Source organism: Gossypium hirsutum, chromosome D12, assembly GCF_007990345.1.
Source record: "Gossypium hirsutum isolate 1008001.06 chromosome D12, Gossypium_hirsutum_v2.1, whole genome shotgun sequence".
Lineage (NCBI taxonomy): Eukaryota > Viridiplantae > Streptophyta > Magnoliopsida > Malvales > Malvaceae > Gossypium > Gossypium hirsutum.
The window spans coordinates 38,741,347-38,807,353 of NC_053448.1; the positions used below are offsets into that span (position 1 = coordinate 38,741,347).

Consider the following 66,007-nt stretch of genomic DNA (forward strand, 5'->3'; position numbering starts at 1 on the left):
CTTAGACCCCTAATTGTACGAATTGACTGTTTGATTTATATATGTGTTGAGCATGATGATAGTATGCTTGTATACTAAACTGGTTATATGTACTGATGTCCTAAGATAGCATGTCATGACTTCTATGTTGCATTGTATGGGGTTGGGTTGATTATATTTGGAGGAAGTGTACTGAAAGGCTCTTAAGCCTAACATACTAGTAGCTCAGTTGCAAATTACTGTTTTGTGCCGCATTTAGTATTATCTAGAGTGTAGGGATAGACGGGTTGATTTGGTCCCCACATGGAGTGTAGGGTTGGACGGAGATAGTGTGTAGAGGCTGGTTGGGCAGGACTTTGTTACTGAATACTGCATGATTGCTACTAACACTATGATGGGTAAGGCCCTACTACGTATTTGATATTGTACTGAGATGGGCTAAGGCCCAAACTGTTACTGATACTGAAAAAGGGCTTAGGTCCAGGACTGCTTTAACTGTGCACTGTTATTTGCTATTGTTTATTTTCTGTGGGATTACACACTAAGTTTTCATAAACTCACCCCTTTAATTTAAATGTGCACAGGTAATCCCCAGATCTAGACAGATCGGTGCGGCGGAGGACTCAGCGGTGATCACAGTTTTGGACTTTTATGGTTTTTAACCCATATTTACGACAATTGGTTTTATTTCTATTCTATTTTTACTAGCTAAGTTTTTGGGTTGTAATTGGACTTTCAGACTTTGGTTTTGAGTTTTAATTATCTTTACCTTGTGGATTACAACTGCTAGTAGTAGGAAACCTCAGTTTTCAAAAGAAACAAATGTTTTCCAAAACGCACGATTGTTTAACCTGTTTTAAAAGCTTCCGCAAACAAATAATGTTTTGAAACTATCGATTAAATGAGCAACACAATTTTGGAACTAATAAGATATTGAGAGAAGGAATTCAATGGAAATGGTTTAATGTGACGACACGATTTTCAAACACCCTATCATGTGACATCCCTAGATTTGGCCATAATATCTGGGCCGGGTTTGGGGTGTTACACATTTGAAGTGGCCAACCTCATCCTCATCACATCACCAAAGGAGTTTGTGAAGAGTATGGAACTTAGATTTTTGGTTATATAATGGCATGTACATAGGGTTAGAATCATATAAATTTTTGTTGTAAATTAGTCATGTGGTTCTAAAACTATGTTATGCATGTTTAATCTTATTTTTTACTTTGGAATGATCTCCCTTAGATGGATATGCTTATGAGTTAAATGATGTTTCTGAATGTTAAACTGACATAATTTGAGTTCTCAAAGTGTTTAGATATGATATAGAATGTTTGAAGGTTGTTTAGATTTAGTTTTAGGTGTTTTAGGTAATATGTCTCCGATGTCACGAGATTCAGTCTTTAGTGTTCTGACATTCGAAGCCAATGTCACGACATTTGAGTTTAGTGTTACGATATTGAGCATACTACTTTTAGTGTTGCGACACCCATTTTGCAGTGTCGTGACATTGACCTTATTTATCTTGTTTTGATTCGAATAAGCCCCGAACGACACCTATTTGTAACCAAACTTTAAAGTAAGCTTAGAAATGACTTAAATAAGTCCAAATGAGTATAGTTATGTAAAATTTAATTCTTGAAATTGATGCTCGAATTAAGTTACCTTTTGTGTCCAAATGTGATATCTCCTACTCGGGACGTATCAGTTCATTCCGGGTAAGAGGTGTTATAACAGAAGGGTTTTGTTAGCCAAAAATATGTTCATGAATAACTAGCTAACTAATCGAAACTACAGATGAGCCCCTGTAAGAGCGAAAAATACCACTTTTAGGCAATGTTGGAGAAATTCATGGAGAAGGCTTTGCTTTTAACTTCATCTGAGGCCCCAAGTATGTTCTTATGGTTGTTGTAGTGGGCAAGATGGTCCTTCGGGTCTCCTATTCCACTGTAAGATAACTTAGAGAATTTAAAAGTGGCTAAAGGTTATGAACCAAGACCGACGAGGCCAAAGGTTCATTGGCATAAATCCATGAAGCTTTATAAGACTTAGAACCCTTGACCTTATGTAACAACTCCAACATAAGAGCTACTATTTTTTCTTCAATAGAGGCTACTTTGTTGCGGACTTGACCGCGCCCCGGCGTGCATGCATCAAGGCTGAAAATCAACACAAAATATTCAATAATAGGGTGGTCTACTGCAAGTGTGACAGGTCAAGTTGTAATATTTTTAATGTTAGAATGGAACACTTAAGCATTAAAAGGATCAAACCCAAGAAAGTTTGAGGACAAAGTGATTCCTAAGCAACAAGCATGCAAATCGGAAGTCTAGCTAACTATTAGCTAAGTATCATATTACGGCAATTCATAGTCAAGGGTAATTTATACTAATCGGCTACCCAACACTATGTAGAACCAAATTATAAAACAAGAAAAATCACACAATTAACAATTCAAGAAACACAAGTGGTTGATTGACTTCGATGTTGTTGATTAGTCTTTGGATTAAGGATCTAAAAGGCTTAAACTTCTAATTGGTTCAATTTTACCTCCCAGTCACCATTTTACTAAATTAGACAATTTAGTCTATTTTATCTCTCGATCTCACCAAACTAACTCGGGCTAAACTTGTAACACCCCAAAATCAGCCTAAACATTATGGCCGAATCTGGCGATTTCAAATTGTAACACCCCTTACCCGTATTCGATGCCGGAATAGGGTACGAGGCATTACCAAAACACATACACTTATAAACATATTAAATCGAGTTATAAAATTTCATACAGATTCAAACTTTCAAATTATTGTCTTCGAATCACTAATTAGGGCTTACGAGGCCCAATATATACTCATTTGATCCAAGCCTTATAGCTACCACCATTGTAATATATTAAATGTTCAATATCTCGTAACGAATCGCTAATATATCCCATATACTTTCACACAGATTAATTCACAATTCACAAGTCTTATCATTTCAAAGCTTATAAGACACATGTACATATCAATACTAACTCGTATGAGTCTCATACTCATTCATATGCTCAATAAATCCGTTAAATCATTTCAACATCGAAGAATCCACATTATGTCAGAAACAATACTAATAACAATCATAAATCTTTTCATATTAACTCCATGTATCATTTACAGAACTTCAATTATCATTTCATAAATAGGTAATTCACTAATACATCTTGCCATATACAATATCTCATTGGTGAAATCACTTAATTGAATTCAACTTCAACAATCATAATAAATCTATCACTTGAATATGAGTCCATGTACCACTTACCAACTTTGTCAAATTAGTGAACTTCTTACGGAATTGAGTACTTATTTTCTCGATGCCATAGTCCAACTATGGTCTTACATGTAATCACATAACATATACCGATGCTATAGCCCAGTTATGGTCTTACACGGAATTACATATCACTTATTGCCATGGTCCATCCATGGTATTTTCGGTCAATTCGTCTTTATCACTGAACGAAAGTACTCAACCCTGCGTTCTACTCGATTTGAACTTTCATTCCAATTTATCTATCTTTCTCAACAATCATAATTCAACCATGAATATATATATAGAATAATACATTATGTCATGCATAATACTAACAAATAATTGTTTGGTTTCAGCCATATGAATTTACAATTCAATTCATAATAACTAATTGAAATGAAACATTATATCATTTCTAATTCAACATTTATCGAATATAATAAAAAATATGACCAATTTATATATAAATCATTCATATATTTTATTTTTCCTCCTCCTCCTCTCCATTCCACATCCTTAATGAACATAACACTCTTACAAATAACATGTTCACTCATACGTATACTCAAAGCTGTCTATCCGAGTTAGAGTCACTAAATTATTTTTATTCAGAGCTACAGAGCTCCAAATTAAGATCCGTTAATTTTCCCTGAAACTAGATTCACATATATTCTTAACATAAAATTTTCAAAATTTTTAGATTATCCAATAAGTACATTTTATTCTTTAAATTTTTCACTATTTGACTGCTTGACAGTTCTGACCTCTCTTCACTAAAAATTAATTATCTCACTGTACAAAATTAGGATGGTACTTAAGTTTATTTCAATTGAAAATAGACTTATTTAGGGTTCTAAACATATAAATTTTAGCTCATAATTATTTTTGTACAATTTTTAAAAATTTTCCAAATTCAAAATAGGGGATTCCAAACTCATTCTGACCCTGTCTCACTAAACTTAAAATATCTCAAAATATATAACTCTATTGCTTGGTCTATTTCTTTTATGTAAAAATGGACTCATTAATCTTTCATTTCATATCTTATTCACTCTCTAATTAGATTTTCACTATTTTTGGTGATTTTTCAAAGTCACACAACTATTTCTGTCCAAAACTATTTTGTTGCTAATTCTACTATTTCATAATTTCACTTTTTCACTTTCGATTACTATTCAATTCAATTCCATACATATATTCATCATTCAATTACACTTAGTCGTTACATGATCTCATGTATTTTCACTTAGTCAATTTCCCGTTGATCACTCGGAATATACATGGATACATAGAGAATTACCACATAAGTGCCACATTGATATGTAGCCGAAGCTACCCCTGATACGTAGTCGTAGCTACCACTGAAATGTAGTCGAAGCTACCACTGATAGGTAGCCGTAGCTACCACTGAAATGTAGTCGAAGCTACCACTGATCAATAACACTGGAAATGTCCACGGGCCTGCTCACATAAGTTGTTAGGTGTCTACAACACATGTTAGATCACCCAGCACCTGGGACTCACTGTAACACTGTAACACTGGTCTCTAGTGACATGTCACTTGTATCCACTTCTATTCCTAAGTTCAACCGGGAATTTACACTTAACACTTTATTTTAAACACTTTATCACTTGAATAATTCATGAAAAACTTTCCTTCCAGATTCAATATTAATTCACATATCAAATATAATTCACAATTTATAAAAATATATTGCTATTATTTACACATAACTTACTTTGGTGCAACAATATAAAAATTTAGCAATTTAGTCTTTAATCTTTTTTTTTCTCCTATCAAGGTTGATTCCACTTCTTTCTTGATCTATAATAACACATTTGACTTATTTAATACTCACATTTATCAAAACAATCCTTGACTCAAAAATTGGAAAAATTACAATTTTGCCCCTAAACTTTTGCATATTTACACTTTTGCCCCAAAGCTCGTAAATTAAACTTCATCCCTTATTCTTATGTATTATAGCATGATGAACATTTTTCCCTTCTATGGCAACATCAAATTCCCACTCTAACACTTACTTATGAACATTATGTATTTTTACCGATTATATCGTTTTACTCATTTTCACTTAAAATCACTTAGCAAAAGTTGTTTAACATAATTTCAAGCTTCATATTCTACCATAAAACATCAAAATAAACACATTTCACCTATGGTTATTTTTCCAAATCTAAACCCTAGGTTAAATTATTGCCAGAATAAGCTAAATCAAGTTACCAAGACTCTAAAAAACGTAAAGAACATTAAAAACGGGGCTTGGAATCACTTACTATAGAGCTCGAAAGCTTGAAAACCCTAAATATGACTTTACCCCTTGTGAAATTCGGCCAAATCTTGAAGATGGACAAATTTTTTGCTATTCTGGCCCTTTTAATTCTTTTAATTACTAAATGACCAAAATGCCCCCAACTTAAAAATATCCTATTTCACTTATCTCATGTCCATTTTTGTCCAACAAGTTAACCAATGGTCTAATTTCCATTTAAGGACCTCCAATTTAAAATTTCATAACAATTGGACACTTTTAACATGTAGAAATCAACTTTTACACTTTTTACAATTTAGTCCTTTTTACTAAATTGAGTGGCCAAACGTCGAAATTTTCGAACGAAATTTTCAAAAAATCATTCCATGAAATCGTAGACCATAAAAATATAATAAAAATAATTTTTTTCTTATCAAATTTGTGGTCCCAAAACCACTGTTCCGACTAGGTCCAAAATTGGGCTGTTACAAAAATTATCGATGTTCAAAAAGATCTCTCAATCTCACCTATCTATATGTTCCCTTAAAGGCATCAATTATAAGTTCTGAATTGTATTTAATTTATTCCAATTTTTACAATTTAATCCTTGTACCAAAAACTAACCAAACAACATTTCCATCAACCAGCCACCATAAATTTAGCTACTCACCATCATTTCAATATAAAAAAAAAACCCAATAAACATTCAAACCATACATTAGATCAAGCACAAAAGTAAGGTTTAAAAAATCTTAATGATTTCTTGATGGTTGTTTGGAGAAGATGAAGATGGCAACAATGGTGGTGAAAAATAACAGTAAAGTTCAGACTTTCATCTAAGAAAATGAAATGGAGCTAAGCTGAGCTATATTAATGGCTAAGGATTAAATTGAAAATACAAGTAGAGTTGGAGTGTTAAAGTGCAAATAAAACCAAACCAGAGTAAAAGCTAACTAACTAACATCAAAACCCAAAAAAAATGCTTAAACTAAACCTTAGAAGACAACTAGAAAGCTAAAAAGATGAAAGGAAAAGTAAAAAGTGAACAACCACTTTAGTTCTCAACTAAAAGGGGCTTTTAACATCTAATTACAACCCAAAATTTTAGACCAAAATGCCCCTAGACATAGTATTTTGATTGGTGTTGGACAAAAACTACCCTTGCAGTCAATTTTCTCCTCGTCAGGCAGCGATATCACAATACCTAAAATAGTATTGAAATTGGGAGTCTTAGCGGTCTCAGTGTCATGATACCTATCATTGGTATTGCGATATGATTGAAGTTGGCCTCAATTTTCTTCACTTCAACACTGTCAGGGTTATCACAACTTCTATGGCCTCAATGTCATGATACGCCCATCTAAATGATGATTTCTTCGAGTTCGGGCCATTATCGACTTCCTACACTAACTCAATCATATTGTTAGGTCCTTATGGTGCCATTTGGCCAATTTGGATCTCAAAAGGACATAAAACTAACAAAAACCATTTATTAACAACAAAAGCTAAAAATTGAAAAAAAAGTAAAGAAAATACATTTAAATTGCATGAGAATAAGCTCCTTGAGTGTAATGAAGAGCCTAATTTGATGTATCAAATTACGACATATCAGTACTCCTTGGTCTGAATGGATAACTGGTCGAACATTTTCCATAATCTCATTAGTATTACCATCATTTTGCTTTCTACAGACAATTGATTGAGTAAAATCTTCTGGTGGATAGGATCAAACAAGATGGTCTCATTGGCAGTGTTTTTAGCTGCACACAACTCTGCGATCAATTAATCGTTGTAGGCATTCTAGAGGCCCAACAAGCATTGACGCTCTTGCTATTCCTAAAATAGGTGTTGTTGGGCCAAGATTTGGTTTTTCATAAGACACCTCTTCTCTTGCATCTTATTGACTTACTGTTGAGGGGCATATATTTGTTGTTGCTGGGATGTCTGATTTGGGGGCACAGTAGACACAGTGTCGTGAGATTGGAAAGTATCTAGACTGGAAAAATATTGGCGCAAGACCTGGTCTCTAGGATCTCGAAAAGAAGTTTCAGGCAAGATTTGAGTGCTTGGGGCAATCAATGGTACAACTACGGCAGTATCAGGATCAATCAAATGAGTGGAAAGAGGGATGTTGAGGGAAGCCATGAGCTAAGTAAAAGCCTTAAGAAGAGTAAAAACTGGGTGGTTCATCGTTTGAGTGCTAGGAGGAAAAGTTTGGTTTGAAGGGAACTTAGTGTTGGCAAGGTCTTTGTCGTTCCCTTAAAAGGAATTGGTAGGGTTAGCAGAGTTGGTAGGGTTAGAGGAGTTGAGAGTAACATCTTTTTGGGTCTAAGACATTGTTCAGTTCACACTCACTGACCACGCCCCGGCGTGTGTGCATCGAGTCTGAGAATCAACACAAAAAAATTATAATATGGCGGTATACTGCAAGTGTGATAGGTCGAGTTGTAATAATTTTTTAGTGTTACAATTGACACTCGAGTTTTCCAATGATCAAACCCAAAGGAGTTCAAAGACAAAGTGATTCCTAAGCGACAAGCATGTAAATAAGAATCCTAGCTAACTATTTGCTAAGTGCCACATTACGGTAATTTGTAACCAATGGTAAATTACACTAATCAACTACCTAACACTAAGAATGACCAAATTGTAAAACAAGAAAAACCACACAATTAACAATTCAAGAAACACAAGTGGCCGGTTGACTTCCATGTTATTGATTAGTCTTTGGATTAGGGATCTAAAAGACTTATATTTCTAATTGGCTCAATTTTACCTCTCGGCCACCATTTTATAAAAGTAGACAATTTAGTCCAATTGATCTCTCGACCTCACCAAACTAACTCGGGATAAAGAAATTGACACTCAATAGAATCTCATTTAGGTCTCACCTATCTATATGTTCCCTTAAAGGCATCAATTCTAAGTTTTGAAATTTATTCAATTTAGTCCATGTACCAAAAATAAACCAAGCAACATTTCAATCAACAAACCACCATAAACTTAGTTACTAACATCATTTCCATACAAAAAACAACCCAATAAACATTCAAATCATACATTAAAATAAGCATAAAGAAATCTTAAAATTTTCTTAATTGTTGCTTGAAGAAGATGAATGTGGTAACAATGGTGGTTAAAAACAACACTAAAGTTCAATTTTTTATCAAAGAAAAGAAAATAGAGTTGAGCTACATTAATGACTAAGGATTAAACTGAAAATACAAAGAGAGTTGAAGTACTAAAATGCAAATAAAACCAAGCTATAGTGAAAACTAACAAACTAACATTATAACCAGAAAAAACTTAAAACTAAACCTTAGAAATGAAGAATAAGCTAAACAGAAAGCAAAAAAGATGATAATAAAGTAAAAGTGAACAGCCTCCTAGTTCCTCATCCAAAAGTGGCTTTTAACATCTTATTACAATATAAAATTTTTGACCAAAATACCCCTAGACGTCGTATTTTGATTGGTGTTGGTGTTGGAAAAAAACTACCCCTGTAGTAAATTTTCTCCCCATCGGGCAGTGGTATTGTGACACCCAGGCTTCAGTGTCGCGATACCCAAGACAATATCGAACTAGGCGGTCTTTGGGGCTCGATGTCACAATACCCATCCTTAATGTCGCGATATCACTAGAGTTGGTCTCAATTTTCTTCGCTTCAGCACTTTCAAGGGTATCACGACTTTCATGGCCTCAATATCGTGATACCCACTTTGAATGAAGATTTCGAGCTCCGGCCATTATCGAATTCTTACACCAACTCAATCACATCATTAGGTCCCCCATGGCACCATTTGGCTAATTTGGGTCTCAAAAGGGCATAAAACTAACAAAAATCATTTATTAGTAACAAAAGCTAAAAATTAACAAAATTAAAGAAAAGACACCTAAATTGCTTGAGAATAAGCTCATCTAGTGTAATAGAAAACCTAATTTGATGTATCAAATTACAGTAGATCATTCACCGCATCAATTATTGATATTAAATACAACAAGGGAGGAGGTAACGAGAAGTTATTGATGGTTCTGTGGAAGTCAATTCACCTAATGAGGCCAAGAGTCGAAAAGGAACAATAAGATAGGCTAACTGAGAGAGAAAAGGTTTGCTCAGAGCATATTTAGGGTTGAAAAGTTGATCCCTTCTTCATCATTGAAGTGGTACTTATAGGAGAGGTCCTCTTGTCCTCTAGCATGACATGGCAAGTTATTATAAGGAAAGTTGTCATAATGCATAGCGTGAAAGACGTGCACTATGAGACTCATTTTGTTATGCACTTAATTAGTACGAGGTTGTTATGTCTAAATGAGCCCATTGTTGAATTGAGAACATGTTCACACTTGAGGAGTGTTCATACCTAAAAGCGGGTGCCTCAAAAGCGAGTGCTCATCTCATTATCTAGGAGCAGTTGGGCTTGTCGAGAATGCTTATCTAGTGAATGGCCTTGAAAACAAAAAGGTGTCGCTCCTCTAGTCAAAATGGATAGTCAACCAAGACATCTCTTCGAGTGAAATCAAAGGGGAAGCCAACACCTTCTGTCCCACTGACACATGTCCAAGTGGAAAAAGCAATTAATAAATAAAGTGAATAAATTTTAATGATAAATGGACATTTTTCAAACTTTAGGAATACTTTTTCTTTTCTTTTTTGCAAAATGAGATATAAGTCGATTGAATGGGTTGAAATTGAAACCTTGGTGGATTCAATAAATATATTAAAATTGAGTAGTAAAAAATTAGATTGGATAGATAAAAATAATTTCATATATGTTTCCAAAATTTTATTTAAATTAATAGTTGATTTTAATTCTAGCCCCCTATTATTAACTTAAATTAACTATATAATAGGAAAACAAAATAAATATAAAAACAGCGTAGAAATGTTTTAAAATAAGAAATTAAAAATTAAGTAGTCTAAAATTAGCATGTTGCAGCGGGGATGGTGTTCTGGAAGCCGAAAATTGGATGATGAACTGAAAGGGAAGAAAGCCACTAACAAATGGATAAATTAAGACAAAAGTTGAGTTTCAGGGATAGCAACAACTTAAAATAACAAGGAGAAGAACATAGTTGGAAGTTGCTAATTTCCAGACAAAATAAATAGACACCAATGTTGGTGTATGCATTAGATTAATTGAAGCAAAAAGGTCATAGGTTGTTGGGGGTGAAGGGATAGAGAGAAGAAGCAACCAAATGAGCCATAGCCAAGAATTCTATACCAAAGGAAAGTATAAGATAATCTATGGCATGAGAAATGAATTTACGATATGTTATAATGAAACCAAGCCTATTGTGAACAATTACTGGCAATCCGTGAACCCCATGATGAAAACGCTTCCCATCTTTTTGCTGCAATTAAGTGTGGTCATAGCCATTGGTCGTGTTTTTATGATCGTCCTCAGGCCTCTTCGCCAACCTCGCTTTCTTTCTCAGCTTCTTGTATGTATATGTATATATTTTGGATATTTTGTTTTGTGATTAAATTAAGAAATAGCTAATTACTTGGTTCATGCATGCATGTAGGCGGGGGTTCTGCTAGGCCCAGGTGCGCTGGGAATATCGGGCAGGGTAGCTAATGATCTTACTCCTTTTGAAGGGAGCATGTTTCTGGAGACAATGGCCAACCTTGGGGTAACATTCTATATGTTCCTCGTGGGGCTGGAGATGGACTTGACCCCAATTCAAAAAATGGGAAAAACGGCCTTGAGCGTTGCCATTTCTGGTATGCTTTTGCCCCTGGCTGCAGGAGTGGGATTACATTCCATGGCGCTGCAACGACAAACCGTACGCGCACCAGAGATGGGGCATACTTCTGGTCCATTGCCCTTACCCTAACAAGCTTTCCCGACTTAGCTCGAATGCTTTCAGACCTGAAGCTCATGTATACGGATCTTGGTAAAACTGCCTTGACAGCAGCCGTTGTCAATGATCTCTCATGTTGGTGTCTTCTGGTGGTAGCTGTAAGTTTAATCAATGGGGAAAAGGAGTTGTATGTGGCGATCCCAGTGTTGGTGGGCATGACAATCTTCTGGTTTTCGTTGCGTCCGTTAATCCGTAAGATACTGAGATATATATCAGCAACCAGCAAAGAAGCAACAACTTCGGATAAGCACATATATTTCATTCTATCATTGGTGTTCCTGTCTGGATTTGTGACAGAATTATGTGGGGCGCATTCCATTTTTGGAGCTTTTATGTTTGGACTGATGATACCCGGAGGAGAGCTAGGGACGACCATCATGGACAAAGTTGAAGAGTTCGTAGTGGGGATTCTGCTGCCCCCTATATTCTTGATTACCGGCACCAGAACCAATATCCAGTACATTTTTGCTGACTATTCTGTTGGACTGGTCATCGCAGTTGTACTTCTGGCTTCCTCTGCCAAGATTATAAGTGCTCTTCTTGTTTGCCTCTACTTGAAGTGCCCTGTGCGGGATGGCTTGGCCCTTGGTGTCCTCATGAACACCAAAGGTGTTCTTGCCCTCATTATTCTTAATGAAGGACGAAACATGAAGGTGGTTATAATTTTTCCTCTTTTTCTTTTATCATCTAAGACAGTCATTAGTTTACTTATAGGATCCATCTCTCTCTCTCTCTCTATATATATATATAAAATATTATTTCAGGGTTTTGACCAACAAACATTCTCTTGGATCGTGGTTGCCATAGCGTTTATGACCGCCATTGTTGGCCCGATTGTGAGTTACACTCACAAGTCTGAAAGGCATTTAAAGTACATGGATAGGCACTTAGAGAAATGTAAAACAGAAGCACCAATTCGAATCCTTGCATGCGTTCATTCCACCAGAAATTTGTCGGCCATGATTACCCTCTTGGAGATTTCAAATGCTACAAGAAAATCCCCGGTTATAGTGTTTGCTGTTCATTTGGTTGAGCTGGCAGGGCGGGCTTCTGCAATGCTGATTTTCCATGATAAGGATAAGACGGCTGATACGGGACAAACTTGCAGCCGAGAAAAAGCTGAGGCGGAGCAAATAGTGAGTGCCTTCGAATCCTTTGAGGACAACAACCATGGGGCCACTGTTAAGCCACTAACAGCAGTGTCCCCTTACGCCACCATGCACGAGGATGTCAACCATTTTGCACTAGACAAGATCGCCAATATCATTCTGATCCCATTTCACAGGCGATCCGATCCAGTTGGTGGATGGACGGAAGAAAATGTTCAGCACAAGCTAGTGAACCAAAATTTGTTGGCCACTTCACCCTGTTCCATCGGTTTGCTTGTGGATCGTGGTCTATCGAGTTTCGCGGAATCACAAAAAGGCACGCAGCATGAATGTCGAATTGCCATGTTGTTCGTTGAGGGAACTGATGATCGTGAAGCATTAGCTTATGCGTGGAGAATGGCAGGCACTCCAAGCGTAACGCTTTCCGTAATCCGATTCGTACCAGGAAAAGATGGTTCGGAGTTTATGGAGAACTCAGGAGACAATGAGGAGGAGCCAGATATTTTCACAGCTATGTTTGAGAGAGAGACGCAGAAGCAGCTTGATGATGATTACATAAACCAGTTCAGGTTCAAGACAATGCATGATCAATCTATAGCTTACGTTGAAATACAGGTTAATAGTGGAGACCAGATTGTATCGGCCATAAGTAGTGAGTTCTACGATTTCGATTTATACGTAGTAGGAAGAGGACATGGTAGCACATCCCAATTGACAGCAGGGCTATCAACCTGGAGTGAATTCCCTGAATTGGGAGTTATGGGCGAGACATTAATTTCAATGAATTTGGAAACTCCAGCCTCAGTTTTGGTAGTGCAGCAATCTCATCCTGTATCATCTGGATCAAAGAAGTTCACCTCCAACTCCACCAAGGATGTTTTTGGAAATAAGGGGGTACCAGCTTTCGTGAATCACAGAAAGTCGGTTGATGGTTTTTGATCAAAAATCATATGATGGAATGACACTCCACTCACTACCCATTATCTTCTTCCTTTTGCTGCTGATTATATGAAAATGAGAATTCATGCTTCACAAAGTTTCAATGGTGGATACTTCATACATTATTTCTTTTGCATTTAATAGTTCATACCAAAGATGAAACTAAACATTTCTGATTTCTTTCTTTTGTTTCTTGCTCTTGTACTCCCTAGCTGTTTGAATAGGAAACCCTGATATATCCCTTTCTTTAATTTCCCACCCCCTCATATGTGTGTATATATATATGTAGGTCCTGGTAAAACTTGGGTTATAAATAAATACTTGGTTTTCTTTTATTAGAAAAAATTGTTGTTAAATGTGTAAGATGTGGCAGTGGCATGCATCATTAATTCATTACCGACAGCTTAAGAGTGAAGACAAAAGAACCCAAGACCAAACAAAAACACTGTGTTGAAAACATGATTGATATTTTAATGGTAGGCACTTTGGTTTGTAGTTTGGTCAGTGCTGTTTGCGTATGGATAATTATCTCTTCCGGGTAGGTTGCTCTGCGGCCGATAGTATCATCTTTTTACTACAACTAAAGAGGTGTCTCTTTAGCAGCCAATTCCATGTTAAATTTCTCATGAACGAGCGGTGAAAGTGTAGTTGCAGTATTCGTAGCTTTTCTTTTATTTTTTGTATATTGTTGGCATTTTATAAGAAGACGAAGCTTTGAAGCAACAAACTTTCTCTTCTTCTCTAAAGATTGTGCTGGAATCTCCTGAATTCGCCCAAATACTTTCAACCAAAGAACACTGCAAACCTCAATGACACTTTGTATTTAAGAATTGAAGGTAAAAATATCCCCCACTTCCATTTTTTATTATAAACCAATCTTGTGTTTTTGCTGATTCATCAATTTTCTTCCATAGTTTATGGCTCTATTCATTTCTTGCATGAATTTAGCTCGTACTTGAAAAAGAAAAATAGACTGCTAGACAGTTTTGGATTATTGCTATTATTATGGTTTTTCATTGATGAAATAATTTGTTGCAAATCCTTGATTGAAACGATCAATCAATTTAGTAAACAGGCTCTAGCTAGAAAGTTTCTTTATCTGCTTTTTCTTCTTTATTTGTAATTAAACTGTAGGTAAAGTGAAGCTTTTGCTAAGATGTTTCCTTTTGCTGATAATCAGAGAGCAAATTTTCTAAGCATGGAAGTAGTCTCGCTGCATTCCCCTCCATGCTGTCATTTAAACAGGAGATTATTAGTAAAGAAAAGATCAAGTAGACAGCAAGTAAAAATCCCTTTGTGTAGAAAACGAAGAATTTTGTGTAGCAAGGTTCATTACAGAACTGAGTCACGGGCATTATCTAATAAAGATCACTCTTTGCTGAATGGGAAAGTTACAAGGCCATCCAAGCCTGTTGAAGGGTTCAGTGGGGATTCTAATGGTTACGTGATTGGTAGTGAAGATGAAGTTGGAAGCATGTCAGGAACTGGGGATTCAGTAACCATGGTTTTGATTCCAGGGCTGCCTGATGAGTCCAATGGTGAATGTGGTGCTCCAATCAGTAGTTGCTTCTGGGAGTGGAAACCTAAATTTAATGTGCATTATGAGATATCCGGTTCTCAAAATGTGAATTCTCCGCCGTTACTCTTTCTTCCTGGTTTTGGTGTTGGTTCTTTTCATTATGAAAAGCAGCTCAAGGATTTGGGTCGTGATTATCGGGTATGGGCAATTGATTTTCTTGGGCAAGGCATGTCATTGCCTACTGAGAATCCCACATCCTCCTCCAAGGAGGAGGATCTTGTGTGGGGATTTGGGGATAAAACTGAACCATGGGCTACTGATCTGGTTTACTCTATGGACTTATGGCGGGATCAAGTTCTCTATTTCGTAGAAGAGGTACTATAGACTTGCATTGTAACTTTAACCCGCTCTTCTTTTGTAACGCATAGCTTGTCAAGCATACAGATCATATATCTTTGTTGCATGCATCTTTATTTAGATCATAGTACTGGTGCATTTGAGACTTCATGCTACATTTGCTTATTGCCATGCCTTTTTGTTTGTGCATTTTCTCAAGGTTACACCAGTTTAAGGGGAAGTCGTCCTTCAATTCATGTTTACAAAAATCTCGTTTTATCGTAAGGCTGTTTTAGTTTGTGAGTGTGCTAATTATTGCATTGCATGACCTTTCAAGTCTTTTTCTACTTTCTCACTTTCAAGAGAACTGATTGATGGTTGTGAAAAATACTATTAATCCAGGAGCACGTTAGTTGCAGGAAGAGATCCACATCCTCGTATTTATATCTGAGATTGTGAGCAATCTGCAATGGCACTTGAACATCTCACCTTAAACAAAAAGACTAGTCTAGGGATAAATTCTCGCATTCTAGCTAAAGTGGCTTTAGGATTTTGATTTAGTAATCAAGTAACTTTCTGGTTCAAATAAACGAATGCATTGATATAAAATAAAAGCTGCAATATTGACCTTAGCTTCTCTCTCACAGGTCATAGGTGAACCAGTTTACCTCGTAGGGAACTCACTAGGAGGATTTGTTGCTCTATACTTTGCAGCACGTAATCCTCAATTAGTGAAGGGTGTTACACTACTTAATGCAACTCCTTTTTGGGGATTTCTACCTAATCCAATAAAATCTCCTAGACTAGCAAGGATATTTTCATGGTCTGGAACATTTCCTCTACCAGAAAGTATCAGAAAGCTGACGGAATTTGTGTAAGTTCCTTATTCTTTGGTATTAGATTATATGGAGCTCTCATCATGTAACCACCATATTCCATCAGAGTTTAAACCTAGCAAGTTCATTTTAAACCCCATAAATGGAGCTCCCCACCCCCACCCCCTCCCCCAAACCCAAACCATGTTCCTAAGATTTTATAATACTTGTATAGAGTTCGATTGTATATAAGTTTAGATAAGCACAGAAGTATAACTTCCCTAAAGTGGAAGATCCTGGTTTGGTTATGTTATTGACGTTTTCACTTGGAAAAGAGGTGAAGTTATTTTGCAGTTGTTTCCTTCATTTTGAGAGAAAATTTATGGGAGTCTCAGAAAGGTTGTATTTGATATCTTTTAGTACTCCAGTCTAGAAGCAAGTTGCTGCACTCTACTTACTTCAAATCTCTTATTGCTCTTACTGGGCTTCTTCTCCCACTTTTTGATTTCAGCTGGCAAAGGATAAGTGACCCTGAATGTATAGCAGATGTACTTAGACAGGTATATGCGGATCATTCTTTAAATGTTGACAACGTGTTTCATTGTATTCTTGAGACAACACAGCATCCTGCTGCTGCTGCATCATTTGCTTCAATCATGTTTGCTCCTCAAGCACAGCTTTCCTTCAGGGAGGCTTTATCAAGGTATGTGATATGAGTAGCTTTGAACTCTTGTATGGAGAAATCATGTGCATTCTATGTCGAAAAGATAGCTATCAGCTTCACATGATGAGCTTTGAGTATCTTGTTACTTTTAGGTGTGATATGAACGGCGTGCCTATATGTCTCATGTATGGAAAAGAAGACCCCTGGGTGAAGCCTGTGTGGGGTCTTGAGGTGAAAAAGCATGTTCCTGAAGCTCCGTACTATGAGATCAGCCCAGCAGGGCATTGCCCTCATGACGAAGTTCCTGAGGTATGTTGTCACTGGTTCACCGCCTGCTTTTCACATCTAATCCCTGATAATAGAATCTTGTAGCATTCTTTTCTTTCAGCGGTAGTCCATAGGTAATAAGGTGGTGATTGATACTTGGTTGTTGGAAAGAGCAAATGGAATCTCAGCGCTTGTTATGTTTTGCCATTTTGGTTAATACAGGTGGTAAATTATTTGCTACGTGGATGGATCAAAAGCCTGGAGTCTCAGGGTGCAGCTGCATTACCCTTGCTAGATGACATGCAATCTGAAAATATTCAGAGTAGCATTGCCAAGGACTTGGAATTCGTGAGGCAAGGATCAAACAAATCTGTGATTGTGCGATTTATGGGATCCAGCTTCTCACTTTGGAACAGGATGGAATCCTACTTTACATCTCGCTTTGCCAAGTTGGAAACCAAATAGCAATAACAGACTAGTGCATTCTTTTTCTCTCTCTTTTACTTTTATCCATGAGATCATGTAAATTTCATATACATTCTAACGTGTTTGTATGTGTGATTTCATATATGACGGGTTCCAAATGAACCCTGAATACGGATTTTGGGTTCGCTGTGTGTGTGTGCACGGGCTTGAAAATATAACAAATCACGGTTTACTTCAAGTTTCATGGCAATTGGAAAAGAATTGCAGCAAAGGCTTTCGGAAGATGACGTACTTGAGAAGAAAAACACGTGCGTTGCTAATGTTATCCCTTCATTAAGATCCAAATGAAGCAGCCACCAATGGGTTCTCCGGCCAAAGGCTTTGATCGTTTGGTTCCTAGGCAAAAAATTAAATCGCCAATAATAGTATAAAGTATAAAGTTTTAGCTTGAACTTTCCCATTATTTCCTCCCCTTTTTTATCCCTTTTCAACACTCTTTCTCTACAAATGGGGGCAAATAGTCCGGGAGAAACCAACTACCAAAAGTAAAGAACCTACCAGGTTAAAAAGAGGTAATAATAATAATAATAATAATAATAATAATAATACCTTAAGAATAGTGTGTATTTGTCTTAAAGCAGAAAAGCAAAATTATTACTTATACCAGTGCATGTTTATTTAGTTTGAATACTATTTGTGGGTGATAAATGGATTTAATATCCAATGTAAGGGTATTCAAACTTCAATTAAAACTGAATTAACTGACCAAATCAATCTAATTTGATTAATCGGTCAATTAATCGATCTAGTTCGATCGGAGGTCAGTTAAAAGTTTGTTAAAATATCAATTAACAGTTAATTCAGTTCAAAAATCAGATAATTAACCAAACTTAATAAATAATATTATATATTATTTGTTTTAGACTATTATTAGTTCGATTAATTCGATCAAATGAACATTATAATTTTTTTTACATGCTTTATACTTGTTTTAACAAAGAAAACACAAAATATATAAATTTCAATTAATTCGGTTAACCGACCGAATTAACCAAATTATTTCAATTCAGTTAAATTTTTTTAAAAAAATTTTGATTCAGTAAACAATTAAAGAATTAAAAAATTCGATCAATTCTGTTAATATTAATTCGGTTCGGTTAAATTGGTTAACTGTTTGAACACCCCTATAAAGATGGGCCATGATTTTTGTCTTTCCCACGAGCAAGCACTCTTAAGGCTTAAAAGAAATGCCACAAAAGAAAATGCAGAAGAGAGTGCTTAAATATAGCTCAAAGAAAAGGAGTGACACTATGGAAACACTTAAAAGTTTCAAAAATGCAGATCACTTTCAATGAAATTATAAGATATTAAAACTCTGTTTTGCGTATTAATAATTTAAAAAAAAAAAGGAAAAAGAGCATATAGGTTGTACAACTAATGGCCATGCAGAGACCATCCCACCCACCCCCCACCCCCCAAAAAATAAATAGCAACAACAACAGGAAGTCAAATCCAATTCACTCATAAATGGAATTTTGGGCTCCGAAAAAAGGGGTTAAAAACTGAAAACTGAACTAAGCAAACTCTGCTTTTCAATACTACCAAAATGTCTAATGAATATAATCAACAGTATCCTGAAAACTATTTCAATACTACCAAAACAATGTGTCAGGCAAGTCAATATTTAGCAGGACGGATGTAAAAGGACCCAAAGAACTGAAGTCCTGCAGCATCAATTAGGAGGAAACCATTCTTGTGTACATCAAAGGGTGCATCAGTTTCTCCAGTGTGTCACCAGAAAAGGAAAACATAAGCAGATTCGGGATTCCATACTTGGAGATTTTTTGCCTTTCTATAACTTACCTTACATTCTGCCTTGTCTTAATCATCCGCTTTAGAGTTGCAAGCCAAAAGTTGCACTCATCCCACTCACTAGTAGTAAGAAGAACCTATTCCAAGGAAGAGGTTAAAAAAAAAAATTGAAGCACTTTGAATTGCCAGCAATCATGAGGAAATCAGCATAATATTATTTTCCCAACCATACCTGGATTTGTAGAGCTGTACCAAAATCATTATTGTCCAAAGCCTGGCAGAGTTGAATAAGCTTATCGGAAGCATTTTTTGAAATGTCTCCACTGTTGAGTTTGGCAAACAAGGCACCGATTTTTCTTGAATTGTCTTCCATTTCACGCTTCTTAGCTGGGTTTGCTCGTGAGCCTCCCAGTGCTTGAGATGTTTCATTGAAAAGTCTGGTTAAGGTTGTGATTACAGGTTTCTGGTGTGCTGAAAAGCAAACAAGGTAGTCATTACCAACAGCACTTTGTATCAGCATAAATATGTGTGTATATCTTCATCAAAAAGTTGCTGCCAACCATTAATAGATATTTATTATATTTCTTAGTTATTCTTCTTCTGAAGGTTAATTATGTAAAGTCATCATTACTCAATTTTTTGGATAGTAAATCCTCAGTCTTGAATAACCTATATAATGTGGTGGATGGATCACATGACTAGCAGAGTATTTGATAAACCAATAAAAATGTATGAAGTATGATATTAACATTAGCAACTAAGAAACTAGCAAATACCAGGGACATTTGAAGTATCAACAGTCTGCATGGTTGGTGGAGGAGCAGCAGGTGCTGGAGCTGGTTGTAGTAATGCTGGCTGTGTAGGGCTGGATGGTTGCATTGGGCTCATCCCAGGTCTTTGAACAACAGATGCATTAGTTACTGGCATAAATCCTGTAGATGCTGGGGGGGGAGCAACAACTTGGGGCATTTTGGGGCCAGAAACTGATCCCATTTGTGATGGGACAGATGCAAGTGAACCAGAAGCAAGGGGTGCAGGATAAGTAGGGTTGGCACTACCCTGGAAGGCAAGCAAAAATAATTCATTATACCAGTCTCAAAAAAATAACTGGTATTAAACATGAAACTAAATGTAGTTATACAGACAGGATATAACTGAGAAGCCAAGGTAGTTGGCTGCTGGTATTGATCTGCATTTCGTAGAACAGGAGGATTAGAAGGAATAAAGGGTCTAACAGCAGGCTGAGTGGTGCCAGATGAAGGAGCGAAATTTGCCTGGAAGGACAGCAGAAACTATTTAGTCAAGCATGAAGCAGATAATAAATGCAAAGAACATCATGCACATATGAAATTAGAAAGTCAAAACAGAGTGCTCATTTGGACAGCAGAGAGCCTCGTCTACCAAATGTCTTATCTTTTTTCTAAATTTGTTTGTACTGCTGCTTGGGTCGTTGATCAAACCAAGGTATGGATAAAATTAAATCCAAGCAAACAGATGAAGCTGGTTTAGTTCGGATTTTATTTTGTCTAGTTTTCTCCACTCCCAGTGGGTCTCAGAGAAAACTAAAGGCTCTTTGTAAGTTGAAAACAGTCAGGATAATGAATACCAATTGAAAACTAAAACCCCCAATATTCCATGACATACCAATCCATGGTGTCCTAGTTAAATGCAACCTTTCACTCCAAAAATCTCCAAACAAAATTCCCTTTTTCCTCAGGAAACATACAATTGGATGGTATGACAGATAGAGAACAACCCAAAATATCCATTTGAACTAAATTATCTATAGGTGTTGAGATCAAATATATATCAGGATAAAAATAAAATCAGAAGAAAAGTATCATCAGAACTTAGAAATTGCTTAAAGTCTACCATCAAATAGAATGCCATGCACCAAAAAGAAACTCAATATAACATACCTGGGATGCATGAGGAGGAGCAGGGGTTGGAACAAAGATATTGGCAGGAGCTTGATACGAGGCAGGAGAAGCATATCCTCCATATGATGGAAAAGAACGCTGATAACTTTCATCATAAGTAGTAGGAACATTTGGCTGAATTTGCGATGTGGCTGACTCCTAAGCAATGAGAGAAAGTAAACAAAAATAGGAAAATCATTCACAGCACCAAAATAGATTATCTAGGAGCAAAACAGATATCAAAGACCATTATAAAAAAGAAAAGGACAAGAAAAAGCACCGGATATAAATGTCGCGAAGGGTCAAAGACTGGTCCACTTGTTGGATGAGAATTACCAAAACTAGCAGATTTAGTTTCTTTCTCTGCAATAGTAAAAGTACATATAAATATAAATACATATTACTTACCAGCATGACCTTTTTCATATGAACTATTTGCATAAATATAAAATAGCTGTGGTAGATAAAAAATGCAAATGTACCAGCACTATAGCAGTAACATACCAGGTTCCATAGAGAGTGCTATACGATCTTTTAAGATCTCGAGTTCGGGTGACAGCTCATAAGACCCCAAGAGTTTCAGGTACTCCATTGCTACCAATAGAAGCCCCTGACTAGCCAAAATTTCAGCATATTTCTCAACAAGCTTGCATAGAGATGCACTAAATTGTTTCTGTCCAGTTGCCAAAGCCAAGACAATGGTCTTTTCCATCATATCCTAGAAAACAAAAATTTAATGTCAAATTACTACACAAACTTAATTTTGAAATGCATTGGTTCTTCAAATTGCTAACTAACCTGGAGAAGATCAATGTAAGATTTCCCATCATGTTCAGTTGTCAGGCACCTTGACCAAATCTCTACTGTTTTATCAATGTTTCCAGCGCATATATAACAAAGAGTTGCTGCCAGAGTATTACCAGAGGCCATTAGTTTTGAAGCAAGCGAATCACAAAGTACAGTCCACTCCTCTCTCTGGGCAAACTGCTCATCAAATATGATAAATAAGTCCATAATAATAGCAACAACAACTTAAATATTTTGTTGCTACACCACTACACATCCACTAACAAATAGAAACTTACTGTACAGAAGAGAGCTAATGTTTCTTTCCAGAATTTCAAAGGTCTGGTCTTGACAAGGCTCATGAGATCATTGTTCACCATTGCAGAGACAACCTAAAGACAAACAGAATATTTAATACACTAAGAAGAACATGGAGTTAATAGAATATAATCAGCAGAAATAGTTCATATCTTGGTTCCTTTTTTATCAAGATAAGTGATAAAATCCTTCAGTAAGCAAGTATATAAACTTAATTCACCTTCAGGTATGGTGAATGGCTAATCTTTAGATATTGGTCACATGTGCTCTCCCATAATGAAGCACCACCAACATGAGCAATAACTAAAGCATCAGACATTTTATTTGCTGCAATGCACTGATTAACAGCCCCTTTATAGTCACCCACCACCAAAGCGCGTTGAACAGCATCATTAAATGATTGATCTACACTTTCCTCCAGTCCATCTGATTCTTGAGGTATTAACTCTTCGCTAGGAACTCCACTTTCAATGGCAAAATTATCACCAGATGGAGAAACAGGCGTATCAGTTTTGGGACTTGGAAGATTATTGAAGAAATCTTCGCCATTATCAGCTGCAAAGAGAGTAGCTTCTTTCTCAACTTCATGGCCTACTTTTTCTGCAACTTTATCCTCAAGTGTAATATCATTCAGACTCCGTGAGAGGTCATCTTGTACAGTATCTTTTTCTTCTGCAGGTAGACTAAAGCCAAGATGCATAAGCAACTTTGTCCTAGCTGTTCCATCATCTTCAAACATCACCTTCAAGAAGCCCCATGTTTCTCGATCATCCTGAGATCTGCAGATGATTTTTCAAAAGAACCATCAAAAGTATTCATTGGAGGAAGTAGAACAAATTATTTGAAGGAAATGAAAGAAAGTAACTACAATTTCTTAATTCAGACAACATACTCAGACTCTTGAGATTTCTTTTCGCATAAAACCCTTAGTGAAGACCTCTCCCCATTCTGTATCGCAGATTCAAATTCAGATGAACGGCTGACCAGGCTTTCTTCGGTAACTAAGTAATGCACGAAAACCTAAAAATAATACATAGGACCAGAAGATCCCAATAAGAAGAATGTTGGTGGCATTTAAATAAAAGAGAAGAAAAAATAAATAACCTTGCTGATATATTACCTCTGATGATGCAGAAGTGCCTACACCAGATGCCCGAGGGCAAAAAGAGACCATTTTTCCTCCAAAACCAAAAGAAGCCCCAACAGGACGTTTATACCATTTTGGAGCTCTCAAAGACACTAAACAAAAAGACATCAAAACTAATTAGAAAAAGGAGTACCAATGAGAACATATATTATCCCAGAAACTTGGTTTAACAGAGATAAATGGTATAGACTGTTTAAGCAGAGTTGGTCCATGCCTGTCTATCTTCCCCAACTTATATTGGCAGTCATAAACCATGTCTCCTTGAATGCCAAAGCTTAGTTCTACTAAGGTCAAATTATGACAAAGGAGGGGGGAAAGATAGCCTAAGCTCAATCCAAGCCTATCCAACCCAGTCTACAATAATACATGGAGAACATCTACTTCTACCAGAAGCAAATTGAAGGCAACCAAACCAACTGCTGTGTTCGAACATATAATTATGTTTCAGGAGTTACCTGCACCAAAATCACCCTCCCCAACACCATATCGGCAGCAACCCTGCAGAATAAAGGTAAAAAATTACCCAAAAGAAGTGCTAAACCTAAGGTTCAAGGAGGAAAGCTGAGGAAATCTGACAAGTATCATTTTCTTAGACAAACAAGCAATAATAATAGGCTTCAAACATTTGCCAGACTAAACTACAAAATAAACACTTCTCTCAAAAAGCTACATAAAATCCCATCCATAAACAAATAAATGATAATCATAGGCAGAAAGCAATTGATCAATCATATAAATGTTAAATTTCTTAGAAATTTCTTAACATTAACAGTGATAGGAAAGATAAACTGAGCAAGGTTGCACCTCAATATTGTAAATTCCAATCTTGCCATCAAAGGAAGATGCTGATATCACTCCAGGTATCTTTGGATACCAGTGAACATCAAAGTTCCAGTTCGTACCAGCAGGCAGTTCACAGACAATCTATGTCAAAAAAAAATTAAAAGAAAAACTCATATTCTAGAAATAACTTTTTTGATAAGGAATAGCCAGAAAAAAAAAACTGAACCAAGTCAATAATTAACTCATTCCCCCACCTCTCCAGTAACTGTATCCCAACAAATAGTCCTATTATCTTTGGCACATGTCAGCAAATAAGAGCTATCAGAGGGACACCATGCCATTGCAATTACACCTGCAACAATACATGCAGTCAAATATAAGAGTTTAAATAAAACAACTGTGATTTAACATACGAAAAAAAACTACCTAGAAAAATAATGCATAAACCTATATATGAATAGGGGAGGGATAACTATCAGAAAAATTAAACAACAGAAGACCTATACCAAGAAAGAGACCCAAAAGCAAAGAGGTAATTATTTGCAAGCTTAAGCAACACATCAAGCATGGTTACCTTTTGTGTGCCCTACAAACTCCTTCACTGGTGACATTATGTTCCGCATGTCCCAGAGCTGCTCACAGAAATACCAGAAGTCAACAAATTCTGAACATATAGTAACCTAAATAGAAGCCCTATTAACAAGATCATTACCCTAAGTGCAGGGGAACCATCTTCATCAGATGCAACAATAAGTTGAGTGGCAACATCAGGATGCCACTGCAAAACAGAACTTCTTCTTCTAACTGAATCTGCAAAGCTGTCAATTAAAAAAACAAAAGATAGAGATTAGATCAAATGAAGTGTCAAGGTCATAATGCAGATAACATGCTGACAAAATATTCACTAGGTAGATAACATGAATTTACCTTATCACTGGTTTTTGCTTCTTCAAGTCCCAAACAACTGGATAAATAAAAGCATACATATTACCTTCCCTGATAAACTTAAATGACAAGACAAATAGACAAGTTCATTTCCTCACCAGTCGTTCCATTATATGAAGTTGATGCCAATATATGTTGAACCTTGCTATTCCAAGAGAGAAATGAAATTTCACCTTGAACAGCAGAACCGCTACCCTGCACCATGACCACAAGAACTGTGTAAAATCGGGTATTTTTTATAGATTGTTTCCTAAATGAACCACAAAAATATATATATGGAAAAAGCAAGCTTCCCATTTTAATGATAAGGCAGATACATGGAAGGAAAAAGCATTTAGTAGAACACTGGCAGCATAATAGACTCATGACATTGTTTCCAATTCAAAAAGTTATGGATGATTGGTGCATACCCTAAGAGGCGGAAAATGAGAGGGTTGTGCAGGTGTTGCCAAATCCCAGATGCAGATTTCACCATCATCTGCCCCAGACGCTAGTAAGTTTGGAGCAAAGGCATTGAACTCAAGACCACGAACCTAAAATATGGCAAAACAAAATGAAGTAAACAGACTATGCAATCTTCAAATGCTTGATGGAAGTATCAAATATGTAAAAAGATATCAAACATTTATTAGAGAAAAGGGAAACTCACAGGCCCTTTGTGCCTTGAAAGATGTCCAATCAGAGCTTGTTCACTTGTCTCAGAGCTGGGGAAAGAAAGCAAGAACAAATTACTATAACGTTATCATATATAGTAAAATATCTAAGATGATGTCAATTGTTTTCAAACCGTGAAAAAACAAAGCTAATAATGAAATCAATGTCCCAAGACATGATAAGATTGTTAAAGAAACCACAGTAGCAAAAAAATACTAGTACTTATTAACAAAAATAAAAGAAAAAAAATCTTAAAAGTGAAATGTGAAAGTTATCAAATCCAATAATCTAGAAAACAAAGTCCATAAGCGAGGAGATGAAAAAGTCAAAAGGTTACTCTTCCCAGTCAAAGGGTCCCAATCAAGAACCATTTTAGGAAAAAAGAAATCCCAAAAGATGAAGATATTCGTTTAATTTTTTGATAAATGCAACATGACACATTGTAACCAGCAAGACCAGGGAACAAAAAATTTCCAGTGATTTAACAATATTCTTTATTTTTCTATAAATCATCCAGTCATAACCAGGCACAAAAGAACCAGCCTGACTTACGATTCAAATACTGAACAATGAACCCCCAAGTTTCATTCACTCTCGCTACTAATTCCTAACAGCAAAACAGTACCATTGACAAATTAGACCAAATGCAAACCACTCGTCTTGACTACTCAAAGACAGTGCAAAGATCAGACACGGCAAACTAACATTCATTTAACTTATAACAGCTCAACACAAACAAGGCAATAGAAATTTACTTGGGAACTGAATTTCAAAATATTTCAGCCAGAATTAATTCCGTCCAACCATTCATCAAATAATGTAATAATAAATAATCTAAAGCTCATAAATTGTGGGCGCGTTATTACTAAATCAAATCATAAAAATTCTAGCCTTAAATTAAACAAGCTCAACAGCTTAAATACCAATTTTTATAGACCATATGAAACACGAAATTCCCTTCGGTACCCAATTGATCCACTCCAAAGAACCAGGCAATTCAATGTAAATAAGTACCAAAAAGTATAGAAAGCTGAGATAGAAAGTGTATCAATGCGCAATAAATAACTCCATAGTATATAGCAACTTGCTAGAAGGCAGTCACCCTTTTACACAGACATTATATACAATTAAAACCCGCAATATACCCAATTACCTTAAAGATTAAGAAAAATGCCTTGCAATTTACCACATTTCCAATTCAACTGAAAATTAAGGTGAATTAGATAAAGCAAACTAGATGCATATTATAGAGAGAGCTTATAAAAATCCAATTTACCCAATCAGGGTTAAGGGATTCCAAAGATCGATGTTGCCATCAACGAGGCCACCAGCAATGAGCCCGAGTGAAAACTCATCGGAAGCGGATCCGTTCTTGGCCCAAGTGAGGCGGTTAAAGCGCTCTGAGCTGGGATACTCGCCTACGACGGTAAGCTCACGATCGTCATTCTGGAAATCAAGCTTAAAGATCTCTAGACTCGCCGATGAGCTGAATGATAGATCCACTGCTCCAGCCATGGTCCCCGCTGCCATATATGGCGCGTCCGGCGCCAGTACCACTGACGCCGATCTATTCACCCCTTTTATACACGCCATTTGATTAAAGGCAAATTTTTTACGTTTCCTTATCCCAAAAATGCCTATTGTTTTATCTTTCGGTACTAGTGGAAAAACAAACAAAGAGTGATAGTAAGTATCGGCGGATATATGAACTGAAACAGAAGAACTCCAAGGACAGATCTGATTTGGATTAAAATGGTGATAATTTGGACAATTAGGCTTGATCTAATTTTGGGAAATTATTAATGGAAGAAACAAAAAGAAAGAGCTCGATCAACGGGCCAAACAGAGGAAGATTTTGTGTTCAAAACACAGTGGAGTGAGGGCTTTTTTTTCTTCCTCTCTTCTTTTTCTGCTGGCGATGGAGGAGAAGAAAGGAGAGTGGTAAACCGGTAATTTTATTTTATGTTTTGTTTTTCAATGATGAGAGACTTGGAGTTTTATCAGCACATCGAATCAAAATATGACAGGTGGATCCAAGAACCAACCAACTTAAAAAGACCCTTCATTTTGTAAACCGTTAATGCGAGGGAAACGCATCCTTATTTGGTTTGGGCTATGAATCTATCACACCCACAAAAGTGGGCATAATGAAATCATCCAAAAGCACCCATGGATAGAGTCCAATCCAATTGGACAAGGAAAATTTAAAAGTGCTTTTAATTTTAGGGTTAGTTTAATATTATTTTTAAAAATGCTTTAAAAAAACAGTATAATTGAAAAGTATTTTTAAATAGTTTGTTTAAAATTTAACAACACGTTTGGTTCGCTGTATTGGAATAGAGGCGTAATGGAATAGAGGCGTAATAGCAAATCAATTGTTTGGTTGAATGTAATGGAATAGAGGCGTAATAGTATTCTTGTGTTTGGTTGAATGGAATAGAGGTGTAATAGCATAAGGAAAAAAATTAAAATGACTAGAATACCCTTAACAGAAATTTGTTTAGATAAATGATTATTGTTATTGTTATTAAATTTTAATAAAATTATTAATATCAGTAATAAATAATTTAATCATATTTTAACATAATTATTATTAAATATATTTTAATTAAAATATATAATTTAATAAAATTCTTAATAATCAATATTCTTATATGAATTTATTAAAATCATAATATATGATACTATAAAATATAATTTAAAATAATTAATATTAAATATATTTTAATTAATATTAAATAATTAATGTTGACAAATGTTTGTTCTCATCTTGGTTACCATCAACATGCCCTTCATCTTCTAACTAATTGCCAGAATGCCACTATAAACAATAATTGCAGTCCTTCAATTCAGAAATGAAAATTTCTCCAGCCAAAGTGTCCAAATTGATGATAACAGGAATTCTTTACTAGTTGTGCAATAAAACAGATACATGAATCCGATATCCAAGGAAAGCTAAATCCTGCAAAAATTTTACATGTCTCTCTCAATTCTCAAGATCCTTCTCCTTTTATATGTATAAATACAGTGGTTGTATAAGATAAATGATTTCCTCCCATGTATACTTTCTTTCTTTTTTTTTATCTGCAAAATTCATGGTGGGTAAACTCTATACATTGTTTTTTCTGGGTTTCTGAACATGGCTTTTCCAACTATAGCACTCGGATTTTGCATCTTCATCATCTTCCATGCTCTCACACCCTGTAGTGGAGGTCCCTCCGGTGTTTGTGGCTAACTGGAGAGGACCTTGAGGGGAACCCGACTGCGAACTGCTCCTTTTCGAGGATTCTCCAAACTGATCTTGACACATCCATGCATGACCACCACCCAAAACAAGGCCTGATTGATTTGCAGGGGTTGTTGTTGTTGTGGTAGCTGGAAGTCTTCGTGTGTGTAGCCGGTATTTCTGGAAATCAGAGAAGTTCTTACATCAATACTTGATATCAAAACTTGAAAAGAAAACCATTAATAACAAGAAAGAACCCTCACCTGCAAATGACTCTTAACTTCATCATTGGTTAAGCCATCTACTTGCATAAGTTCCCTAATCTCAATTCCCAATAGATCTATGGAATCCCAGTTTCGAATATATTATCATCTATGGTCTCAAACAAAACTAGTTATACATGTATAATTCAAACACATATTGAAAAACATTTGTTGGACTCTAATCTATATTTTCCATCATATTAAGTGCAAATCCAGTCTTCCCATTAACCAAACTTCTTAATTCTAATCTAGCAGGATAATAAACATGAGATAATATATTAACAAACGGCGAATTTTGTACACTCAATAACCATAAAAGAAATCATACATAAAACTACAGTAGCATATTATTTTTCAAGATGTTGTTCCTTCTAAACCTGCCCTTTATGACAGCAAGAGTCAACTTATACACAGGAAAAGATGAAAAGGAAAATATTTGCAAGTTTTTGAGACATCTTCAAACTCGTATCCGGAGATATACCAAAAAAAGGCCAGCCATGAATACTTCAGGAAAAGAAATAAAAGTTGCAAGTCTAGACGCTGAAAAAAAGATCACATAGCTAAACAATAACATAATGTAATTTTGCTAACCTCAGAACCAAGCATTTTAGTGACTGTCAACAAAAGAATCTAAAGCTGCTGCCATCTTCTAAACTCACAAACTTAAAGAGATGCAGACAATTTAAAACTTCAAACAAAAGAAATGAGAACTTTGCATAACAAAGTAAAGAAACATAAACATCTAAAGCAACAATTTTGCACCAGTTAACACTCTGCCATGAATTGATACCGAAAAACGAGTGTTGAATTACAGATATAAAACTACAAATCCTGTTAGGATTAAAAGTTCATTCTTATTCCAGTTTTCATCTGATATTCTCACTCAACAGCAATTATCACCATTTTCTTCTCTACCTTATTGAAGCAAAAACACAGAACCAAACAGCAGAACAACCTGACATCAACTCTTCCACCAGAATCCAAACCTCTCAAAATCCTAAACTCTCTGTTTCAATTTCTAAGAGAGAAAAACTACAAGAAATACTAGACAGAGAATGAGAAGGATGCATTGACAATCGGTCCAACAAAAACAAACATCTTCGACATATGAAAGAGGAGAGATTTGATTAAAACAAATTTAAATTTAAAAGAACTGCCATTGAGAACCTAACGACACTTTTTTATTGTCCATCTTGTTTTCAAGATGGATAAGGAAATATAATATTGGAAATGAGTGATCCTACGAATATTTACTAACTGCTATATATATATATATCAATATGTTTTGCAACTGTATATCTTGAAAGTTTACCACTTAAGCATATGAAATCTCGAAGTTATACAAAAAGTTAGCACATTAATGATCTTGCAGGCAGTTTTGACGCAAGTGATTACTTTCAAGAAAGGAAAAGAAAAAGGCAAATTGAAATTTTAAGCATTCAGGCAACATTATGGGATAATCAGGAATATATGTTAACAGGTTTTAGTTAAAGAAAGAAAAGGATGAACTGGCTAAAGTATATGGTAACGATATTACCAAAATTTTATCCTATTTAGGGTGTGTTATAAATGTTTCTATGGCTTAGCCAACAGAAATTCATTTCTAGAGGGAAACATAAGGATGAAATTACCAATTAATCGCATTACCCTAGTCAAAATGGATTGCATTTATTAAGTTCCTATGATATCTGCCAATTAAAAGTCTTCTAGTAATACAAATAATAGAAACTATTGACAGATATCAGTGGAAGAAAAAATAAACAATGATATGAACTACAGATGAGAAAGAAAAAGAACTTTAGCATAAAAATGATCTCCTCATCCAATTTATCTGCTTCAATAGGTGGTAAAAAGTAAAAGTAGGGTTGACTTCAACAACAAAATACCAGGATCATCACTAGCCAATCCCAATAAAGGCATTATTAATTATTTAAAAAAAACCTAAAAGTATTTACAATATTCAAACATAAAATAACATTATTTTAAAATGGTTATTCAAGGAATAAGAAGATAACCGGTTAAGATGAATTGCCAATGTGGGTACTCGTAGAAGAGGTCTCTTTACTTTGACAAGCTTGTGAAGAAATGAACCATCACTAGCCCTAACAATGACTCTTCCAGCAACACTTAGGTCTCTGTCGAACCAAGTGTGTCATAAACCACCTCCATAAGTTTGAGACAAGGACAGTCTGTATGTGCAGCAATAACATGAAAGCCATTACCAACAATGTACCTGCAAAACTAACACAGAATTCCCTTGAAATTTCTTTAATTCCAAAAGTTTTAAATTAAAAATTTTCAAGATATATTCCTCTCACTTTTCTCCTACGGCAAAAGCCACCAAACAAGACATGTTCCTAGTGAAGAAGTATCGTCCACCAGGCCTAAGGTCCCACTCATCATTCTCATTTAATAAATGAAAACCAGCAGCAATTAGTTGTCGTTTTGCTTCAGCTGTGTACAAGAAAATTTAACAAGTTTGGTCCAAGGCAAATAATTAGTGATTTTCTCTCAACGAGGCGTTGTCACTCAATGGCAAAGAGTAGGCCTTAGAACCTATATATCACGTTCGATTCCTTTAAAGCACTAATTTAATTCGACTTTATATTAAATTTTTGCAGGCTATATCTAGATTAGTTTGTATATTAGTTTCATTTCATCTACTAGATGTGATAATTATTATGTGAAAACATCTTTATGCTCATAATATTGTAATCTCTACTTGTACATAAAGAAAAACTAATGCTAAAATTTAGAGATTTCATCACTAAATAAGCAAAAATAAAAAAACAAAAAATAATATTTTGCAAAGAATTGCTAATAAATTTAATTACAGATTGGAGTTGCAAAGAAATAGTAATATGTTCAAATACTAAAACAAAAGCTGAAAGAAACGGATGGAGGGAACCAATATTTGGCAAACCTGTAGCGTGAAACTGAGTCCAGGATTCGTTGAGATAATTCAAAAGATCTCCGACGATGGACGGATTCGTGGATGCTGAGGGGGAAGAGGAGGAGGAGCAGAGGAGAGGAGGAGTGACGGAGAATTTGCGGCGGCGGAAATTGATGGAGAAGGAGGAGTGGGAATGGGGTAGTCTGGAGAAGTAGGCTGATGGATGGTGCAGCAGTTGCGCTCGGCTTTTCGTTGCCATTGGTTTCGCTCCTTACAGGCCTACCCTCTGTGATATGTCCAAAATAAGGGGAAAATGTTGAAGACAATGGTATCATGAGAAAGAAAATTAAATATCTGAATTAAGTAAAAAAAGAGAGAAAAATCTAAAGGAGAGACAAATAAGGGGACAATGTTGAAGACAATGTTAAAAAATCTAAAGGAGAGAAAAATTAAAACAGAGAAAGCCGATGACAATGTTGAAGCAAAATATTCATACCTGAAATCGGACTCCGATGAAGACAATGTTGAGGATTTGTTATGAAAGCAAAAGAAATGAGGACAGATCTACAATACCGATAGAAGGAAGCAGAAATCTAAGAGGGCAGAAAAAGGAAACGAAAATAAGAAATGGGTAAGGATTCTTTAATCGGCGCCGGATGGGGGAATACCTATTACGGGACCGGGTGTATTAGGGAAGGAACAGATTTGGAACGTAATGGCAATACAACCAACCAAATAACGGATTAAGGGGATAAAGTGGGGCCCGCCGATTAGGCAACCAAACATGGTGTAAGTGTTTAGTATTGCTGTCAAAAAATACTTTTGAGAAATAAAATATCTATTTTAAACATGGTATTATACAGTAATAAATATGTATTTAAATAATGTTCAAATTAATTAATATTTTGATATTTGAGTATGAATATAAAAAATAATTTATTATAACTTGTTGTTAACATTTTAATATATGAAATATAAATTTTAAATATTTTTAATTAATTAATATTAATTATTTATAAAATTTAATTAGAATATATAAACTATACTTTAAATATTTAAATATAATCATTAAATATTTGTAATTATATATTAACATATTTGTATTATTTTAAAAAATAATATTGTGAAATAACGAGTTTCTTCCTTCTCTGCAGCCAAAAAAAAGAAGGGAAAAGGATGAGGGATAAAAAAGTAATTAAGCTAAAAGTTAAAAATTTTAACTTCTCCATTTGGTCAAAAATGATTTTAAAAAGTTAAAAATTTCATCCAAAAATTATTTGTTCAGCACAATTTTTCGTTTAAAAGTGATTTTCAAGTTAAAAATGCTTCTCCATAGCATTGCTAAACACAGCCTTATTAGGCTAACATAACATTTTAGTGGTTGCTTCAAAATAGATATATAAAGGCCCAGCATTTATAAAAAAAAATTCTCATATGAAGGTTAAACATTTCAAAGTTATCAAATAATGTCTAGATATTTTTAAAAGTGCTCAAATAAAGGTCAAACATTTTTTATAGTGCTCAAATAAAAGTTTTTTAAATGATGTATATTAGGTTTCAAATAATGTTTTTATTATTTGATTTTCTTTTCAAGCAATATATGATTCAATTATTATATGTTTTATTCTAAACACAATATTCATCATTTTTTATTACAAACTACGTTGACGTGCATAAAAATCTTTTATTTGAGCACTTTTATAAAGGTTAAGCCCTTATATAACCATTTTAAAATATTTGACCCTTATTTGAACATTTGGCCATTTTTATTTTCCTTTTACTAGTACTTGAGACAAACATGTCTGAAAAATATTTATCTATACTTATATTTTAAACTCTTAGGCCCTTAAACAGTTGAAATTTTATTTAAATAAACATTCATTTTATAAAATAAGTTTGAAGATAGTTTTTGCATTTTATATTTTTATAAGTTAATAAAAATTACATGTGATGATATTTAAATATAAAACATAATGAATCTTAAATTTTTAATTTTATTCTTTTAACCAAAACTTTATTTATTTTTTACATGAATTTTTAATAAGTATATTGATTTTTCTAGAAAAAAACCCAAAAGAGATTTTACTTCAAATAACCAAAAGGCTATCAACTATACATATAAACCAAAGCAGTAACAATATAAACACAGACAGAAAGAAAACTAGCCAATGAGAAAACAATAAGTGCTTAAAGTAACAACCTAAACAAACAAATAAATAAACAAAAAGATAACAACAAAATCCAATTGATTCCATTGTAGCAAACTTGTTTCCCTCAACCATGCAAACTTGATAGTAGTAGCAGCGATAATGTCAAAAACTGTCTTAACCATATTAGACATCAATTAAAGTTAACCCCCTCCTTTGGTTGAAGAACCCAATTAACCTTCACCACATAGAGGGGTCTTTTAACTCATTTTGAATCTTCTCATACATTATTAATGTCGAGTAAATCTAAATATAACAGGACCCCTTTGTGTTACAGGTCGCATAAGGGAGCTTGTGATCAAGGCACACTTGGATGATTCATCTTGTTTACAAGGGTTCATTTGGCCCAACAGGATTGGCCCGTTGCTTGAAAAAATTAAAAGTCCATCTACTTAGTCTGGTGAATATGTAAAGTAACTTATATTTTACCATGGTTAATATTTATAATCCTCAGGGATAAGATTGTATAGAGTTTAAATTTTTTAGGATTCTCATCTTGTAGATAGATTTTAATCTTGACTGTCAATGTAATTTAAATTATACTATTGGATCTTGGGGAGCTCAAATGTAAATAGAGGTATTCCTTATTATTTGTAATCATCAAATTCATAGTTATTAAATACATTTGAGAGCATTTACTTAAACACCTTGTACGCATTGCATTTTTGTGGCTTTTTTGTTCAATTCATGCTCCTTTGTTTTTTGTGTTTGCTTTCGCTTTATTTCCTTTGTGAATTCTCACTTTCGAGAGTAAAGCTAACTTAGGTAGACTTGAAGTTAAGGAATCGCCTAAGGCCGCATAGTTTGTGAATCTAAAGTTGTAGCCCTGTGACAGTTGGTATCAAAGCTAAGGTTCAAAGGCACCGGTCGAGATGGCGGAAGGAGAAAATGAGCAAATTGAGCCTAGGAAAACCTGTGGTGGGGGCAAGAAAGTTAATAGATCAAGAGATATGCTATCAACTTTAGAAATTCGAGTGGTTAAGCTTGAGGAATCCATGAGGGATGTGAAGGAAATACTCGAGGTAATTAAAGGACGCACCACAGAGTTGGACCCAATAAAAGAGCAACTTAAGGAATTGTTAGAAAATATTCGATTCGAAAGCAGTTTTTTTTGCCCAAAGAAAAAATAAGATTTTGAAAACCGAGCTAGTTTGTGATATTTATAGTAATAAACTTTTTTACCAAAACTGTACCTGTGTTTTGCGTTAGACGGATCATTGTCGTTCCCGGCTTTTAACCGAATGATTTCTCTACTATTCTCATATCATGAACTACTTCAAATATGAGATTGAACAAATCAGTAAAACTATTATTCCCAGAAAATAGAATTTATAGTTAAAATTAAATTCTCACTATTTTCGGACAGAATAACAATATCTCAAATTGTTATTCCTAGACTTTTAACCTAACACTTTATAATTTAATCCAGCCCAGTACATGTTTTTCTATTTCTCAAAATAGACATTATTTATTAAATTAACTTAAATTAATTAATTTTCTACTTAAATAATTTTCTCAATCAATTCTAATTTCGTTAAAATCATGATAACTTTACCATAAAAGAATTTATGATAAAATATATTTAATTTCTGCACTCAACGAATTTCACAATGACTAATTAATTTAATTACATTTTTTAACTTCAAAAAATTAATTAATAATTCAAAAAACCATAAATTAATTTTCTAGGTCATTTTCATTTAGTGAGAAAACCACATTCATTTCCAAATGTTTATCATTTCTCCAAATTTACCATTTATGTTCATTTAATTTAACATGTAATTCACTTCTGGTTCCATGAGCTAGTGGAGGGACCGATTGGACATGTGTGATTAGTGCTTAAATTATTTATAATTAAATTCCAAGTTTTCACCAATTAGTTATAAACTCATTTAGTCACGAAGTTATTTCACTATAGTATCGTGACTGAGCTCTCACTAATGGCATACCATTACGAAAGCAATTGGATTAATGTTCGTCCAATTACCTTGTCATAAGTGTGTTACCCTCATAGGATATCCTTAATTTCTTTAAGATAAGTTCGCTTTCCTAATATGATCATATTTTATCTCATGATAATCATTACATTTTCCTTTATGAAAAGTCAATTACCATCAAATAGTAATCAAGTCATTCATCACAAAGATGAACAACCCGTAACCACATTTATTTTCATCTATAATGTAATGTCGATGAGAGTATATCATCTACCCGTGTCTTGGGCTATGAATTCCATCATTGTGAATGATGCTACATACTACAGAAATTGTATACCCAACGCACTAGCTTTCGGTTCCTTATCTATTTGAACTCAGGTTTTATATACACTAAAGTATACGAGTCACGCATACATAGTCCATCAACTACTCAAGATTATGGTATGCCACACTTTAAACGTCACAAGTGAATAAATCCATAAAACGGATTTAGGATATATTTTTCTTAGGTCGAGTCCAATGTACTGTCAGTCTATTCAGCCACATTTATGTCTCTATCTTCTAGGAGTCATCCGCTCCGATGCCCTAGACAAGGCATCTCCCCAATTGGACTTGATAGATGACATATTAGTCATTCAATCAATTTTCTCATTTCCATTTAGACTAAAGACATATTTAGATTCGTCTTGTAATACCCTCAACCCGATCTGATTAACCAGATCCGTATCTTGGATATTACCACACAAATACAGACACAAGCTTAATTTTCTTATACGATTTACAGATAATGGCAACTTACTTAACTACAAAATTTCAAACTAAAATACATAAGTAAATACAACTACAACACGAGGTAATTAAATTACAATAATATCTAATTTAAAAACCTAATCTATTACAGATACCCCCAAAGTATGGATTTCTAACTAGCAATTTAGACTTTAAATGCGCTATTAACTTGTTTTGTATGCATAATGACCAGATACGCTGCTTCTTGGTGTAATCCTGGCATCATCCCTCCTGGTGCAGACTCGGATCAATTTACCTATAACATATCACACACAGAGGTAAGTTTGTAAGAACTTAGTGATGAAAACATCATTTACCTGAGTTATATTTGCGCATCGCAACTAGCAACTTATACAAATGATCTCATCGTTCTTATCCTTCAACTTAGTCTCTTGCGAATACTTCCTCAATTACTATTCTTTTGTACTCATCCATTACCATACCTTACTCTGAGGCTATTTCCTTCTTTTCAATGTTCTCAATACTTTATTTACATTATTCAATATTCAAGCCATCACCTCATCATGGTTCAAGAAGAAACACATACGCAGGTGACAGACACTTCCTTCGATCATACAAATTTTACGTCCTTATTCAGAATACATTTTCAATACTAACTCATTACTTCATTGTATCTCTTCAATTCACTATCTCCGACTGAGTCTTAGTATTATAAAATACCTTACCATATATCCCATACATACATATCATACTTATTGATTTCACTGTTTATGTTTAAGAGCCATACCAAATACGCTAATTACTTAATACAAAGCCCGCACAAAGAGCGTCCTTCATAGTTAACCACTAAGAGCCTTATTAAAACACGTTTCAAGAGTAACCTATCCGAAACGCGCCACAAAAGTTTTTCTTGTAGGACTCGCCGTAGAGGCTGTTCCTTCATAATCCGCCACAAAAGGTATTTCCTTTCATAATTCGCTACGAAGGCTGTTCTTTTCAAGATTCACCACAAAGGTTTTCATTTCATGATTTACCACAAAGAATTTTCTTTCTTGACATGTTTACGATATGGATTTTCCTAAACTCACGTTATGTGAGGTTTACCCATCATTGTCTGGGACACGCAAAGAACTCCATTGGGTAATCACCATCTTTTAGTTTCTTACGGAAAGTGCCATGGCCATGAGCTTTTCCTTCAAGATTTATATCAGATATCGTGTTTTTAGTCCCGACAGAACCCTTTAAACTTCACCGCAGTGAACAGACATAGACTCACTTAATAGACTCTCTATACACTGACATCGTTTAGGACTTATTGCTCTAATGCATTAACATACCCACAAACTAATTCACCTCTCTTCGCATATTTACCAGATATACCCATACGACCATGCTTCAACATTATAATACTTATCACATACTAAAATTTGACAGATTCTATACAACCTATACATGTTATTCCCAACAAACATTCTTACTGTACTTTTTTCTAGTTTCTATTTCATAGTTCAATCAATTTCCACAAAGTATCTCATATGAACAATATACATGCAAGATTCAACTTAGGGACTCACTTGATTCTCACCTACTATATTCTAAAACTCCAAATCTAGACTTTCATTGCGCAAATCAATAGCAACTACAACTTAACACGGAGTAATAACTTGTGAAGATCCAGATTTACAACTCCAAATTGAAGGAGAAAGAAATATTGTAAGTTCTTTAATATTCAGGTAACAATACTTCTTAAGGAATGAAGAAGAAAAACTTTATCTTTTCTAACTTGAATATCTATAAAAATAACCCAAGCCCTTATTGGAAGTTGACACGTGTCTCAAACTTTTAAGGCTGCCTTTATAAATGGTTTACAGATGTAAATGGAAATCCAATATTTTAAAAAATTTTGGTTCATCCCTTCGTCCCTTCCTAACTACCTCGTTAGAACGTAACTAGCATAATAATTCAATAAATTGGGCGTACGATACCATTAGTGATAATCCAATTCACCCAAAAATCTTAAGTACTCTTATCAATCCCTTCTTCTTTACAACTCAACACATTCAAAGAAAATTCTTACATAATACTCTACTGTCAACTTTGTGTTTGACCTATGTGTTGAAAGTATCAATTGGGCAGATAAGACTACGTCTCACAGATTTCTCTCATTCTACTTGCCCGTATTTAGGACTCGCTAAAATTAGGTGTTACACATCTACTAATATTAGTTGTCTTTTTGTATTACGATCCGACCACATAATACCGCTTTGTTGAAAAAATTTTGGTTAGAAAATAATTTTCTTGCACAACATAAAATTAAAATTTTGAAAATCGACCCGGTTTGTGACATTTATAGCAATAAACCTTAACTAAATTCATGCTTATGTTTTCAGCTTAGCGGACGTTCGTTGTTTTTGGCTTTCAACCAAACGATCTTCTTTATTATTCTCATACCACGAATTGCTTCAAGTGTAGGCTCGAACCAGTTGAATCGAAACACAGAACTAGAAAAACTTTTCTCTTTTATTTGAGGTGAAAACAAAAATTCTCTCTTCTTTAATAGAAACTGGTAGAACTGTTGTTTTAGAAAAATATATTTGATAGTTGAGAATAAATTCTCTTTATTTTTTGATAGAGTAACAATCTCTCAAAGTTGTATGTAATGCCCTACCGGTGTCATCTATTTATAAGAAGAGAAGGTAGAACCCTTATTGAATTGTAGTGGTTTATTTAAAATGGAAAAACAACTTCCTACTTAGACCAGAATTAGGGTGGACATCACACCCTAGTATTCCTGCTAGGGCTACCGCCCCTTTCATGTTATATGAAGGGTTTTAGGCTTCTCTCATATTGGGCCTTATTACGAGTACTTCCTAGGCTTTTTGAACCAAAACTCTGTAATATGATCCAACCTAAATCGATTTTTCTATTTCCCAAAATAAGCTTTAATATTCTATATTAAACAATTTTCTCATCCCTATTTTACTCCTAGTAAAATTTTGATAATTTTACCCCCGATAAAATTTTTAACGATTTTATCCCAGGTAAAATTTGGAAAAAATATGTCCAATATTACATAACTCAACATGTTCACTGTAACCGAATGATTTATTTTCATTTTTGGGCTTCAAAATAGCTCAAAAACATTAACTCATTCTTTCGATCATTTTTAAGTAATTCATATAGAATTGCAAATGGATCATTGCCATTTCCATTTTTGTAAATCTACATTCACTTCCAAATGATTCCATTTATTCATTTAAAAAAACCATAATCATTCCTCAATGTTTTCTATTTCCTTTTTCCTATTCATTTTGTTTATTTATTTTCAAAATCCCAATTCATTTCTGGTTTCAACGAGCTAGCGGAGAGACCGATTGGACATATGTGATTAGGGATCAAATGATTTATACTTAAGTTTCAACTTTTCGCTTATTAATTATAAACTCATTTAGTCACAAAGTCATTCCACTATAGTATCATGACTGAGCTCTCCCTAATGACATACCATTACGAAAGTAACAACTCAGTGCTCATCCAATGACCTTGTCATAAGCGTGTTACCCTCATAGGGTATCCTTGATCTCTTTGAGATAAAATTTGTTCTCCTAATATAATCCTATTTTATCTCTTGGTAACCATTACATCTTCCTTCATGAAAAGTCAATTACTATCGAATAGTAATTAAGTCATTCATCACAAAGACAAAAGATCCATAACCATGTTTACTTTTCATCAACCATGTAATGCCAATGAGAGGATATCGTTTACCTATGTCTTGATCTATGAATTCCACTATTGTAAATGACGCTACATATTTTAGAAGTCGTACACCCAACACACTAGCTTTCGGGTTCCTTATATATTCGAACCCATGCTTTTACTTACATCAAAGTGTATGATCACACATATGCTTTTACTTACATCAAAGTGTATGATCACACATACATAGTCTGCCACCCACTTAGGATTTAGGAATGTCATACTATGAACATCACAGGTGAATAAATCCATAAATGGATTCAGGATCTATTTTACTTGGGTCATGTTCGAAGTACTGTCAGCCTAATCAATCACATCTATGTCTCTATCTTCCGGGAGTCATTCGCTCCGATGTCTAAGGTAAGACATCTCCCAAATTGTACTTGATAGATGACATATTAGTCTTTCAATCGGATTGCTCATTTCTGATTAGAGTAATGACATGTTTAGGTTTGTCTACTAATATAAGTTGTCTTTTTGTATTACGATTCGACCACTTAATACCACTTAATATTACTTAAACATTAGAAAACCAGTGAGTAACATTTGCTTCCATTTTGCTTTGCATACAAAAAATATATGAGGACAATATACAAAGTGTTACTATAATTTATGAATAATTTTATTAACCAATCTGTTCAAAAAATTACAAGTGTACTTAGACGAAAATACTTCACTTAGGGCACCAAATTCAACAGTCTCCCACTTGTTTTAGTGAAGTAGATGAGTCATGTTTCGAATTCTTGTGCCCTTCCATATGTTTCCCAAAGAGTTCTCTAGCTCGTAGAGTCTTGGCAAAACATATCCCTAGGGTTTATCCCCATATGCGATCTTTGACTATATCCAATATTTTGTCAAACACGGTCGTCTCCCTTATGTGTTTTGTCCTTATGTGGTTTCTTTTAGGTTTAGCTATATTCGCACTATTATGGTGTCATAGCTTTTCCATACCTCATATTTTTCCATATATAGTGAAGTTAGCAATGCAATCCTGCTTGACACTTATTCACACTATCGACCTACCATTTAAGACAAAAGCACAGTCCGATGTCGATTTTCTTAAATCCTGATACGTTTGGAAGTCAGAATCAATATATCCAATAGGAGTGAGATCTCCTCTAGAGTACATAAGGATATAATCTATCATTCTCCGTAAATACTTGAGTATAAGCTTAACTATTTGCCAATGTCTTGGTTTTGGATTCGCCTGATATCAACTCACTAACCCCACTGCAAAATAAATATCTGGGCATGTGTAACACCCATAACCCTTTTCTGTCGCCAAAATAGGGTTATAGAGTATTACCGTATAGTTTAGAACATTTTATAACAATTAGCATCAATTTATCAGTCAATTAACAATATTCATAAATAATTTAGAATGAATTAAAACACTCATTTGCTGGACTTAAATTGAGCCTACGAGGCCTCAAAATAGTTTAGGAACAATCAGAGACTAATTCGAAACAAAACATGAGATTTGGGACAAAAATAAAAATTTTCAAAATAAGGGTCACATGGTCGTATGTCCAGGCTGTGTGACAAAGCCTAGACATCTGGCTCTGGACATGGTCGTGTGGTTACTCCACACGCCCATATGGTTACTCCACACTCTCATGTGGTTACTCCACACGCCTGTGTGGTTACTCCATACGCTCGTATGCACACCCGTGTGTCCATCCGTGTAACTCACTAACTTGGGTCACACAGTCGTGTTATAGGCCGTATGAACCTTGCACCTAACACATTTGGGATACACGCCGTGTGGGTTACCCGTGTGTGACACACGACCATGTGACAGCTCGTGCCTCAGGCCATATATGCCCAAAAATGACCCAAAACATGCTCATTTCACATCCAAATGCTTAGGTACCTAAACACATCAAAAGTACAAGCATACAAGCCCTCAAAGCACATTCAAAAGCACTCAAAGCATGCTAAAACAATCAATCTATGTGCCTAGACAATATGCCATCATTAACACCACAATTCAAATGCATACATTTCATTATCTTAGTTAAAATGCACAAGCCACAACACACTCAAATTGATTTACATTTAAACCCAAAAATACCATACCTAACTCATGTCAACTTAACATTTCATGTTCACCCACTTATGCTTAAACTTAGAATTAGGCTTGCATATAACCATTAGTTATTCAAATCATTTAAACTAGATTCACAATTCACAAGTATAGAACCTAGTGATTAGCAATCACACAAATATCATACCATATTTAATGTTAAGACTTACACTTTCCTATTTCCAATCAACCACAACTTGCATCATGCATGCACATATCAATAGCTATTTAACTAAACAACATAATAAACACACTAAGCTATATAACATGAGTACTTGTGAACTATTACAAAACAAACTCAAATCCCCTCATTACATTCCATATAAGCCAAGTTTGAATTCAAAATCTACCAAGATCCTCGATAGTGTGATTTCTTCAGGTTGACCCGATCTCTGACTTCCCCAAACAATAACATGAGTAAGCTTTCATATAGCTTAGTAAGTTCGCCAATTAAAATGATAAAGCTTACCGAATAAACATAATAAATCAATTAGAAAGATTACTAAACAAAGTTCCTGTCAATAAAGTTATTCTTAGAAATCCTATCAATCACAGCTCACAACAGGTGAGTAATGCTTAGTACAATAGTACAAATCAGTTCCACATTTCAATGATTTTCAAAGATCAATAAACATAGCCCGATGAACGATAAGTGGATGCGAGTACACGGTTAACCATCCAACACACCAAATGCTCATAAGAGCCAGTACCATCCAACACACTAGATAACACTGTAATATAACATGATAGCCCACAAAAAATGTAGGACCTCGGCATATCCAGTAAACAGAGAATATACAAAAATCATCTTCACTACTTAGATCAATCCCGTACCGTACGCATAATAATCTATTGGCATGCCAATTGTACTTTATCCTACGTTCATTGGTTCAGAGACAACATATTTTGGGACTAAAATAAAAAACTTAACAAAATTCTTTTTCAATAATTGAAAGTGAGAATAGATTTTTTTAAGATTAAATTTAAATTCTCATACCTCACAATACAATATTTTCTTGCCATTAACTTAAAAGGATTTTATCCTTAATGAGATCCCTTAAATATTAAATAAACAAAAATACGTGATAAATAAAATTACTCAACGGACTACTATTTACCTTTTTTTTTTTTGAAAATAACACCTGATGCAACCTTATTAGGAAAGTTTAAAGGTTTAAATACAAAGGAAACAACAAAAATGAAAAAAACAAAATAAAAGCCTCAGCACCATTTTACCATGCCAGCCATTTGTCAGCATAATAATCGCTGCAATGGGCGGTGCCTCGAGAATCCCTAAAGAACGTTTACCTAGACTCTTAAACAAAAAGGAAAAACCAAAACAAAACCATTTTCCACAACAAACCATATCAAATCCTAAGGAAAAAAAATCTAATTCCCTAAGACCTTTAGTCTACCCATTCATCTCGTCCGCTCCGATGCATTGGAAAATCCATCTATGGGAGTGGAAATCCCTTAGATTTCTCGATTAGTTCTCTTTTTATTTCCCCACTCCTCCGATTCACTGAGCTCCTCAATGTTTCTCTTGAAAACAGAGACCATACCCTTCGGACTCAAAACAAAAACCCCAACTTACCTTCGTAACTCGTTTAAGATGATAGCCTCAACTTATGGAGGGGCTTCTTCCACCCAGTATCTCGGGCTTTCACATTGTCTCCCCCATCTCGCCATCTCGTGAGCCATTATTCACCTCGTTAAGAGAAAAGGAAAAGTGTTAGATAGAAAACTTATATTTAAATCATACATTGACTTATTTAAAATAACAATTACTTAAAATTGAAACATTATAGTTTCAATCATTATGAATAACTTAAACTAACCAACGTCCCACGCATAAACCTCAATCAAGGCCGACGTTCGCTATTAAGACCACGTGGATCGAAACTTTAATATCATATGGTATATGAAAATGGGATGAATCTTCGAGCAAAATTCAAAGATGTCCTTATTCAATGAATAATAATTAAAAATAATTGTAGAGGCACACTTAAAATACGTACTCGGAGTCCCAATTTCTTAATCTCTTCTCAAGTTTTTTATTTAAACATAATAATTCATTTAGCAGTTTAATTTTATATAAAAAATTATTTTGGTTCATTTTTAATTTTATTTTTCATTTTTAATTTTTTTAAATTTATGTTATTTATCAAATTATTGTAAAATAAGTGGAAAAATTATTTTCCACTTTGCTTAATAAATTATTATACCTTTGATTTAATACTTAAGTGTTGTTGATAAACTAAAACAAATTAAGTATTGAAAATTTAAATATTAAAATATTAGATAGTAAATTTAAGTTGTGAATTATATTTGACATATTTTTTAAAATTAAATATAATCATAAAATTAAATATAAAATATTTAAAAAATAATATTAAAAGAAATAAAATGAAATATAAAGAATTAAAAAATTATATTAAATAATAAGTAACTCTTTATCTATTATAACTTTCCACAAATTTTCATTGAAAAAGTTAACTTAATTTTTTTATTTTGAATTATTAAATATGCTTAAAAAAACTAAAACACTACAAATGATTTAACATGAATAGGTTATAGTATATGATGCATACGTATACATTAACAAATTAAGAGTCTTTTTGAATGATGATACATTTAGTTATAGATAGTGAAATTAAGTACTGTAATAAAAAAGCTAAACAAGTCACCATTTAAATGACTTAGATTTGACACTGCTTAATTACTTGCAATAGTCATAATTCAAGAATAAGTAGTTACGTAGCAAGTAGTGGAAAAGGAAAGAAACAATCTGGTATTAAAGCTGCAATTAAATTACAATCACTGGACGATGTATTCGTAATTAATTAATATGAGTAGCTAGGGTTGGAATTTGCATCCAAATCCAGCGGCGGATTGTGACGATCAAATGGAAGTTTTATCTTTCCCATAGATCCAGCAGGAACAAGCTTAAGATTCTCGCAATTACATATTTCAACCATGAATCCATCTGGGTCGTTGAAAAACAGCTGGTCGATCTTAGTTCCACTTTCGTCCTCCATTGTCCTCTTTATGTACTCGGTGTTGAACTCTTTCAATCTTTGCTCCATTTCTTCCATATCTTCACACTGCCATACATGCCATATATGGTTTAATTAAAATTTTAAATTACACAATATATATATATATAGATTCCAAGGACAAAAACTAGCAGCAGTTAGCATGTAAGTAAACCTGGAAAGAAATATGGTTGTCCATGGGATCCAAATGGTGGGAGTCGGAAGGCAACTTATCATCGTCCTTGGACTGCACCAAGTGAATCCCTACCCCATAATTGAACAACCAAGCACCATCAAAGTCTAAAGCTGGAGGTCTTTCAACTAACACAAAACCAAGAACCTTGGTATAGAAATCAATGGACTTCTTCACGTTTCTACACAGCCTAGACACATGATTCAGTGCCAATAGAGGAGGAGCTGCTGCACCGCTCTCTTCTTTTCCTTCTTGCATTATCCTCCCCTGGCTTGCGCGCGGCAACTGTTGGACCTTTCGGCCCAATGGGGGTATTAAATAAAATGGCGCCTGGGTAACGGCGGATACACGTGGTGTAACCATGAAGTAGAAACGAATGTGTACTGTACGTGTGAACAGCTGCAGGTGACGCCTGCGCTATGCCTATATGTCAATGTCTGGTACGTAACCGATGCGGTCTATGAAAGCCCAAACTAATAACTAACAAGATTCGTCTAGCGTTTTTAGCCCAATAGGCTTTTTGTTGATTTCAAAATTAAATTTGAAGATTAGCAAATGGTTTGGTGTGTGTGGGTTTACCAAATCCAAACCATTTGTAATAAAATTCAAGTGCAGCAAGCAATTCATTTATCATCAATTTTAAGCTTTGGAAATTATTTTGTATTGCAACTCGTCCGACGGAAAAGTAAAGAGTGGAAACAGTGAGCAACCTTCTCTATCCCAAATCCGGTAAGAGGGTTAAAAAGGTTTTACCAAAAACAAATGGCCTTATAATGTAAGTAGAAGAGAAGATTTGGAAACTCAATAAGTGCATTGCATTGGATTGCATTTATAGCAAATACCCCTCAGTAAACAATGGTTTACCCAATGTAGCTGGTATTAAATAAGTAGTACTAAATGTAGAATGGCATGGCATGAGAAAGCCATTTTCAACTTATCCCACCCATCTCCAATATTAGGAAGCAGGGCGTCAGTCAATATAGCAACCGACGCCAAGAGCTACCAAATCTAGCAATTACCCATTAAAAATAGGGGTCTATTATGCTTAGTATATAAATAAATAAAATGTTAGGCGATTCCCTCTCCAATTTTAGCACTCCCATTTCCATTTCCTTCATTATCTAAAATCTAGCTCAAAAACAAGCCTTCTTTGGTGGACCCTACAAACACCCAGCAAGGAAAAGAGAAGAGCAAAGAGCCGGAGGAGGCTTCCTTTTTTTTTTATCATTTAATTTTATTATATTTATTACCAAATAATAATAATAAAAATAAAAAATAAAAAAGGAGAAGGAGAGGGAAATATGAAACTCCTAAAGTGGGATCCACCAGGGGTGGGGTGGGGCCCATAGGTAGACCCCGATGACCACCAAATAAACTCTCCAAATGTGGCAAAGGAATCATGCAAAAGCAAAGCAAACTCTCTAAATTGAATGCAGAGGCAGAGGGATCAGCCATGCAAGCAAACTTTGCCGTTTCCTTTCCAGTCTCCAAAACGCCTACCCTTTTTTTATCTCCCCAACCCCATTCTCCATATTTAGCAATCCTTTCTTTTTCCAAGTCTTTTCCAAATTAAGTTCCTTTCTCTTAATAAACAAATCATATATTTATTCAAATTCCTATGAAAATAGTTGTTGCTCTTTGTTTTGTTGTCATCAAAGATTGATTTACCTGCTTATTCTTGTTTTCTGGGTTTTGGGGGTTGCCAGAGAAGCCAACTTGTGAGAATATGGGTAGGGGGAAAATAGAGATTAAGAGAATAGAGAATGCTAATAGCAGGCAAGTCACATTCTCCAAGAGACGTGCTGGCTTGCTCAAGAAGGCTAAGGAACTCGCCATTCTCTGTGATGCTGAGGTTGCTGTCATCATTTTCTCCAATACCGGCAAGCTCTTTGAGTTTTCCAGCTCTGGGTATGCACTGCACAACTTTTTATCTTCAACAAAAACCTCTTCTTCTTTTTTTCTATCATTGCATGAACAATTTTTTTCCCCTTGATTATTTCTGAGAATTTTCTATTTATCATCCATGAACTTTATTGGCCTTTCTTGTTTTTCTATCTTTTTTTTTTTGGTTGAGGACTAAAGAGTGACTCTTTTCCTTTTTTTTTTTTTAATAGAATAGGCTAAGGGTAACTTTTATTTATTTTGATGACCAGAATGTTGTTTACCAGGATCATCGACTATGAACTTTAGAGGGATTAGGTGGGTCTTAAGAATTTTTGTTTGTATTCTTGCATGTTTGTTTGGATTTTATCTGCTGATAATTTTGATGTCTGGTCTACTTTCTGTCATTTTATTATGAACTTCACCCTGCCGATCTTCCCCGGCCCTTTTTCAAAAATTGCTACATTAACTTCTTTTTAATGGTGGAGAACAATTACTTTTATTATCAAGGGAAGAAAAGGCTAATTTTTGGTCGATTTATATTGACTTCAGCAGAAACTTTTTGGTAATAGAAAAAAGTTTGATGGTAAATAACTTTTGTACCGTGTATGTTATCTTTTGTCTCTTAAATTGTTCCATGTTATTTTGGATAGCATACGTCCATGAAAATTTGAAAATTTATTGGGGTTTCTTTTTTTCCTTAAAAAAAAATTCTCTGCTATATATAATATTTTATTGTTTGGATTTGCAAAGATAGAATTATTCTCAAATTCTCAATATTTGTTTGCTTGTGTTTATACCTACTTCAATTGAAAAGCCATATTCTTTTCATATCCTATCTGAGTTTCTCACTAGAGTTTCATTAGAAACTTGGTTTCAATTGATGTAAAAACGATTGATTTATCTTTTGGATAGTACTATATTTTGAAGTATTGGTGAGAAACTGGTGGCACTCCTGCTGTAGGAGATGTGAGATGCTCTGCTTTCGTAAGAATAGTTTGTTTCTGTGGGTTGATAGGTCCATAATCTAATTTTATGAGATTGAGAGTTTAAGTTAGAAACAGCTATAGATTGTACAAAAATGGAAGCGATTGTACGTAAGGAGTGGTAAACTAAAGAGAATGAAGTGCTGGGATGGCTGGAAACATGTATAAAATACAAAGATTTGCAGCAAGAAAATTTATTTTGGAGGAAACCACAAATATTGGAATGTATGTAATTGATAGAGGAAATCAGAATTATAGGAACGAGTATCTGAAAGAGAGACAGAATAAGTACAAAAACTCATCATAAGCTTAAAATTGCAGGGAGAGGTGCCTATCATTGTGTATTCTAGCATATTGAGGTTGCTCCTTGTTTCTGCATGCTATAATATTGAAGTGAGCTAAATGCTCTAATAGAAAGAATATGTGCCAAATTTCTCTCTGTGAAAGAGTATTGTCTTAATCATTTGTTCATTTTAGCAGCATGAATAAAACAATTTCTAGATACAAGTCTGCTCAAGGTTCTCCAGAGATTGCTCAAGTGGAACATAAAGCAGAGGTGATCAGCAATTTATGCTTACATAATACATTCACAAATCTGGTTTTTCTTTTCCATTGAAACAATATATTTCAATTTCTTCTTCTGCATTTTGGCTTTATGTTGAACCTCAAGATAATGGTTAGAACCTAATTTAGATTTTAGCATGCATGACATGTGTGTACTACCAGTTGAAACATAAATTTGCTATTGGTAAAACATGTTATTCCTTGATAAAAGTTTATTTCCCGAATATGTTTCTGTTTCATTTATTTTTCCTTACAATGTCGTACACTGAAAGTATACATTTGGATGATATCATGTACACTTTTGTTTTCAGAAGCAAGACTCTAAGGAGGCAGACCATCTGAAGGATGAAATCGCAAAGCTACAAATGAAACAGTTGTATGCCATCTTAATTGTCAGATATGGTTTATGTATTACATTCTTCTCCAATGCAGACTTTTTACTTTTCCTTGAACTAATTCTTGTTCTGATTTTATAGACAGCTGCTGGGTAAGAACTTGACCAGCATGAGCTTGAAAGAGCTTCAGCTCCTAGAACAGCAACTTAATGAAGGGTTGTTATCAGTGAAGGAGAAGAAGGTTGAATGACATTTTGTCCAATTCATCTAATCTCTTAGCTTAAATTAGGATTCTTGTTTCTAGAAATAATTATTTAACTTGAGGCCTTAATAGGAATCATACCATTGCAGGAACAATTGCTCATGCAACAATTAGAGCAATCAAGATTACAGGTATGCTTGGTCCTACCTGCATGTCATAGTTTTGTACTTTGTTTTGCCAGTGTCGTTCTTTTGTCTAAAAGCGCATCTTGAAAAAAGAGGATGAATGTTACAGTTATCTTTGTCTCCAATAATAAGATAATTTTGATAGGAAATAAAGCATCTTGATAAGGAGACATGTCACAAACTAGAATTACATTTGGTTAGACTTGAATGGTGGAGGTGAGGTCTCAATAACTTTCAACAGATTGGTTATAAACGCTTGAAATTAAGAATAGCTAGCAACTACGTGTAGTAGGTTGAAAATGGTGGGAAATGGAATTCGTATGGGAAGTCATTTGACATTTGAAATATTGCACCTAGAGATTCCATAAGGTTCAAGTTTCTCATGCATGTTTCTTGTTATGTCAAGGAGGTCACATGATCTAAAAAAAGAACAATTAAGGAAAAAAATGATACCTTTGAGGTAATTAATTCATTTTAATTTCTGTTTGCAGGAGCAGCGAGCTATGCTTGAGAATGAAACTTTACGCAGACAGGCAAGTTACGTTTTTCTTGATAAAACTGAGTATATTATTATGATTTGGGTAACAGACAACTTGTTTTATTTGTCTACCCATGCAGGTTGAGGAGCTACGAGGTTTCTTTCCAACAACTGATCACCCGATCCAACCCTATCTTGAATGCTATCCAGTTGAAAGGAAGAATTCTCTCATGAGCCACAGCATTCCCAGTCCAGATTTGACCTGTAATTGCACTGTTGAAAAGGGAGATTCAGACACTACCTTGTATTTGGGGTATGTATTTTTTTATATTTTGGTTAGTCTGCTCTGGAAATGCCCCAACTTGACTAATTTTTTTTATATTTAATCATTTGTTATTAGAAAGGATAAATCAAGGTTGTGTCTTTGGCTTTGAACTTAATTCTACACTCATTTCAAAAACTTCCGACCACCCATGTAAAAGGCAGAATCCTATAACAGTGGCACTGCTTCCTTTGGTCCCTGTTAAGTGATTTACCCTTGTTGGCTTATCTTGACAAATGATTTACTCTGGCTGCATTAATGTAATTCTACCCACTATTTCAAGGCCTTCAACAGCATCAGAAATAGTAGAACTAATCAATACTTCATTCAGTTCTTCATCTCTGTTGCCCTTGCAGGCCAAAATGAAGTCCCTCATTATGCTATTATGTCCAAATTTTTTCTTTTTCTTTTTTTAATATTTTGTCAGCTCTCACATATGCTCTCTCTATATACTTATCAGGTTGCCAAGTGATTATCACAAGAGAAAGAAACCTGAAATAGAAAGCCACTCCAATGAGTCAGAGAGCCAGTTGGGGCTGCTGTGACCCTTTCCTTCAAGGTATTTGCTTTGCCTTCAATAGGGAATGGCAGAAACTGAGATATGGTACAGTTGAGTCTAGTTTGGTAGTTTCTCAAAGCACCAGTTGTCCAAATCAATGAAGGCAACACAGTGAAAGTATAGATGTTTCTTTGCAGGATGAAGAGCTAAGTTTTCTGCTGATGGATATAGTTTAGTCGTGACAGTTATTGGGAAAAAGGGTGAGGGTATTGCAAAAATAGGCTTTAGTTTTTCTTCTTCTTCTTCTTCTTCTTCTTTTTTTTTTTTTTTTTCTTGTTTGTATTAAAATGGGCGTAGCTTTGCTTTCCCTTGCAACTTTCTTTACCTATTAAATTAGTGAGGTTGCAGTTCATGTTTCATTTGGTGACCGAGTAAATCTTGTTGTTGACATATCTTTTTTTTCTTCTTTCTGCTACTTAGAAAGTTGTAAAATTTTCCTTGGTTCCTGCAAGTTTTGTGATACTTGATTGCAAGATCAATTCATTAGCCGGTCGCAAACTGAATCCTAGATTCAGTTAAAATTTGAATGATACTAAAATACTTTGGTTTGTTAAAATTTGAATATAGACAATTCAAAACTTGAAACTGACATGATGCAGTTCTATTTCCATGGTTAGTTTTGAAGATACAAATACAATTACTGTCATCAAACGAATGTTGTCCAAAAAACCATTTAAAAGTTGATCAGAAATTAAGGTTATTTCCTGCATTGTCGAACACTAAGAAGCAGTTCTTTTCGGGCTGCGAATACTTTGGAGAACAAATAATGGACCTGCTTCTCCAAAGCTTCCTGCTGCTTCCCAAAAACACCCAACCTTGTCTCCAAATCCTTGGCCGCATCACTGCTTTTCCCAGAGACTATGGCTGATGCTAGGGAAGCTGCTGCATTATTAAGCTCCTTAACCTCTCTCAGTATCTCACCTTTCTCTACTATAACGTCAGAAATACATGAATCTACTAGGTTTAACGAAGCACTATTGGAGGTGGCAATCAATTGCTTGATCTCCAAGTATGGTTTAGCCTATCCGACAGGGTAGCCAAAACAACGCCACATACCCAAAAGCCAATCTTCTTTATTTCCATTAAAGCTTGATTACTAGCTTTTCCTTCCAGGGGAAGGAGCTGAAGTTGCTGTACTTGTCACCGTCTTCCCTGTCTTGCTGTCCTCTATAGTCCTTGCTTGAACCTTGAGGCTGAATTGCTTTGAGATGCTTGATTGCCAAAGAAGGTGAATTCTGGAGGAGAGTGAGAGCGAGAGCAAAGGAAAGGCGAGCGTGCGTCAGATGAGAAAGGGAGGAACTAACAGATTTTAGAAGCTCCAGCAAATGGAAGCTGTAATTGAGATGCTGGTGAAGAGAAGTAACTTCCCAGCAGTTGACGGGTTGTAACAACCCGGTTTTGACCCTAATTGGAATAGTGATTTCGGGACCACAAATCCGAATCAAAAAAATATTTTAATATTATTTTTAGTGTCTATTATATGTTAAGTTATAGGTGTGAAAAATTCGTGTGGAAATTTAATCGTTTGAATGTTCAATTCGATAAAATGGCTTAATCGCGTAAAATGAAAATTTGATGGTTAAATAAGAAAGTACTTAATTGTTGTTGACTTTATAAAATGGAGGCTTTATGTGGCAATTAGACCATTTTATTGGTAGTGGGTGACAATGGTCAAGAAAGACCTTGAATTATATGTTATATATATTATATTAAAGGTTAAGTTAGTAAACTAATAAATTGTTAATATATATGTTATAATAAAATTAAACAAAGCCATGGTTATTATTTGTCTTCCTTAGCCGAAACTAAACAAGAGAAAAAGAAAGAAAACATAGTTATATTCGGCAATATTGAAGCTTAATTGAGGTTAGTTCTTTGTTCGGTTTTTGATAATTTTTACGTTTTTGGAATCGTTACTTTGTGTCCTTCAAAACCCATTTTTCAATTTTGTGATTGATGATGATTTTGGAATATGCCATTGATGAATGTTTGAGTTTTATGATATTAGTTGATGAAATATGAAATATAGGTGTTAGATTAATATGTTTTGTCTTTGAATTTTTGGTGAAATTGAATATATAGGGTTAAATTGTGAAAATAAATTTTTGAGGGACTAAAATGTGAAATAAAAGAAATGTGTGGACTTGTATGAAGTATAGGAACATTCGGCCCTAGCTTAGTGTGGGCAAATTTTGTGTATTTTGTGTTTTGTGCAAAAAGGACTAAATTGCAAAAAGTGTAAAATGTCAGGGGCAAAATAGTAATTTTCCCATTTATGTATTTTTGGATTTAATTGAATGTTTTGATGAATAAAAAGGTTAAATTTGAATATGTTTAGATCGAGAAACGAAGAAAACGGATTTGGACCGGGGAAAAACGAAAGTAGTTGAATAGTCGATCGTGTCCGCTGATATCCGAGGTAAGTCTATTAGCTATTTAATTTTATTAAATTAGTATATGTGTATGTATATCAATTTTATTTTTGTTGAGTTAAATTTAAAAGTATAAAATTCGAATTGAAAGTATGAAATTATATATATATGTGTGATAGGTTCGAATGACTATGAATATGCAAATATGCATATAAATGTCCTTGTAATAAATTTAGGTATGAATATATATATGTATAAATTATATTCGAATATACATGTGTATACATGTAAGTTTTGTTGTATTGAATTTAGGTATGAAATTACAAAGGTATGAGATATATTCGAACATATGCATGTATGTGTGAATAAGGTGTGAATTTAGTATAAAATATTTGTATAAGTTGGAGCAAATAAACATGTATACTTATGAATAAATATTTATATTGAGTATAAGTATGAAATTATATTTATACATATATATATGTTAAATTTGAATATGTATGAGTATATAGGTATATATTCTTGTTTCGAATATAAGCATAGAGTAATATATACTTGTTAGATTCGAATATGTATATATGTACATGTATAAGATCTTGTATTGAAATGGTATATGAAATTATATAGATATATATGGAATTCAAATGTTAAAAGTACATAGTATATTATAAGTTAAATCTTATGATATTAGTAGTGGAATCTAAAGTATGAGGTTATATATATAAATGTGTTTCGGTTGAATTATTGAATTATTTAAGTTAGATTTGATGATTGGGATTTATATATGTCCATGTGTTTTAAAGATATAAGTTATGAATATTGAACTGAATTTTATGTGGATTTTATATACAAATATGAAATACAACTTCTGTGAATTGAGATTCTTTTGTTAAAGCTCAGTACCAATCGGATTTATTGCCAGTGAAATTATTCAGACTATACGTCTAGCAGGCTAAGTGCCGGTGATCTGAATCAGGTTATAAACCTAGCAGGCTAAGTGCTGGTGATCTGAATCAGGTTATAAACCTAGCAGGCTAAGTGCCGGTGATCTGAATCAGGTTCTGAATCAGGTTATAAACCTAGTAGGCTAAGTGCCGGTGATCTGAATTAGGCTATAAGCCTTGCAGGCTAAGCGCCGGTGAATCTGTTAAATTAAGTGATTATATGCATTTGATATATATATATGATTTTGGTTATATGTATAGGCTAGATAATATTTTGGGAGTCGTACTTTAATGTACTGTATATATATAATTAATAGCCATACGAAATTAGCTTATTTTTCTTATGGTTTAACTGAACAGAAATGTTATGTTTTGTTATAAAAGGTTAAAGTAGAATTTATAATTATACTTACTTAATATTTCACTAATTTAACATAGATGTAAAATTTTTGAATTCTACTGAATGTCTGTGTTAAGTTGTGTTTTGTCAGGTAACGCCTCGTAACCCTAATTTATCAACGTATACAGGTTAGGGGTGTTACAATAGTAGTCTATGTCCACAACTAGCTTTGCAAATGCGGTGTTGATAAGTGATAGGAGCTCATAACATTGTTGAATCCATAAGAAGGACGAGATTTCTAATCCAAGTTTTAAATTCATGGCAATTGGAAACATCAGATCGAAAATCCCGTACAGCAGCTAACAAAACATCTGCCTCTGATTGTTGGCGGTGGTTCTTAGAGGTGCTCACCCGGCCCGACGGCCCGCCCGAAATATGGGAGGGTTTGGGTAAAAATATAGGCCCGAAATATGGGCTTGGGCAAAAAAACGAGGCCCGTTTAGAAAACGGGCAGGACCTCGGGCACCACTTTTTTGGCCCAGGCCCGGCCTGGTCCAGCCCAATATAATAAATATATTTATTTTTTAAATTTTTAAAATTTTTAAAATACTTTTTTTATTATTTTTAATTTTAAAATATTTTTAAAATACTTTTTAAATTTTTTTAATTTTAAAATATTTTTAAAATACTTTTTTTAATTTTTAAAATAAATATTTGGTATTTATTAAAAAAATGAGCCGGATAGGGCTGGGCCCGAGCTTATGATTTTTTCCCGGGCCGGGCTTGGGCAAAATTTTAGGCCCATATTTCGGGCCGTGCTGAAATTTTTTATGGGCCCGGCCCGAACCCGGCCCGGCCCATGAGCACCTCTAGCGGTTCTCCAGCTTGGAGTATAATTTGGTAAGCTTTTCAACCAAGAGTAGCATTGCCTAACACAAAAACAACTTGTCCTGATGAGCTAAGAGGGTGGTAAGCTTTTATTTATTAACGCAAGAGAAGGGGTTTTGCTTAATTGCATTAGCTAGACAGAAGAGGCGTGTGCTGCACTGCTTTCTGTACCATTGAAAATTCGAACCCAAGAAGAAGGTATCAATTTTGGCGACGGCGTAATCAATGTGCTTAGAATTCAATAAATATAAATGTTTATCCAACGCGGCTTTTGGGGTTGGAAGCAATCCTGGCTGAGGCTGGAAGGATGGAGGAAAGTGTAGTGCCAGCGCTATCAAGTATGCTTCTGAGATGCGCTTTTCTGCGTATCCGGCTTCACCTTATGATTTTATATTATGGTGTTCGTCGGCTAAAAGATGGTTGTGATTGGTTGAAGAAGGCCCATATTGACCCATGTTGAAGCTTCTGATCTGAATAAAGGCTTTAGAATAGTATTCAAATTGAATTTCCATGGAGTGAAGGCAGCCCAATAACATGGTACGGGTGGGTGGCTACATTCCTGAGTCTGCTCTATTTTTTCACTCATGTATGGGAACAATCCTTTAGCCCATTTCCGAAGATATTATCGAATCAAACCAATTGTTAGCTTAGGTTGACATATGAATATTGCTTGGTATTGTTTCTATGAGGTGGGGATGGTCATGGTAGACACACTGGATAGGTTTTAGGACAGTTTGGACTTAAGAAAATCAAATACAAAAACAAAACAAAGCAAGTCTGAACAATATTGCAAGTGGGCAATTGGCAAAGAAGGATTTGAAGTAGTACCAGCGAATCTGACTACTTTCGAATTCACCCGAATTTTTCTTTTTGAAAAATTGGGCTCGAGGTGCGTTGAATTTTAGGTAAATTCGTCCCATTCCATTGTATGATATTTATAAAAATACTCTTTAACTTTCAATAAATAAATATATTAAATTTTAAGTTTAAACTCAAAAAAAATTAAATTTCATATGTTTCAAAAGAAAAACAAGGAAATTTTTTTTTCTAACTGTGGGTTTGGATGGGCGATTGGGTGCAGTGCGGTGCGTTTAGTTTACTTTTTATCTCATGCTACAGTATCTAATCTCACCGCCACCGCTGTTTTTACACTAACCGCAGGTAAACGCACTGCCCATCCAAACTCACCCTAAGTCAGGATCATATCGGCTGCCCTACCACGTTGTGATCCCAGATAGGACGGTGTGTAGCTATACAAAGAGGAGCTGCGATTGTAGAGAGGGGTTTCAGCGGATGCTACAATTTCATGCCCTTATTGCTACTGCCGACTCACTTTTGTTTTGCATATTATAAGAACAAAAAGTAGCAAAGTTAGAGAAGTAATTAGATAAAATCTCAAGTTTCCTAGTAACAAGAGAAGAATATGTCCAAACCATTTTTTTAAAAGTTTTAGGTTGTCGACTTTAAAAAAATGAAAATTGGGAGTCGCCACCAATCTTTCATTAGGGTGTGGTTGGATCACCTAAAAACAGCTTTGGTCTACGAGTTTAGAAAACGGGTTCGGGAGTCAATTACGTACGAGGAAGGATTAACACCCTCGTAACGCCCAAAAATTGGTACCTAGTTAATTAATTAATGTCTTAATGTCGAAAATTTGAAAATATAATCTTTAAAAAAAACTTAAAACGTTGCGTATTAAGACCCTTCTCAATTTAGAGAAGCAAAAATGCCACACCCAATACATTAGGGCATGATTCCTCTAAAATTCCAAACTCGGAATATTTCCTTTACTTTAAAAGAACATCCACTTATCCAAGATTTAAGAAATCACACCCAATACGTTAGGACACGATTCCTCTAAAATCCCAAACTCGGAATATTTCCTTTATTATTTTTAGAAAAAAAAGAATCTTCATTTCGAGAAATCAATGCGTCACATCCAATACGTTAGGACACAATGTGTTGAATTCCCAATAATGAACTCTTATTTTTGATTAAAGAAGAATGCTCGAATGTTAGATTTAACGAAGAAAATCGGAACCCAATACGTTAGGGCTCAATTTTCTTGAAAACCCTAAATACAAGCATTATCCCCATTTTGAAAAAGTTTGATTTTAAAGATCGAGTAAAAAATGTAATGTTATGCTACATTAAATATATATTGCAATAATAAATACTACGATAGCATAGAAATAATGCAAATATATGAACAAATAAATAAAATAATAGCATGCAAAATATCAAATAAATGGGCAAGATAATAATAAAAAATATGTAATCCTAAATTAATAGACAAATGATTGAAATAAACAAAAAAATGTATACATGTACCCATAAAAATATATAAATTTAAAATAATATCAAAATTAATTAAATAAAACATGTGTCTATAAATATACGAAAAATATTAGTTTTTTAAGGTATATTTACCTACAAAAGAAACATATTTATATATATAAATAATAATAATTTTAAAAAAAATATCAGAAATACTGATTTTAAGAAAAATATGGAAAAAAGGACTAAATTGGGTCGCAAGTAAAAAAAAACAGGGGTGAATCCGCAAATAGATAAAGTCTGGAGGACCAAATTGAATGCGTGAATTACATAGAGGGGCTAGAAGGGCAATTTTCCCTTCTCCTCTAAAACGGCGCCGTTCCAAAAGGATTAAATTGGAATTTAAAATAAATTAAAGGTCGAATTTAAAAAAAAATAAAAAACCGAATTGAAAATATGTTAAAAGGCGGAGGGGCTAAAAGCGTAATTTGCCTCTCCGCATAAAAACACACGGACCCTAAAGTGGATCGGGTCAGACTCGGGCCGAGCACTCAAAACGATGACATTTTTGTGCGTCTGGAGGCTTTCCAAAACGGCACCGTTTTGGTACCGTATATATGCCTCCATTCCTCCAAAAAAATCATTTCAGAACATTTAAAAAAAAAACAAAAAAAAAACTTTTAAAACTCTCTCAACCCCTCTGTCCTCCGGCCATTGGCCGGTCATCGGACGGTTACCGACCACCGTACCGGCCGCCGATCTCCGGCGCCAGCACCACCGTCTGCGGTGGCCGAGAAAAGGGAAAATCTCCCTTTTAGCTTTCTCAACACCCTTATGCCCGAATCCGGGCTTAATTCTTGCGAAACAATAAAGAAAGAGCCCCTAAAAGTAGAGAAACCTTTCGGCTTCCGGTCGTCAATCCTCGGTGACGACTTCCTCGGCCATCCACGGCGGTTAGGGCTCGAAAACAGGTTTTTTCCTTCCTTTTATATTTATATTATTTATATAAATAATAAAATAAATAGATATAATCAGAAAAATAAAATAGAAACGCAAGTATCAACCTTTATTCGCTTATGTCTCCATTTGTGTTGTAAAAATAGGGCCCTTTTTATTGATTTCAAAAAAAATCCGATCCCGTTATAGTGTGTTTATGGCTTTTTATAGCCGAAATAAGAATAAATCTAATTCAAAATCAAAAAAAAATATGTTTGATCTGCAAATCTTTGGTTTTCTTTCCTTTTGTTGTTTGTTTCCTTGCAGGTGAAGGCGAACGGGAGAGGCGGCTGCGGCATAAGGCTTACCCCAGAAACCCTAGGGTTTCTGAAACTGCTTTGGGCCTGGGACTAATTTTGGGCCTTTGTTTACTTCATTTTGGGCCTTTATGGCCTGTTTACAATTGGGTTCTGTATTTATTTTATTTATTTGGGGTCGGGTAAAAATTAGGCATTACAGCTGCCCTTCTTTGCTCGTTATCGTGTAACGGGAACGGAGCAAAGACTTTAAAACGCCCGATTTTGCCCGGTCATTCTGGATCTTGGTATTCTTCTTCTTCAAGTAACCTCATTCCTTCCTACTACATCTTCAGAGGTATAGGAATTAGTGTTTTAATCTACTCCTCTGCAACTTTAGGGAGATAAGACTTGTAGCTTCAACCTTCTCCACTGCTGCTTAGGGAGACAAGGCTTGGTGGCTTTAATCTGCTTCCCACTATCTTGGAAAGATAAGATTTGCCGTCTTCGATCTGCTCCACTGCAACTTAGGAAGATAAGATCTATAATCTTCATCCTTCTCTGCTGCTGCTCAGGAAGATAAGGCTTGGTGGCTTAAATCTGCTTCCCACTATCTTGGAAAGATAAGATTCACCGTCTTCGATCTGCTCCACTACTGCTTAGGGAGATAAGATCTATAATCTTCAACCTTCTCCGCTACTGCTCAGGGAGATAAGGCTTGGTGTCTTAAATCTGCTTCCCACTATCTTGGAAAGATAAGATTCGCCGTCTTCGATCTGCTCTACTGTAACTTCAGGGAGATAAGACTACTGGTTACCGATCTGTTCTCTAGGGAACATGACCTGTAAAAATATGTTCTATGAACTTAATTATGCCTAGAGATTAGGATGTCATGATCAGAATGAATCAAATTTTCCTAACTAGACGTGTATGAATGACATTTGAATGCATGCAAAATGTCATTTTTCGAGAATTATCATTTCTGCTTTGTCGCTGATGCTTTTTGCTTGGCTGATATCTCCAAAGAAATACTTAATCAAATTGCCTCAATTGTGCACTTTTAAAGCACAACCCTTTAGAAGGCAGAATTTATCTACATTCCTTCCGCCGTAACTTAAGAGTAGGAAAATTTGACTCTTCTCAATCTTCTCCTATCGTAATTCAAGGATATAGATTATGAAATTTTCTTACACCATTCTCAGGGTGTCTTATCAAATGCTCATGCCCAAATGAAGAGCTTTCTTTCCATAGGGGATTTCTTCCTACCCCCCTCCAGACTTCCTGCTGTCTCATTCACTATCCAAATCTGAAAAGGCGGTCTTAATTTAGACTTTTGAATCTTGGAGCATTCTAACCAATAGTCCTGTTTCAGGTTACTAAATTATTTAGAAATTCCCAAAGTAATATACAAAACTTCTTTTGTGAAAGTTTATTAGTCCATCAATCATTATTCTAATGCGACATGTTTGCGCAAAAATAAAAAATACTAAGTAAGAGATGAATTAATTCAAGAATTTATTGATAGTAAGTGTCCTGAAAGAAAAAAGTATTCAAGAACAGCGAAGAATGAAGTTTTTACAAGAACCAACAATCTTGACACAAATATTATGAAGGTTAGGTGCTTGGATATCGCCGCTTGAACTTCTCCGTCCAAGGCAAGAACCATTCTGAACTTAACATGTGTTTAGGGGATCTACAGTACTTTGTCAATGCCCCCAAAACGTCGTACATCTTTTTATTGTTGACTTTAGCGAAGCAAGATCACCATATGCCCCCAATCTGACAATGTTTGAGCCGTCCTTTTCAGGATTTCAACTCAAACCCCCTTTGGTCTTAAGGTGCCCTTTTCGAGTTTTCACCTTGGCCTCTCCTATTTTTTTGGAAATCAGAGCACCCTTTGCGGGTTTTCACTTGATTCCTCCCTTTATTCAAGTGAAATATTTCTTAACCGAGTCTGAATTTATAAGATTCGGAAGATTTTTGCCATCCATTTCACTCAAAATCAAAGCGCCTCCGGAAAAAGCCTTTTTTACAACATAAGGTCCTTCTCAGTTTGGCATCCATTTCCCTCTGAAATCCTTTTGTAAAGGGAGGATCTTTTTCAGAACCAAATCCCCTTCATGAAATTCTCTAGGACGAACCTTCTTATTATAAGCTCGCATATTCCCTTCTGATACATTTGGCCATGACGAATGGCTTTTAATCTTTTCTCTTCAATCAGGTTCAGTTGATCATACTGAGGTTGGATCCATTCGGCCTCATCTAATTTTAATTCGGCCAAAACTTGAAGAGAAGGAATTTTAACCTCAATGGGTAACACTGCCTCTATTTCATAAACCAACGAAAAAGGTGTTGCCCCAGTAGAAGTCCAGATAGATGTTCGTTAAGCAAGAAGAGTGAAAGGTAACTTCTCATGCCAATCTTTGTAAGTTTCAGCCATTTTTGCCACGATTTTCTTGATATTTTTATTCGCCGCTTCCACTACACCATTCATTTTCGGGCGATACGGTGATGAATTATGGTGTCTAATGTTGAACTGATCGCAGACTTCCGCTATCATGCTATTATTCAGATTCAACGCATTGTCAGATATGATCCTTTCAGGCATTCCATATCGACATATGATCTCCTTCTTCAAAAACCTACTGACTGCTGACTTCGTGACATTAGCATATGAGGCTGCTTCTAGCCACTTAGTGAAATAGTCAATAACCACAAAAATGAAACGATGTCTATTAGAAGCTTTCGGTGATATTGGTCTAATGGCGTCCATACCCCATATGGAGAAAGGCCATGAAGAAGTCATAACATGAAGAGGAGAAGGAGGTGCGTGTATTTTATCCCCATAAATTTGGTATTTATAAAATTTCTTGGCATGATTGATGCAATTCCTTTCATAGTGGACCAGTAATACCCGAATCTCATAATCTGTCTAGCCATGGTGAATCCATTAGTGTGCGTTCCACAAATACCTTCATGGACTTCTTCTAAAATTTCTTAGCCTCTATAGCGTCCACGCATCTTAACAGTACTCGATCATTTCCCCTTTTGTATAGGATCTCCCCATCTAAGACATAGTCAATAGCTAGTCTCCTCAATGTCCTATTATCATTCTCCATTGCCTGATCAGGATATTCGCGATTCTTTACATATAGCAAAATATCTTGGTACCAGGGACTTATCATTCTCCACTTCTTCAATGCTGTAGCAGTGGGCTGGGATCTCATAAATACTAATTGGAATGGGCTTCATGTCCTCCAACTGATTCACTTTAATCATGGAAGCTAAAGTAGCAAGAGCATCTGCCATCTGATTTTCTTCTCGTGGGAGATAACAGAAGGTAATGTTGTCAAACTCTTCGATCAATCCCAAAACCAATCTCCGATAACGGATCAATTTAGGATCCCTCGTTTCCCATTCCCCTCTTAGCTGGTATATTATCAATGCTGAGTCTCCGTACACCTCTAATGTCTTAATTTTTCGTTCTATGGTTGCCCTTATACCCATGATGCAAGCTTCATACTCAGCCATGTTATTAGTACAATCAAAGTCTAAGTTACTAGTGAAAGGATGATAATCTCCATTCGGAGACACCAGGACTGCCCCAATCCCATTGCCTAATGCATTCGATGCTCCGTCAAAGTTTAATCTCCAAGAATGATTCTCTTGGGGATCTTCTTCAGCATTCGCCACATACATCAAATCTTCATTTGGGAAATCAAAGTCTAGAGGCTCATATTCTTCCAGAGCCCTACTAGCCAAGAAATCTGCTATCGTACTTCCCTTGACGGCCTTCTAACTTACGTATACGATATTAAACTCAGAGAGCAAGATTTTCCATCTAGCCATTCTTCCATTCAATGCTGTTGACTCCATCATATACTTCAAAGGATCTAATTTTGAAATTACCCAAGTCGTATGATAGAGTAAGTATTGCCTCAACCTTTTGGTCGTCTAAATCAAGGCACAACACAATTTTTCAATAGGCGAATATCTCATCTCACAATCAGTGAATTTCTTACTGAGATAGTAAATCACCTTTTCCTTCTTTCCAGTCGCATCATGTTGACCCAGCACGCATCCCATGGAGTTGTTGAACACCGTTAAATACAAAATCAAGGGTCTATCTGGGCTGGGTGGTGACAAAATTAGGGTATTGGATAAGTATTGCTTTATCTTTTCAAAGGTTTTCTGACATTCTTCACTCCAGACGTCAGGATTATGTTTCTTCAAAAGGCGAAATATGGGATCACATTTCTCGGTCAACTGTGAAATGAACCGAGCAATGTAATTCAGTCTTCCTAAGAAACCTCAAACTTCTTTCTGGGTACGTGGTGGCGATAGATCTCATATTGCCTTGACCTTGTCTGGATCAATCTCAATTCCTTTTTCACTAACTATAAAGCCCAACAATTTTCCTGACCTGGCTCCGAAAGTGCGCTTTGTCGAATTAAGCTTGAGCTGAAACTTCCTTAATCTTAAGAATAATTTTTTCAGGACCTGCACATGTTCCTCCTCTGTTCTGGATTTGGCAATCATATAATCAACATACACCTCAATTTCTTTATGCATCATGTCATGGAACAAGGCTACCATGGCTCTCTGATATGTTGCTCCCGCGTTCTTTAATCCGAATGGCATCACCTTATAGCAGAACGTTCCCCATAAAGTAATGAACGTAGTCTTTCCCATATCTTCCGGGTGCATCTTTATCTGATTGTATCCTGATAACCCATCCATAAAAGAAAACAGCAAAAATCCCGCCGTATTATCCACCAGCGTATCAATATGTGGCAATGGGAAATTGTCCTTTGGACTTGCCTCGTTCAAATCCCTGTAATCCACGCACATTCGTACTTTTCCATCTTTTTTAAGGACTGGGACGATATTGGCTACCCACTCAGAATATTTGACCTCCTGTAAAAAACCAGCATCAAACTGTTTCTTAACCTCTTCTTTTATTTTGAGCACGATATCAGGCCTCATTCTTCTGAGCTTCTGTTGAACTGGTTTGCAATCTTCTTTTATGGGTAGGCAATGAACTACAATATCAGCACTCAATCCAGGCATATCCTGGTATGACCATGCGAAGACATCTTTGAATTCATAGAGTAATTCAATGAGGTCTCGTCTTGTCTTTGCGAGAATTTCAATTCCAATTTTCACCTCCTTCCCTTTTTCCAAGCTCACAACTTCTATTGACTCTTTGTGAGGTAGGATTTGTTTTTCCTCTTGTTCCACCATCCTCAACAAGTCTAAAGATAAATCGCCTTCTTCATCACCTTCAAAGTCACGCGATCCCTCTAAACACGCGTTTCGTTCAAAAGGGCACTCTGAGCTCGTAGCAGTGTCATTCATGTCATTGATACACAGAGACCTATTATTGTTACAAAATAATGTATGAATTTATGTACAATTATTTATGTAATGAAAGAATATATTTAGGCGTATGGGAAGAATGAAAGAATATTTACTCGAAACAATTGCAAAGATGTATTTTATTAAAATAATGATTTTTAAACATAAGCCTATTTCACAAAAGAATTCTTGTTATTTCTAGGCTAAAACAACAAGTTTGTTCTGAATATTACTCTGAAACAGTTCTAAAGACTTTAGGTATTTCTTCCGCAGTCCAATTTTCTAGAACACTCCCAGGCTCATAAGGACGAATGTCTAACAAATTTCTCTCTTCATTCTCATGCTCATAAATGGTATTAATATGCATATTTCCCAACGTCTCCTCGATGCTTTCCTCAACTGATTTCCTACTCTCCTGATGAATAACTCCTCCAGATATGAAAGTTTTAGATATGTGGGGAATTATCATTGGCTCCTACTTAGCTTCCTCCCCATTTAAACGCGTCCTTCTTCTTTCCTGCCTTCTCTCTATCTCCTTCCTTTTCTGTCCTCTATCTGGCTTGTATCCTAAGCCAAAGTTATCCTACTTTTCTTTCAGCATCGGAACCTCAGTCTTCCCTTGAAGATATCTCCCTAGCCTTCTTCCGGGTAAAGCTTCTCTTCCCACCAACAACTGTAAACCCATCTCTGTAGTTTTGGATAATTTTGGCACCAAAATTTTGCTCTCTTCAGGAACAAATGCAGCATTTACAAACTCCAAAGATCGAAATGAGCACTCTATTGACTCGTCATTGGTTTCTACGTATGGCGTCTCATTGGATACAGTTGCTATTATATCATCTTCGGCTTTTATTGTCACTAGCCAACCATCTGACACTATCTTCAACA

General features: G+C 35.1%; 6 protein-coding genes and 1 long non-coding RNA gene across 13 annotated transcripts; 4 read left to right on the forward strand and 3 right to left on the reverse strand.

The window, feature by feature from the left end:
• Window positions 1-10,573: 10,573 nt before the first annotated feature.
• On the forward strand, window positions 10,574-13,791 carry LOC107945592 (cation/H(+) antiporter 15). The gene is made up of 3 exons (XM_016879650.2): window positions 10,574-10,985; window positions 11,070-12,061; window positions 12,173-13,791. The coding sequence occupies exons 2-3, from the start codon at window positions 11,405-11,407 to the stop codon at window positions 13,454-13,456; spliced, it is 1,941 nt and encodes a 646-aa protein (XP_016735139.2). The 5' UTR covers window positions 10,574-10,985; window positions 11,070-11,404; the 3' UTR covers window positions 13,457-13,791.
• A 51-nt stretch (window positions 13,792-13,842) lies between these two features.
• LOC107945593 (pheophytinase, chloroplastic) lies at window positions 13,843-17,654 on the forward strand. Of its 2 annotated transcripts, none has more exons than XM_016879651.2 (6): window positions 13,843-14,292; window positions 14,637-15,350; window positions 15,959-16,185; window positions 16,638-16,829; window positions 16,943-17,099; window positions 17,280-17,654. In XM_016879651.2, exons 2-6 carry the CDS (start codon window positions 14,655-14,657, stop codon window positions 17,520-17,522), a joined length of 1,515 nt encoding a protein of 504 aa, XP_016735140.1. In that variant the 5' UTR covers window positions 13,843-14,292; window positions 14,637-14,654; the 3' UTR covers window positions 17,523-17,654. The 2 variants fall into 2 exon arrangements, with proteins under 2 accessions (XP_016735140.1, XP_040962583.1); XM_041106649.1 differs by having other exon boundaries at window positions 13,978-14,292; window positions 14,591-15,350.
• A 1,332-nt stretch (window positions 17,655-18,986) lies between these two features.
• On the reverse strand, window positions 18,987-27,862 carry LOC107945594 (protein transport protein SEC31 homolog B). Its single transcript, XM_016879652.2, has 22 exons — window positions 27,124-27,862; window positions 25,843-25,897; window positions 25,604-25,726; window positions 25,292-25,388; window positions 25,176-25,212; window positions 24,961-25,066; window positions 24,823-24,880; window positions 24,503-24,600; window positions 24,270-24,389; window positions 23,921-23,963; window positions 23,439-23,557; window positions 23,211-23,338; window positions 22,539-23,097; window positions 22,300-22,392; window positions 22,013-22,198; window positions 21,719-21,932; window positions 21,495-21,577; window positions 21,215-21,373; window positions 20,441-20,569; window positions 20,072-20,354; window positions 19,528-19,766; window positions 18,987-19,432 (listed from the first exon to the last, which is right to left on the reverse strand). The coding sequence occupies exons 1-22, from the start codon at window positions 27,438-27,440 to the stop codon at window positions 19,343-19,345; spliced, it is 3,336 nt and encodes a 1,111-aa protein (XP_016735141.1). The 5' UTR covers window positions 27,441-27,862; the 3' UTR covers window positions 18,987-19,342.
• Window positions 27,863-28,671: 809 nt separating this feature from the next.
• On the reverse strand, window positions 28,672-32,946 carry LOC107945595 (probable aspartyl aminopeptidase). Of its 5 annotated transcripts, none has more exons than XR_005921610.1 (6): window positions 32,726-32,946; window positions 32,260-32,515; window positions 31,655-31,790; window positions 31,352-31,577; window positions 29,337-29,413; window positions 28,672-29,253 (listed from the first exon to the last, which is right to left on the reverse strand). XR_005921610.1 is itself a non-coding variant. In XM_016879654.2 (5 exons), exons 2-4 carry the CDS (start codon window positions 32,486-32,488, stop codon window positions 31,464-31,466), a joined length of 471 nt encoding a protein of 156 aa, XP_016735143.2. In that variant the 5' UTR covers window positions 32,489-32,515; window positions 32,726-32,946; the 3' UTR covers window positions 28,672-29,253; window positions 31,352-31,463. The 5 variants fall into 5 exon arrangements, 2 of the variants coding, with proteins under 2 accessions (XP_016735143.2, XP_040962584.1); XR_005921608.1 differs by having other exon boundaries at window positions 31,352-31,569; window positions 32,726-32,927; XR_005921609.1 differs by having other exon boundaries at window positions 29,337-31,569.
• Window positions 32,947-45,736: 12,790 nt separating this feature from the next.
• Window positions 45,737-46,493, reverse strand: LOC107945598 (lactoylglutathione lyase). Its single transcript, XM_016879658.2, has 2 exons — window positions 46,179-46,493; window positions 45,737-46,072 (listed from the first exon to the last, which is right to left on the reverse strand). The coding sequence occupies exons 1-2, from the start codon at window positions 46,452-46,454 to the stop codon at window positions 45,812-45,814; spliced, it is 537 nt and encodes a 178-aa protein (XP_016735147.1). The 5' UTR covers window positions 46,455-46,493; the 3' UTR covers window positions 45,737-45,811.
• A 1,081-nt stretch (window positions 46,494-47,574) lies between these two features.
• Window positions 47,575-52,140, forward strand: LOC107945596 (agamous-like MADS-box protein AGL15). 2 transcript variants are annotated; one of them, XM_016879656.2, is made up of 9 exons: window positions 47,575-48,104; window positions 49,541-49,619; window positions 49,939-50,003; window positions 50,104-50,203; window positions 50,314-50,355; window positions 50,841-50,882; window positions 50,968-51,140; window positions 51,610-51,708; window positions 51,846-52,140. In XM_016879656.2, exons 1-8 carry the CDS (start codon window positions 47,923-47,925, stop codon window positions 51,692-51,694), a joined length of 768 nt encoding a protein of 255 aa, XP_016735145.1. In that variant the 5' UTR covers window positions 47,575-47,922; the 3' UTR covers window positions 51,695-51,708; window positions 51,846-52,140. The 2 variants fall into 2 exon arrangements, with proteins under 2 accessions (XP_016735145.1, XP_016735146.1); XM_016879657.2 differs by having other exon boundaries at window positions 47,580-48,104; window positions 49,544-49,619; window positions 51,610-52,140.
• Window positions 52,141-53,474: 1,334 nt separating this feature from the next.
• Window positions 53,475-57,236, forward strand: LOC121224101 (uncharacterized). The gene is made up of 3 exons (XR_005921611.1): window positions 53,475-53,574; window positions 54,047-54,127; window positions 55,553-57,236. It is a non-coding gene; the product is annotated as an uncharacterized lncRNA (long non-coding RNA).
• The last annotated feature ends 8,771 nt before the right edge of the window (window positions 57,237-66,007 follow it).

Bases quoted from the DNA above. Each gene is read 5' to 3' on its own strand.
- LOC107945592 (XM_016879650.2), top strand. From the start codon at position 11,405: ATGCTTTCAGACCTGAAGCTCATGTATACGGATCTTGGTAAAACTGCC. The intron at 12,062-12,172 runs GTGGTTATAATT...ATATTATTTCAG, and splicing joins ATGAAGGACGAAACATGAAG to GGTTTTGACCAACAAACATT.
- LOC107945593 (XM_041106649.1), top strand. From the start codon at position 14,613: ATGTTTCCTTTTGCTGATAATCAGAGAGCAAATTTTCTAAGCATGGAA. The intron at 16,830-16,942 runs GTATGTGATATG...TGTTACTTTTAG, and splicing joins TTCAGGGAGGCTTTATCAAG to GTGTGATATGAACGGCGTGC. The intron at 17,100-17,279 runs GTATGTTGTCAC...TGGTTAATACAG, and splicing joins CTCATGACGAAGTTCCTGAG to GTGGTAAATTATTTGCTACG.
- LOC107945594 (XM_016879652.2), bottom strand. From the start codon at position 27,440: ATGGCGTGTATAAAAGGGGTGAATAGATCGGCGTCAGTGGTACTGGCG. The intron at 25,898-27,123 runs GTAAATTGGATT...TTCTTTCCCCAG, and splicing joins AATCCCTTAACCCTGATTGG to CTCTGAGACAAGTGAACAAG. The intron at 22,199-22,299 runs GTAAGTTTCTAT...TTTGATGAGCAG, and splicing joins CATTAGCTCTCTTCTGTACA to TTTGCCCAGAGAGAGGAGTG.
- LOC107945595 (XM_041106650.1), bottom strand. From the start codon at position 32,488: ATGGCAACGAAAAGCCGAGCGCAACTGCTGCACCATCCATCAGCCTAC. The intron at 31,791-32,259 runs GTTTGCCAAATA...TCTTGTACACAG, and splicing joins GACTCAGTTTCACGCTACAG to CTGAAGCAAAACGACAACTA. The intron at 31,578-31,654 runs GTGAGAGGAATA...ATTCTGTGTTAG, and splicing joins GCTTTTGCCGTAGGAGAAAA to TTTTGCAGGTACATTGTTGG.
- LOC107945598 (XM_016879658.2), bottom strand. From the start codon at position 46,454: ATGCAAGAAGGAAAAGAAGAGAGCGGTGCAGCAGCTCCTCCTCTATTG. The intron at 46,073-46,178 runs GTTTACTTACAT...CATGTATGGCAG, and splicing joins ACAACCATATTTCTTTCCAG to TGTGAAGATATGGAAGAAAT.
- LOC107945596 (XM_016879656.2), top strand. From the start codon at position 47,923: ATGGGTAGGGGGAAAATAGAGATTAAGAGAATAGAGAATGCTAATAGC. The intron at 48,105-49,540 runs GTATGCACTGCA...TGTTCATTTTAG, and splicing joins TTTGAGTTTTCCAGCTCTGG to CAGCATGAATAAAACAATTT. The intron at 49,620-49,938 runs GTGATCAGCAAT...TTTTGTTTTCAG, and splicing joins AAGTGGAACATAAAGCAGAG to AAGCAAGACTCTAAGGAGGC.